Raw genomic sequence first — 67,292 nt, 5'->3', positions numbered from 1 at the left:
GTCAAGGGCCCACTTCCCCCAGGCGAAGTCAGCTGGGCCGTGAGCCGGAGCCGGGCATTTACAAGCCAGGGCTGGAGAGCAGGTGTCTCGTGTCTCTTGGTGGCTGTATTACCCTGGAACTGAACCGCCCCTCTGCTCAGCGCCTCTCGCTGGCAGGGCAGGTCCTTCCAGCAGCAGCCCCGGCTGAGCCCAGCCCATTGTGCTGGGCGCTGGGGCTTCAGGAGAGGCCCCAGGGTGCTCATCGCCTCCAGAGCTAAGTGACTCACCCAGGGGCACCTAGCAGGGCAGTAGCAGAGCTGGGACAACATCCGATTCCCAGGGCAGGGCTCCGCCCATCGTCCCCAGCTTCTCCCTGCGTCTCCTCTCAGCCTTGCTCAGACAGTGCCGGGAAACATCCCTTCCTCCCGTGCGCTCCTCCCAACGCCCGTCCCCCTCGGCTAGGCTGGGCTGCGTTTCCCGCGCCCGCCTGGGGACCCGGCCTGCACTGGCCGAGAGCGTGAATGGGGCCTGGACGCTGGGTCCCCAGGTCCCCACCGGAGCAGGCCAGGCTGTCCCAGGGCTGGTGCTGCTCCAGCCGGAGCTGGGCCGCAGGTGCCTGGCTCCAGTCGCTGCGTCAGGCCTGGCCGGATGCACGGGAGCCGCGCTGGCTGGGGACGGGCCAATGGGCCCTTCTGGCCTTCATGCCCCTGTGGATGCCACTGGCCAGCGGAGGCCTCGGGATCCCGGCCCACAAGCCCCCGGTGCACACGTGAAGGGCTCAGCCTGGGTATGCCCCTCTCCAGCTCACACGCAGACCTGCCACGTGCCGACACGGGTTCAACACAGCCCCACATGTCTGCCCCACGGCCCAGCGCAGGTCTCCAGCCCCAGCCTGCACCCCTGCTTCTCCCACGAACCAGAGCCCCCCAGCCCAGACGCCCGTCAGTGCCTGCACCAGCTGCTGGGGGCTGGGGGGGAGCCCCCATGGCCACTGCTGTAATAACCAGCCCCCAGGGGATCCAGCTTCCTGCCCCCATCCCTCTGTGCTGGCCAGGCCGGTACACGTGAGCCAAGCATGCCTGCAGTGGGGAGGGCCCCTGTGCGCTGGCAGATGCCCCAGGCTGTGCTTTGCATCCTGGCTAATCAGAGCTGAAATCCCGGTGACGGGAAGTAGGCGGCCAGGGGGCAGAGACGGAGAGAACAGAGCCGCCAGCAGCCTCCCAGCCCCCAAGGAGCAATTGCGGCAGGGGCATAAGGCGGGGGGTGTCGGTGCCCGGGGGGTCCTGGCCAGAGCTGTCTGTTAGTGTTCGGTGTATCGCAGTAGGACCTAGATGCGCCCCACAGCGCCAGGTGCTGGACATCCCCCTGCAGCGAGCGACGGCCCCCTGGGGAGCCAGCCAAAAGGGAAACTGAGGCACGGAGCCTCAGCGGGAGAGCTGGGAACAGCTTGTGTGCTAGGTGCCACCCCAGGGCCTCCCCCACTAGCCTGCCCTGCTCCTGGGGCACCCGTGGGGCACTTGCTCGGCCGCGTACTGGCCAGAGCCCACGGGAGAGACCCAGATGAGCCCCTTGAATAGCCCCCAACAGGGCGGCACCCATCTGGGCTGCGGCGGCATGGCCCCTGCTGCCCAGCACGGGAAGTGGCAGGCGGATCCTGGACAGGCTCAGCCAGGCCTGGCTACCCCGGGTGGGAGGCCCCCGCAGGGCCTGCCTGGTGCCCAGGTCCCTGCCCAGGGGGCTGCCTGTCCTGTGGGGTCGGGGTGCCATACCGGCATCCGAGGGCTCTGAGCTTGCCCGCGCTGCCTCAGGGGTGTGGGGGGAGCCAGGGGTGGGGGGCCTGCAGCTCCCTCGCTGCAGGTTAGCACCAAATCCTGGAGCGTGACAGCAGAAGCTGCCTGCCAACCCCCACTGAGGGGTTCCCGCGGGGCTGGGCGACAGGAGGCAACAGGGCAATGAGCTGGGCGGCAGGGCTCCCGCTGGGGCGGGCTGAAGGACATACAGGGCAGCCAGGACTCCTGGGTTCTCTTCCTGGCAGAGGAGCATTGAACTCTGGTGGGTCCGAGTCGGGCAGGGCAGGTCCTGGGTTCCAGGTGTGGCTCTGAGAGGGGAGGGGGATCTGGTGGCCAAGGCAGGGGACTCCTGGGTTCTACTCCCAGCTCCGGGAGACAAGAGAGCACTAGGGATGTGCTGCCGAGTGGCCTGGGCAAACTGCCACCCCACTGTGTGCCTCAGTTTCCCCACCCATACCGTGGGGATAATGATCCCACCTTGCCCCTGCGGATGACTGCTTGCCCAGTCGTTTGAGATGCGTGGCTAGGCAGGGGCAGCTGCAATTCCCCCAGGCCTCGGGACAGGAAAGGCAGAGACATCCCCCGTGACTGGCCCGAGGGCCCAGAGCCGGTGGTGCCGGGAGCCCGGAATTTCCTGCCATTCAGTGCCGGGGGCTCAGCGCGGACACTGCCCTGGAGGCACCAGCACGTGGCGGGAAGGCTCCGGAGCAGGACGGGTGACCCGGGCGCTGACGGCAGCAGCCACAAGGCAGGTGTTGCCGCGCGGGCGGGAAAAGCCCCGGGCCCAGCCCAGGGAGCTGAGCTCGCCCAGAGCCTGGCGCAGATGGTGGCTAGCCTGGAGGAGCTGGCAACATGCCGAGGGTTATACGCTGGGGAAACAGCCGCTCTCCTCCCAGCCTTAGCTGGCCGGGGAGCCCGACTGGGAGCTCGCTAAGCAGGGCCCGGCTCTCGCTGGGTCTCTGCTCCGTGCCCGGCACGACGGGGCCCTGGCCTCAGCTGGGACCTCCAGGTGCTGCAGCAACGGGGCCTGGCCCAGGGCCAGTCCCAAGCAGGGGTCAGTGAAGAAGAAACGCTGATATTTTAACTGGCGCCTAGTGGGCAAAGCACTGGGCTGGGACCCAGGAGTCCTGGGATCAAGACCCGGCTCTACCAGCGACTGCCCCCCTCTGTGCCTCAGTTTCCCTATCTGTAAAATGGGGATAATTACTCTGACCTCCTTAGTGAAGTGCCCCTCTCTGCAGCGGTACCTCCCTGGCTGTCAGGAGAGAATCACTGGGGCTGGCCTGAGAATTGCTCCTACCCCAGGGTTTTGGTTCAGTGCCCCTGGAGCAGATTCGCCCAGCGTGGGGGTCACTGTGGCCGCTGAATAGGAATGTTACAGGAGCCAGCAGGGAGCTGAGCAGGAGCGGGACGCTGGGCATGAACACACATGCACACAGACCCACACATGTATGCGCACGCAGGCCCTGTCCCAGCGAGTTACCATCTCTCAGCTCCCCAGGGGGCCTGTGGGCCCTGCACTGAGAGAATAGGAGAGGAGAGGCCGTAGTGCATCATGGGAGATGTAGTCGGACAGGGGACCCCAGCTTATGGAGGCGAACGGGGGCACCAGGCACCGGAACTACAGCTCCCATGAGGCACAGCTGCAGCATGGCCGAAGAGAAGTATTTCGGTATTCAACTTTTTGCCGGAAAAAAAGTTCTTCGGGGAAAAGCCACATTCCTGAGCATTTCTAGGGGACTTGCAAGCCACTGCCCACATTTAGCACAGCTGGACTGGCAGGGGGCACCATTTCAGATTTTGGTGGGGGGGGGCAAATTTAACTGTGATTCCAGGGGTACTTAGGCACTTGAAAACTCTAGGTTTTTTTGGCAGATAACTTAGCAATTAGCTGACAGGAGCCCTGGATCTAATTCCTATATAAAAAAAGAAAATTAAATAAGTATTATACCCACTCAGCTCAAACACTGACATGTTTTGACATCTTGTGGCAAGCCACTTAAGGGACACTGGTTAGGTTTAAAATTTTAATGCCTATTCTTACTTTGTTACTAACTGTGCAGAGAGAGAGAGACCCTGTCAGGACTCCTGGGTTCTATGTCAGCTCTGGGAGGGGAGGGGGGTCTAGTGGGTTACAGCATCGGGCAGATACATCTGGGTTCTATATAAGAACATAAGAGCGGCCACTCAGGGTCAGACCAAAGGTCCATCTAGCCCAGTATCCTGTCTGCCGACAGTGGCCAATGCCAGCTGCCCCAGAGGGAATGAACAGAAGAGGTCATCATCAAGTGATCCATCCCCTGTCACCCCTTCCCAGCTTCTGGCAAACAGAGGCTCGGGACACCATCCCTGCCCATCCTGGCTAATAGCCATTGATGGATGTATCCTTCATGAATGTATCTAGTTCTTTTTCGAACCCTGTTATAGTCTTGTCCTTCACAACATCCTCTGGCAGGCAGTTCCACAGGTTGACTGTGCGTTGTGTGAAGAAAGACTTTCTTCTGTTTGTTTTAAACCTGCTGCCTATTAATTTCATTGGGTGACCCCTGGTTCTTGTGTTATGAGAAGGAGTAAAGAACACTTCCTGATTTACTTTCTCCACACCAGTCATGATTTTATAGACCTCTGTCATATCCCCCCTTAGTCGTCTCTTTTCCAAGATGAAAAGTCCCAGTCTTGTTAATCTCTCCTCATATGGAAGCCAGTCCATCCCCCTAATCCTTTTTGTTGCCCTTTTCTGAACCTTTTCCAATTCCAATATATCTTTTTTGAGATGGGGCGACCACATCTGCATGCCGCATTCCAGATGTGGGCGTAGCATGGATTTATAGAGAGGCGACATGATATTTTCTGTCCAATTATCCATCCCTTTCTTAATGATTCCCAGCATTCTGTTCGCTTTTTGACAGCCGCTGCACATTGAGTGGATGTTTTCAGAGAACTCTCCGCAAGGACTCCCAGATCTCCTTCTTGAGTAGTAACAGCTAATTTAGACCCCATCATTTTATAGGTTTAGTTGGGATTGTGTTTTCCAATGTGCATTACTTTGCATTTATCAACATTAAATTTCATCTGCCATTTTGTTGCCCAGTCACCCAGTTTTGTGAGATCCTTGTGTATCTCTTCACAGTCTGCCTGGGTCTTAACTATCTTGAGTAATTTTTTATCATCTGCAAATTTTGCCATCTCACTGTTTACCCCTTTTCCCAGATCATTTATGAATATGTTGAATAGGATGTGATCGTTCCCCTCTATTGGAGAGGCCTCATCTGGAGTACTGTGTCCAGTTTTGGGCCCCACACTACAAGAAGGATGTGGAAACATTGGAAAGAGTCCAGCGGAGGGCAACAAAAATGATTAGGGGGCTGGAGCACATGACTTATGAGGAGAGGCTGAGGGAACTGGGATTGTTAAGTCTGTGGAAGAGAAGAATGAGGGGGGATTTGTAGCTGCTTTTAACTACCTGAAAGGGGGTTCCAAAGAGGATGGATCTAGACTGTTCTCAGTGGTAGCAGATGACAGAATAAGGAGTACTGGTTTCAAGTGGCAGTGGGGGAGGTCTAGGATGGATATTAGGAAAAACTTTTTCACCAGGAGGGTGGTGAAGTACTGGAATGTGTTACCTAGGGAGGTGGTGGAATCCCCTTCCTTAGAGGTTTTTAAGGTCAGGCTTGACAAAGCCCTGGCTGGGATGATTTAGTTGGGATTGGTCCTGCTCTGGGCAGGGGTTTGGACTAGATGACTGCCAGAGGTCCCTTCCAACTCTGTTATTCTATGATTCTATGATACTATGACAAAGCCCCGGCTGGGATGATTTAATTGGGGATTGGTCCTGCTTGGAGCAGGGGGTTGGACTAGACACCTCCTGAGGTCCCTTCCAACCCTGATATTCTATGATTCTATGACCAGTCCCAGAACAGACCCCTGGGGGACACCACTATTTATCTCTCCATTCTGAAAACTGACCATTTATTCCTACCCTTTGTTTCCTGTCTCTTATCTGGAGTGTCTGGCAATGTTTTCAGGATCATCTCAGGATCCTTAATTTAATTTAATGCCAAGCCTTTTGTTATCTTAATCACCCTGCCTCTGTGTATAAACAAACTCCCTGCAGCAGTTGTGTTCCCATAACCCGGCCTGCTTTCAAATCCCAGCTGTGGCTTCCTGCCCCACCCACGGCCTCCTCTCCGCTTCCCATCTCCCCTGCCCACCGAGGCAAAGGGGGTAAAGCAGAGAGGCTGCAAAGGGCCACTGGAAGTGCCAGGCACTGCACTGTCCCGACGGGCGACTGGCAGTAGCTACCGCTGGATTTATGCCCGGGGGGTGTGGGGGGGGTCTCTGCAGTTAGAGCCCTCAGCCGCCAACCATCCTGCAGCGCTGCATGAAAGAGGCTCAGTCGCGTCCTCAGCATTTTAAATATGGGGAAACTGAGGCACAAAGGGGTGACTTGTGCAAGGGCAGATGATAAAAGAATCAGGAACAGAACCCCGGTGTCCTGACCCCCACCTCAGTGGCTGCTCGCGCTGCCTCCTGGCCAGGCTGTTTGGGCGGGCAGGGGTTGGCCTGCAGCCAGCATTCCTCCTGGGCCCCACCCCAAACACACGGGGGCCAGGCCCTGGCACAGCCACGTGCCTCACTGAGCCCTAGGAACCTGCCCAGCGTCACGCAGGGGTCAGAGGCTGTCGCCACAGCCAGGAGAGACCAGGCTGGTGGGCTGGGCTCGGACCTGGGGCACCCAACCCCCAGCACCCTACTGCAAACAGGACCCCTCCCTGCCCCACAGCTGCCCCTGCCAGCGCCGGGGCTACAGGACCGGGGCTTCGGCAAGCACGGCTCTGTGCTGGCGGCCAGGCCCGCTTGCGGCATGTGCTGGTGCGGGGTTGAGGAAGGTGCCAAATGCCCCTTCCCCTAGGGGCTTCTCCTCTCCCGGAGCGCAGCGGGGCTCCCACATGTCCACGTGCCCCCTGCCACGGTCAGCCCCCAGCCCAGCCTGCCGGGGTCCCTGGCACTGCCCAGCCAGGCCTCCTGCCCTGCTCCTGGGGGCCCTCGCCCTCTTCACCCCAGGCAGGGGCTCAGTCCCAGGGACCCTACAGACAGTGGCTGAGCTTGCCCTGCCTGAGCACCCCCCCACGGGTGTGTCACACCCTGCCACACTCCCCCCATCCTCCCATGGGTGTGTCACACTCTGACCCCCTGCTCCCCATGGGTGTGTTACACCCTGCCACTCTGCCCCCTGCTCCCCACGGGTGTGTCACACTCTGACCCCCTGCTCCCCACAGGTGTGTCACACCCTGCCACACTCCCCCCATGGGTATGTCACACCCTGCCACGCTGCCCCCCATTCCCCACGGGTGTGTCATACCCTGCCACACTCCCCCAACCTCCCATGGGTGTGTCACACTCTGACCCCCTGCTCCCCATGGGTGTGTCACACCCTGCCACACTCCCCCAACCTCCCATGGGTGTGTCACACTCTGGCCTCCTGCTCCCCACAAGTGTGTCACACCCAGCCACTCTGCCCCCTGCTCCCCACGGGTGTGTCAATGAGTCCCCATCCTGCTCCCAACAGGTGTGTAAAACACTGCCCCCCATTCCCTGTGGGTGTGTCACACCATGCCACCCTGCTGCCCCCCACAGGTGTAACAGGGAGCTGCAGGTCAGGAGTGAGGGGCACTGGCAGGGCTGAGGGGAGCCCAGGGTTGGAGTACAAGGGGGCTGCGGGTCGGGAGTGAGGGGCACTGGCAGAGCTGGGGGGCAGGGCTGAGGTACAAGGGGGCTGCAGGTCGGGAGTGAGGGGCACCGCAGGGCTGGGGGGCCGGGCTGGGGTACAAGGGGGCTGCAGGTTGGGAGTGAGGGGCACCGCAGGGCTGGGAGGCAGGGCTGGGTTATAAGGGGGCTGTGGGTCGCGAGTGAGGGGCACCGCAGGGTTGGGGGGCAGGGCTGGGGTACAAGGGGGCTGCGGGTCGGGAGTGAGGGGCACCGGCAGGGCTGGGGTACAAGGGGGCTGCGGGTCGGGAGTGAGGGGCACCGCAGGGCTGGGGGGCAGGGCTGGGGTACAAGGGGGCTGCGGGTCGGGAGTGAGGGGCACCGCAGGGCTGGGGGGCAGGGCTGGGGTACAAGGGGGCTGCGGGTCGGGAGTGAGGGGCACCGCAGGGCTGGGGGGCAGGGCTGGGGTACAAGGGGGCTGCGGGTCGGGAGTGAGGGGCACCGCAGGGCTGGGGGGCAGGGCTGAGGTACAAGGGGGCTGCGGGTCGGGAGTGAGGGGCACCGCAGGGCTGGGGGGCCGGGCTGGGGTACAAGGGGGCTGCGGGTCGGGAGTGAGGGGCACCGCAGGGCTGGGGGGCCGGGCTGGGGTACAAGGGGGCTGCGGGTCGGGAGTGAGGGGCACCGCAGGGCTGGGGGGCCGGGCTGGGGTACAAGGGGGCTGCGGGTCGGGAGTGAGGGGCACCGCAGGGCTGGGGGGCAGGGCTGGGGTACAAGGGGGCTGCGGGTCGGGAGTGAGGGGCACCGCAGGGCTGGGGGGCAGGGCTGGGGTACAAGGGGGCTGCGGGTCGGGAGTGAGGGGCACCGCAGGGCTGGGGGGCAGGGCTGGGGTACAAGGGGGCTGCGGGTCGGGAGTGAGGGGCACCGCAGGGCTGGGGGGCCGGGCTGGGGTACAAGGGGGCTGCGGGTCGGGAGTGAGGGGCACCGGCAGGGCTGGGGGGGCAGGGCTGGGGTACAAGGGGGCTGCGGGTCGGGAGTGAGGGGCACCGCAGGGCTGGGGGGCCGGGCTGGGGTACAAGGGGGCTGCGGGTCGGGAGTGAGGGGCACCGCAGGGCTGGGGGGGCAGGGCTGGGGTACAAGGGGGCTGCGGGTCGGGAGTGAGGGGCACCGCAGGGCTGGGGGGGGCGGGAGGCTCCTGCAGTTCACGTGTCTCCTCCCATCACTTCCCAGCCCCGCGGAGCCCCCGCTGCCGGGGGATCCCGGCTGGGCCCCCCCGAGCCGCCCCCGCCTCGCAGGGCGCCCCCGCCAGGGCGGGGCCCGGGGCGTCTCCGCGCCGCCTCAAGACGGGCCGGGCCCCTCCCGCGCCGGCCGGGAGCGCCGCGGAGCCGCGAGCCCGGAGCGGGGCCAGACACTGCGGAGCCGAGCCGGGCCGGGCCGGACCCTGCCGGAGCCAGGTGAGGGGGCGGGTCCGTGCGGGGCGGGGGGCTCCTGGCCTGGGCCGCGCTGCCCCGGCTCGATCCTGGGGGTCGAGGCACCGCTCGGCTCCGCACAGAGCTACACACATCGCCCCCCCCCCCCCGCACACACACACATCGCCCCCCCCGCAGATACACACACACACATCGCCCCCCCCCCGCAGACACTCACACTCATCTCCCCCCGCACACACACACATCGCCCCCCCCCGCACAGAGCTACACACGCACATCCCCCCCCCCGCGCACACACACACACATCGCCCCCCCCGCACACACACACACACATCGCCCCCCCCACACAGAGCTACACACGCACATCCCCCCCCCGCACACACACACACATCGCCCCCCCCCCGCACACACACACATGCACCATCTGGCTCCTGCTCCCCACTGTGGGGGGCTCCCAGGGAGGGACGGTGGGGGTCGGGGGTCGGAGGTTTCACTGCCTCACCCTGTCGTCCCCCCCGCCCGCCCCAGGCCAGAGCACTGTCCCCCCCGGCCCCGGGGGAGGGGCCTGGCCCCATGGGCCCCCTGGGTATTGGCCGCCCAGGCTGTGTAAACCCCTTCCGCCTGCCATCAGACACTGTCCAGCTGTCTGTCTGTCTGTCTGTTGGGAGCTGGGGGGGGGGGGGTGTCTGTCTGTCTGTCTGTCCTCTGGGGGCCCAGAGCCCCTGCCCACCCCAGCCCATTGCAGGTCGCTGGGCTCCCTCCGGCACAGCACCCAAGGGAGGATGCCACATGACAGCAGCGTGGAGCCGACTTGCCCACCCTGGTGGGGGCTCTCCTGGCCCCATCGGGGGCTCTGCCCCCCCCCCGAATGGATCTGGGCATCCCCCTTCCAGCAATCCCCTAAATCAGCCCCCCAGCCTCTTGCGGTGCCCGCTAGGCTTCCCCACCCTGCGCTGCTGGGACCTCGCCTCCAGCCCGCCGGCGCCCTGTTCCCCTCTACCTCCCACTCCCCTCGGCACCCCTGCAGGAGGGCCCCTGGCGCCACCACGTCTGGCTGGGGCACGCGGGGGGCGCTGGGATAGGTGATGGGGTGGGCTCTGCTCGGGCACCTGGGAGCAGGGGGGCCTCAGGCATCGGGGGCCGTACGCTGGGCAGGGCCACGCGCGGATGCTGAGCTGCTAGGATTCCCGGGGGCATCAGACTTGGCTCCGGGGGGCACTGGGAGCGGCTCGGGCACATGGGGCTGGGGGACCTGGGGGCGGCTCAGACACTTGGGGGCGCTGGGAGCGGCCCGGGTATGTGGGGGCTGCCGGGCGTGGCTTGGACCTGCGGGGGGAGGGGCTGGGCATGGGTCGGGCACATGGCGGCCTGTCGGCGAGCCGGGGGCCCGCATGGTGCGATGCCCTCGTGCTGCCCTCCCCAGCTCTTGCTCCCTGTCTTGGCCCAGGCTGGGGACGCTGTGAGCAGAGTGTCCTGCCCCCGGCAGAGGATGGAGGAGCTGCTGAAGCTCACGTACCTGAACGTCTCGGAGCGGCTGAGCCTGCCCTGGGAGCAGGGCGGGCCGTGCGGCCCCTCGGTGGGGAACAGCACCGTCCTGGTGGTGGCCTACAGCGCCCTGCTGGCCGTGGGGCTGGTGGGGAACCTGTGCCTGCTCTGCGTCGTCGCCCGGCACAAGGAGATGAGGAACGTCACCAGCATCTTCATTGCCAACCTGGCCTGCTCCGACCTGCTGATGAGCGTGGTGTGCCTGCCCGTCACCGTCATCTACACCCTCATGGACCGCTGGGTGCTGGGCGCGTTCCTGTGCAAGGCCAGCCCCTTCGCGCAGTGCGTCTCCGTCACCGTCTCCATCCTCTCGCTGGCCTGGATCGCCCTGGAGCGGCACCAGCTCATCGTCCACCCCACCGGCTGGAAGCCGGGGGCCACCCACGCCTACCTGGCCGTGAGCGTCACCTGGCTGGTGTCGGGCTGCGTCTCCCTGCCCTTCCTCGCCTTCAGCGTCCTGACGGACGAGCCCTTCCGCAACCTCAGCCTGCCCTTCGACGCCTTCGCCGGCCACCTGGTGTGCGTGGAGAAGTGGCCGTCGGACGGGCACCGCCTGGCCTACACCACGGGGCTGCTGTTCGGCCAGTACTGCCTGCCCCTGCTGCTCATCCTGGCCTGCTACGGCCGCATCTTCCTGCGGCTGCGTCGCCGGCAGGATGTCCTGGAGCGGCCCACGCACGGGCCCCGCGCCGCCAGCCACCGGCGGGTCAGCGTCCTGCTGGCCTGCCTCGTCGCCGCCTTCGCCGTGTGCTGGCTGCCCCTGACCGTCTTCAACGCCCTGTACGACTGGGCCCCCGAGGCCATCTCCGGCTGCTACCACGACCTGCTCTTCTCCCTCTGCCATCTGGCGGCCATGGCCTCCACCTGCGTCAACCCCGTCCTCTACGGCTTCCTGAACACCAACTTCCAGCAGGAGCTCAAAGCCTTGCTCCACCGCTGCAGCTGCGCTGGGGAGACGGACACGTACGAGAGCGTCCCCCTGTCCACCGTCAGCACCGAGGTCTCCAAGGCCTCGCTGCGCAGCGGGGGGGTCGCCACCGACGCCTGACAGGCGGCTGCCCCCAGCGCCTGGGGCCAGGAGCAGAGCCCGCCGTAGCCTCGCCCGGCGGGCGGGGGGATGCTGCTCTGCTGTACGCACTCTCTGCACGTCTAGGGCAGCCCTCCGCCCCTCCCTCGGGCACAGCTCAGATCCAGAGGGAGCCTGGGAGTGAGCTCTGGGGAGTCCCACAGAAACCAGCCAGAGCCTGGCCACGGGAAGTCCTGGGTTCTGTTCCCTGCGGAGCCACTCACTCAGTCTCCAATTTTCAGCCTGGTGATTCTCCGAGCGGCCTGAGGCACCCCAGGGATGCAGGAGCAGTGGGTGTCTGACTGCCCCAGATGGCCCAGCGCTGGTGCCTCGGCCCAGCTCCATAGATGGGTCCCGGCTGGGTTTGCCAAAGGGCTGGGCTGCAGGGGCTCAGCACCTGTGGAAATCGGGCGCTGAACTCTGGAGTGAGGTGCCGAATGCGCAGCTTTCAGCCTAGAGACTTTTGGCCTTCACCCCTCTGTCGCCGTTTCCCCAGCATTCAGATGGGGCTGTTAACGCTTCGCGGTCGCACAGCTCGGGAGGGGCGTGGCGGGCTGAGCGGCGCTGTCATAGGGTTAAGCATCGTTATCACATCGGAAATGTCCCTGCTTGGGTCCTTTTACCAAGTACTGGATGAGCTAGTTTTCAAAGGGGGACACCGCCCCCCCCCCATGCGCAGATGGTGGGTGCATTGCCAGGCTGGGCGATTCAATGTGCAGTCGGGGGTTAGGTCTGCAGCTACGGGAGGCAAACACAAATTATTCCAGGTGCATTTAAAGAACATCTCGAATCTGTCTGTTGTGTCCTAGGCGTTCCTGCCAGGCTCATTGCTTGCCGTGGTCTCCGAGCACCGTCACTCCTGACTACCCAGCAGCACATGAGAACAGCTGACTCGTGCAAGAAAATCGCCATTTTCATGTGTAACTGGGGCATTAGCACCTAGTTTGAGACCTGCGAAAATTCTCCTGTTTGCCAAACAATACACAGTGCCCTTGATTTCAGAGATTTTTGATGATCTCCTAAAACTCCCAAATGCCTGATTTTAAAAAAAAAGAAAAAACAAGAAACTGACATTCCTTTCACTCACTCTTTGGTATTTTGAAGTGAAAAAAGAAGCAATCGGGCTGGGCTGTTAAAGGGGTGCTGTGGAGAGATGGTTCACTGGTTTTCTAAAAGCAAAATCCCCTTCTCTGTGACTCCGGTAACACCTTAGATTATTCAACCTGAAAAAGAATTCCGAGATCTCATTTACTTTTCACCGCTGAGTTTTGTGCTTCGTTCTCCTTTCAGTCACATGCCTTTACCCGGTGACTGCGGAGTGATATTCCTGATCTCCACTTCCTGACGTTGGTGGAAAATCGCTCCCCCTTAGTGTATTGCCCACGAGCTCACTCAGTCACTTGCATAGTCGGTATCTGTCCAGAATCGCTTTCCGGGGCTCTGAGGTTGCAGTTTTTGGGGCTAACAGGACAGAGGGACCCGGCCAGTCGAAAGCTGTTCCTCTGGACACTTGTGAACCATTTTGAGTTTGCTTGATCCAATCCCAGGGGCTTAGCTAATGGGTTCCTTTTACCCAGTGATGAGCTGCCAAAATCTTAACAACCGGTTCCCTCCTCATCCTACGAGGGGGTTGTTGCCCACCCCCGCCCCCTGGGACTCCTGCCCCGTCCAACCCCCCCCCGTGTTCCTTGACATGCCCCCCCCCCCGGGCCCCCTGCCCCATCCATCCCCCTCCCCTGTCCCCTGACTGCCCCCAGAACTGGGCCGGAGGGTCTCGTGGGCCACCGTAGAGGGTGCCCACCCTGCCCCTAAGAGTCAGAGGGACCTGCCGGGGGGCGAGATGGGGAGTCCCGGCGGTGCTTACCTGGGGCAGCTCCCAGGAAGCATCTGGCAGGTCCCTCTGGCTCCGAGGGGCGGGGGAGCGTAGCTGGGGGGGAGCAGGGGGAGTGGCCGCTCCCCCACTGATCACATCAAAAGTGGCACCTTAGGCGCCGACTCCCTGGGTGCGCTGGGGCTGGAGCCCCCAAGGGGAAAATTTGGTGGGTGCAGAGCCCCCACCGCAGCTCCCCGCCCCGCGCCCGGCCCCAGCTCACCTCCTCTCCGCCTCCTCCCCTGAACCCACCGCCCCACTCTGCTTCTCCCCCCCCTCCCCCCCCCACCACCGAACAGTGAATCAGCTGTTAGGCGGGAAGCCAGGAGGGCTGAGAAGCAGGCGGCGGCTTCGGGCTCAGGCCAAGGGTGGCGGAGGGGAGCTGGGGCGGGGGGTGGGGTTCCCCTGCGCGCCCCCCGCCCCGGGTTACCTGCTGCAACGCGGGCAGCCCTCCTCACGCCCCCCCACCCACCTCAGCTCACCTCCCTGAGCCTGAGCGCCAAGCCACCGCCTGCTTCTCAGCCCCCCCGGCTTCCCGCCGAACAGCTGATTCGCGGGAAGCCGGGGGGGCGGAGAAGCATGGTGGGGCAGCGCGTTCAGGGGAGGAGGTGGAGGTGAGCTGGGGCCGGGGGTGGGGTGGGGAGCTGCCAGGGGGGGCTCTGCACCCACCAAATTTTCCCCTTGGGGGCTCCGGGGCTGGAGCACCCCTGGAGTCGGCGCCTAAGATGCCACTTTTGGCCGGTTAAATTTAGAAGCCCTCGCGGGACAACCGGGTCTAAAAGGGCTTCTACATTTAACAACCAGTTCTAGCGAACCGGCTCCGGCTCTCCACGGCTTTCACCCTGATGGCGCCTACTCGTATTCTGTGCCCGTCTCTTGACGCAGTGCTGAATGTCGGCTCCCAGCGGGTGGGGCCTGGGGATATTTTGGCCAACAGTCGATGTTTGTAACCAATTTATAAATATGTATCTTATCGAAATGCACAGACTGCCGCGGCTTTTCTAAGGGGATAATTCTTTGTAATAATCAAGAATAAATGGAACAAGCTGACGAAATGTGAGTAGCTCCCTTTAGCGAACACTCGCGGTGTGTCGGCTCTCCACAAGCGGCCGCGGTGTCAACACGAAAGTCGCCAGCTCTGGGACTTATCCCTGCAGGTGTTACCCAGGCTGTCACGCTGGTTACTGGCAGAGCGTTGTTGTTATACTCCTCGTTTGCCGTGAGGTAGCACCGCCCGTCGCGTGTTGGTGAGGCTGAGAGCCAGTTCATAGAATCACAGACTATCAGGGCTGGAAGGGACCTCAGAAGGTCATCTAGTCCCACCCCCTGCTCAAAGCAGGACCAATCCCCAACTAAATCATCCCAGCCGGGGCTGTGTCAAGCCGGACCTTAAAAACTTCTAAGGAAGGAGATTCCAGCACCTCCCTAGGGAACCCATTCCAGTGCTTCACCACCCTCCTCGTGAAAAAGTTTTTCCTAATATCCAAACTAAATCTCCCCCACTGCAACTTGAGACCAGTACTCCTTGTTCTGTCATCAGCTACCACTGAGAACAGTCTAGATCCATCCTCTTTGGAACCCCCTTTCGGGTAGTTGAAAGCAGCTATCAAGTCCCCCCTCATTCTTCTCTTCCACAGACTAAACAATCCCAGTTCCCTCAGCCTCTCCTCGTAAGTCATGTGTTCCAGTCCCCTAATCATTTTTGTTGCCCTCCGCTGGACTTGCTCCAATTTTTCCACATCCTTCTTGTAGTGTGGGGCCCAAAACTGGACACCGTACTCCAGATGAGGCCTCACCAGTGCCAAGTAGAGGGTTCAGTTTAGAATAGAGGGTTCGGTTCTGGTGTCCAGTTTAGAAAGAGTGAGAAGGGGGTGAGAGGGCCGAGCAGAGCCACCATGTTATCTGAAGGCTGGAAAAGACCCTTCTGGTAAGAGACGCGAGGCGCTCAGTCCGGTTAGCTGCTCAGAAGGAAGAGTGAGGTCGGCCTGGGTGGGGCGTATGAAAACCCACCGGGGGAGGATGCTGGGTTTCCAAAGGCTCTTCGAGCAGAGGAAGGCAGAGCAAGCACCAAGCTAGACAAATTCCAGTTGGAAGGGGGCACTGGTTTATGCCAGCGCGGGTGACTAACCCTTGGCCCAAACTGCCCCGGGCCGTGGGGGGGTCTCTGTCTCCTGGTAGCTGCCCAGCCCCGCTGTCTTGCTGGAAGAAGCAATGACCACACACACCGCGCTGGGCTCTGTGCGGGGCACCGAGGGGACGTTCTCTGTGCTAGCCAGGGTCAGGCTGGAGGAGCCGCTGGGAATCGCCCAAGGGCCCAGGGTTTGTTGTGCTGGCCGCTGTACAGACACGCAGTAAGAACCCAGGCCTGATCTCCATGGACGTCAATGGCAGGAGCAGGGCCGGCCTGAGGGGTGGGCCACGCGGGCGAGCGCCCGGGGTGCCATGGTCAAGGGGGTGCCGTGTGGCAGTGCAGAGGTGCACGCTGCCCGGGGGGAGTCAGAAGCTGCTCCGGGGGTGGGGGTGGGGGTGGTGAGCGGTTACATACAGATACTGCTCCTCCCTCCCCCGATGTTCCTCTGCACCCCACAAGGGGCCGTGAGGGGGAGGGAGGAGCAATGCCCAGTGCTCTGTGCACCCAGGTCACTTCCCCACCGGGGCTGCTGCTCGCCTGGCCTCCCTTTACTCAGCCCAGCTGGGGAAAGTGATCTGGACGCAGGGAGCCCTGATGTCGCTCCTCATACCCCCCCCACCCCCGCCAGGGTGCACAGAGGAGCAGCCGTCAAGTTGGGGGAGCGAGCAGCAAAGCCAGCGGCTCTCTGCATCCAGCTCGGTTTCCTCAGGGGGGTGCAGGGCTGGGGGCGCAGGATGGGGGTGCAGTGGGTAGGGGTGCAGGATGGGGGTGCAGTGGGTAGGGGTGCAGGTGGATCGGGGCTAGGGGTGCAGGATGGGGGTGCAGGTGGATCGGGGCTGGGGGCGCAGGTGGGGGTGCAGTGGGTAGGGGTGCAGGTGGATCGGGGCTGGGGGTGCAGGGTAGGGGTGCAGGTGGATTGGGGATGGGGGTGCAGGATGGGGGTGCAGTGGGTAGGGGTGCAGGTGGATCGGGGCAGGGGCTGGGGGTGCAGGATGGGGGTGCAGTGGGTAGGGGTGCAGGTGGATCGGGGATGGGGGTGCAGGATGGGGGTGCAGTGGGTAGGGGTGCAGGTGGATCGGGGCTGGGGGTGCAGGATGGGGGTGCAGGGTAGGGGTGCAGGTGGATCGGGGCAGGGGCTGGGGGTGCAGGATGGGGGTGCAGGTGGATCGGGGCTGGGGGCGCAGGATGGGGGTGCAGTGGGTGGGGGTGCAGGTGGATCGGGGCTGGGGGTGCAGGTGGGGGTGCAGTGGGTAGGGTGCAGGATGGGGGTGCAGTGGGTAGGGGTGCAGGTGGATCGGGGCAGGGGCTGGGGGTGCAGGGGCTGTGGGTGCGGGTGGATCAGTGCGGGGATTAGGGGTGGCTGGGACACCAGAATACAAGTTTGCCCAGGGCACCGTTTGCCCTAAGGCCGGCCCTGGCTGGGCGTCTCAGTAGAAGCCCTGGTGAAATAAACCCAGGCCCGAGACGAAACAGTCCGAGTGCAAACCCTGTCCCCTGCGGGAGCTCCTTGTGATGTCAGCCTGGTGATGTCACATGTCACCAGTTCGCCCGTCCCCATCGCGTCCCCCAGGGCAGACAAGATTCGAGCATCTCCCGGCACAACGTCCCCCAGCCCCTGGCGACTGTTCCCCGCCGGCCCCTGCCCTGGGCTGGCAGAGGGGGAGGTTTCCCACGCTGCTCTACACCTCCCATTGCACCCCGGCCCTGGGGAGGGGGAGGACATGCTGGTTACCGGCTGCTGCGATGGGCCTGAACCGGGAAAACCAGATTAGAGGGGATCCAAACTCTTCCCCGCACTGACCCCCCCCAACTCCCCCCAATGGTTTCCTTCCAAACCAGCCTGCTTCGCTTCCCCGGGGACCCCTATCCCAGAACCCTCCGTGCCACGTCCCCCGGGACACTGCAGTCCCCCGTTTGTCCGGTTCCAGTGCCAAAGGCTGGCACGTCGGACAGGCCCAAGCCAGGGCGAAGTCTGGCCCTGGCCTTTGGGAGGGGAACGTTCGGCCCTTGGACGATCGCTCTCACTCTACGGCTCTCCTGGGGCGATTCCTGGCTTGCACAGTCCCCGGGGCTGCACGCTCAGGAAGCCCAGGGCGTCCGCCTGCCCCTCGCTGCGCTGGCAGGAGTGCCTGCCCTGCTCCGAGCCGGGCTAATCCTGCAGGGAAGTCCTACACCCCTCAGGAGCGGTGGCGGGGTCAGCGTCTAGTGGGGCAAATCCCAACAGCCCGGCTCCGCGGGAAACCGGCACAGACTCCCCACAGTGACGTTGCTCCAGGTTGGCCTCGGGAGACCTGGGAGCTCAATCTGGCCCATTGCCATTGAGGGGTGATTCCATGGGCATTTGCCCGGGACCAGTGCCAGCCAGCCAATCACGGGAGCTGCCAAAAGGGCTAGAAAATGCCACCCTGTCCCTGCAGCAAACGAGACGTGGCTGCAGCTGGGATCTGCGCCGGCAGCCGAGGAGCAGGGTCAGAGCCCAACCTGGCTGCTCCATCCTGCTGCCCACCGGCCTGTCACCGGGATGCTAGATCTCCCCTGGGGCCACCCCAGTGTAGATTTGGGGTGTGAGGTGGCATGGGGTGAGGGGTTGTGTGTGGGGTGGGGATGTAGGGCTGTGTGTGGGATGAAGGTGGATATGGGGTGGGGTGGCCAGGCCATATTTGAGTGAATGGCATTGCAGCCTGGTGTGCTGGGTCATTATGCCACAGAGGTTTGGCCTGGCCCCCCCTCCATCATGAGGGGGTGCAGGGGCTCATGGGCCAGGGGGTCTGGCTGCTGGTGGAGGAGGGGAGCCTGAGAAGGGAAGAGGAGGGTCAGATGGGGGAGCAAATCTCTGCCCCCCCTTTAAATGGCGCTCTGCAGCCCCTCATTACAGTCACTTTAAGCATGTAACAGAAGACTGGGGCGTCGCTCTCCTGCACCCCATGCCCCCCCCATCCCCCGCAGCAGAGCACCCCCCAGCATTTCCAGCTCCTCCTCCCATCCCATTAGCACTCAAGAGGTTGCTCCTTGCTTAGAGTTTTTTAAGTATATTTGGAACAAAAAGAGGCCAGACGGAAATGGCAGAATTATTAATAATAATGCAGAAAAGGCAGAAATAGTCGAGAAATATTTCTGTCCTGTCCTGGGGAAAGAACAGGTGACATCACCGTGTTATGTCAGACTCCCCCCGCTCCGCTGCTAGCTCTGGGGGATGTCAAAGAGCTGCTACTAAGGCGAGACATTTTAAAATCTGGTCCAGATAACATGCATCCAAGAGTTTTAAAAGAGCTGGCTGAAAGCTTGCTGGGCCATGAATGGTGATTTTCAATACGTCTTGGAACACGGGGGGAGTTCCAGAAGACAGCTAATGTCGTTCTAGCATTTAAAAAGTGTGACAGGGATGACCCAGGTAATTATAGGCCCGTCACTCTGACACCAATCCTAGGCAACACAGGCGGATACAGGTCTCAATAAGAATTAAGGGAGGGTAATATAATGAATGCCAATTCACATGGTCTTATGGAACATAGATCCTGTCAAAGTCACTTGATAACTTTTTTTGATGAGATTCCAAGTTTGGTTGATAAAGGAAATCGTGGTGATGTAATATACTTAGACTTCTGTGAGGCCCCCGTTACATTTTGATTAAGAAATTAGAATGATATAAAATGACCATGGAAGTGAAAACTGCATGGAGTGAAAACTGGCTAAGTGACAGGTCTCAAAATATCATTGTCAGCAGGGAATTGACATTGGATGGGTGTTGCCAGTGGGAGCCCGCAGGGATCGGTTCTTGGCCCTGTGCTATTAAACGTTTTTCTCAATGGCCTGGAAGAAACCGTAAACTCATCCCTGCTGAAGTTTGCCGACAACACAAAACCTGGGAGAGTGTAAGAAATGAAGAGGACAGATCACTGCTACAGAGAGACCGGGCTGGGTTGGTGAGCTGAGCGCAGGCAAACGGTAAGCAAAAATGTGTGTGTCTAGGAACCATGCCTATGCCTGGGGGCTCTGCCCTGGGACGCAGGGACTCTGAAAAAGACTTGGGGGCATGTTGGAGAATGAGCTGAACTTGAGCTCCCAGTGTGATGCTGTGGCTAAAAGAGCTAATGGGCTCCTGGGATGGGTAAACGGGAATCTCGGGTAGGAGCAGAGTGGTTATTTCACCTCTGTGTTTGGCACTGGGTGCGACCGCTGCGGGAATCCCATGCCCGCTTCTGGTGCCCACTGTTCAAGGAGGGGTGTTGATACATTGGAGAGGGGGGCAGAGAAGAGCGACAAGACTGACTAAAGGGTTAGAAAACCTGCCGTAGGGCGACAGATTCCAGGAGCTCCATCTCTCTAGCTTAGCACAGAGGAGGTGAAGGGGGGACGTGATCCCACTCTGTCAGGACCTACAGGGGGGGCAAAGACTGAATGACGGGCTCGGCAATCTAGCTGAGGAAGGTCTGACACCATCCAGCGGTGGGAAGTTGAAGCTAGACAAACAGACTGGAAACGAGGTGGACATTTGTACCAGTGACGGTAATTAACCATGGGAACAACTTACCCAGAGCCGTGGTGGATTCTCCATCCCTGGCCATTCTAAATGCAGATTGGCTGGCTTTCTAACAGCTCTGTGCTAGGGCCTATTGTGGGGCAGGTGTCTGGCCTGTGTTACATGGGGTGGGGCGGGGGGTCAGACAAGATGATCACAATGGTCCCTTCTGCCCTTGGACTCATAACAGCGGCCAGACTGGGTCAGACCAAAGGTCCGTCTAGCCCAGTGTCCTGTCTGCCAACAGTGGCCAATGCCAGGTGCCCCAGAGGGAATGAACAGAACAGGGAATCATCAAGTGACCCATCCCCTGTCGCCCATTGCCAGCTTCTGGCAAACAGAGGCTCGGGACGCCATCCCTGCCCATCCTGGCTAATAGCCATTGATGGACCTGTCCTCCATGAATGTATCTAGTTCTTTTTTGAACCCTGTTGTAGTCTTGGCCTTCACAACATCCACTGGCAGGGGGTTCCACAGGTTGACTGTGCATTGTGTGAAGAAATACTTCCTTTTGTTTGGTTTAAACCTGCTGCCTATTAATTTCATTGGGTGACCCCTAGTTCTTGTGTTATGAGAAGGAGTAAATAACACTTCCTGATTTACTTTCTCCACACCAGTCATGATTTTATAGAATTCCATCATATCCCCCCTTAGTCGTCTCTTTTCAAGGTGAAAAGTCCCCATCTTATTAATCTCTCCTCATACAGAAGCCGTTCCATCCCCCTAATCATTTTTGTTGCCCTTTGCTGAACCTTTTCCAATTCCAATAGATCTTTTCTGAGATGGGGCAACCACATCTGCACGCAGCATTCCAGATGTGGGCGTACCATGGATTTATAGAGAGGCGACATGATATTTTCTGTCCTATTTTCTACCCCTTTCTTAATGATTCCAATGACTCTGTGAATCTCTGAGTCTGGTGCCCCATGCTGCTGAGTGCACATGGGGGGCAGCCCCACACTGGGGGGCAACAGGCTGCCCCAGGTACATAGCCCAAGCTGGGCACGGAGCCAGGCCCCGGGCCCCCAGCTGACCCAACACTCCCCAACTCTCCACCCACAGAGGTTTAAATTCATGTTCCATTCAGCCTCTTCCTCCAGCTCCAGGATCAGATGGGCTCAGACCCCCAGAGGGGCAGGGCCTCCCCAGATCCTGGAACATCCTTGGGAGGGGAGAATATGGGGCCAACAGGTCCCCCACAGCCATAATCCTCTCCACTCCCCCAGCCACACACCCCCACCCAAGTGAATAGTCCTCCCTCCAACTGACCTGAACCCCCAACCTTCTCCCTCTCCACAGCCCCAAACCCCTCCCCAGTGCCCCCACTCCTTCCCCCCGGCCACGCTCCTGGCACCCATACCCCAGGGTCTGCTGTCCAACACTACACACCCCTCAATGGCGAGGCCGGATTCTCCCAACGGGGCTGCAGCTCGGGCTCCGAGCTTGTCGTGGGGCCTGGCAAGGCTGCCCAGAGGGGGCCAGAAGGGGCAGTTTGCCCCAGGCCCCGCAGTCGAGAGGGCCCCCAAAGTGGCAGTTGGGCCCCGTGTGAGCGAGTGTTGCAGCCGGTGCGTGGGGTCCCGGCACCGCTCCCGTTTGGTGCCAGACGGTGACAGTGCGGGAGCAACTCGTCTCCCCAGAGGGGCCCAGATCCCCCTGTCACCACCATTGGCATCGTGGGGCTGGGCCCGAAGCCACGTGCCAGGCCACGAGTCCGCAGGGGGGAGAGGCTGGATGTCCCCCCCGGCCCCTCCCGCATGGCTGCATGGAGAGCAGAGCGCCCCCAGCCCCATGGGAGGACAGTAACCCCCAGGCTGGGCCCTCCCTTCAGCCCCTCCCTGGCCCCCTGTGACGAAGTGGGAGAGTTTCTTGTTTTCCCTTGTTTCCTATGGGGGATTTTCTTGGTTTTCCTATGGCTTGCATGCAGAGGGGTGGGACTCAGTTTCCCTAGGTGCTACGGGTTTTAACGAGGTGATGAGAGGGGGAGTTTGTTGCTACAGAGGACCAGTGAGGGAACTTGGGACCCCAGCCACTGGCGAGGAGAATGGAGACCCCAGCGACTGGGGACCTGGTGACCCGGAGCCCAGCTTGGGAGTCCCAGCCGAGTCTGGCCAGCGGGAGGACAATGGGCTGCAAAGAGGGGAGAGGAGGCCCAGGTGACCCTGTTTACCTGGAGAGAAGACAATGGACGGGGGGGGCTTGAGGCCGGGGATCTCAGATGCCCAGCTGGGAAGCAGGGGGGCTCGGGGCTGGAGGGAGGGAGCAGGCAGAGCCCCCCGGATGCAGGGGAGACGGGGGTGGGCTGGGCTGGGGGAGGCCAGGCCTGAGGCCAGAGAGTTTCCTGTGCTGGGTTCAGACGCTCAATAAACTCTCCAGCCTAGAGAACAGGGGGGCAACATCCCCTTCAGGGGGTGGAGGCCCCGGGGGTCCAGAGCGAGGGGACTCCCCGAGGGGGCCCATGGCAGAGACGGGTGTGCTAAGGCTCCGACAGGTGCAGCTCAGGAGGTGGAGGGCCTTAACCCCGAGAGAGAGTGGACCCCAGGAAGGGCTGTCTCACTGAAAGGGGCACCCCCCCATGGACCACAGGGGGCCAAGAGTGGGCACAGTCTGTGAGTCTGTGACACCCCCCACCCCCACAGGCAGGGCAGTGACCCCCCCCAGCCCGCTCTGAGTCCCCCAGCCCCTCCCCTCCTCCTACACTCTTTCACCTTCTCTGTGATGTTTTTGGAAGGGGGAGGCTCAATTTCAGATTTTGCCCTGGCCCCCACAGACCCTCCGCGTGGCCCTGTGGGTGTGGGGAAGGGTCAGTGCCCTGGAGACGCCTCTGCCCTGGTCTGGGGAATGTGCCTGGCGATTCACCGATCTCCAGGCCAGAGAGGACCCTGGTGAGCATCTCGTCTGACCCCCACGTAACCAGAGAGCGCCCTGCAGCAATCCTGGTTTGACTAGCACGGAGCTGTTAGAAGAATATCACCCCGGCCTGTGCTGAATTGTCCCACTGGTTAATTCCCTTCCTCGTACAAAGGGACGTCTGATTTCCTGACCAGCTCCAACTTCCAGCCACTGGATCGTCGCGTTCCACGTTTGCGGGCTGGTCTAAGGAGCCCTCTGGTATCCACCCTTTGTTCCCACCCCAGGTAGGAACGGACAGACTGTAGCGTCACCCCTTCACCTTCTCCTGGGTAAGCGAAATACATGGAGCTCCTGGAGTCTCTCACTCTCAGGCAGGTTTTCTAATCCTTGAATCGTTCTCATGGCTCTTCTCTGCCCCCTCTCCAATTTATCAACATCCTTCCTGAACTGTGGGCACCAGGACATTGGATCCAGCAGCGGTCGCACCAATGCCAGATACAGAGGGAAAATCTCTCTCCTCCTTGACAGGTTTCAGAGTAGCAGCCATGTTAGTCTGTATTCGCAAAAAGAAAAGGAGTACTTGTGGCACCTTAGAGACTAACCAATTTATTTGAGCATAAATCTCCCCACTGTATTTTCCACTGAATGCATCCGATGAAGTGAGCTGTAGCTCACGAAAGCTTATGCTCAAATAAATTGGTTAGTCTCTAAGGTGCCACAAGTACTCCTTTTCTCCTCCTTGCGATTCCCATTTATGCCCCCAACAGTCGCATTAGCCCTTCTGGACACAGCATCACGCCCGAGCTCATGTTCAGCTGATTCTCCACCATGATCCTCACGTCTTTTTCCTCGTCCCTGCTTCCCAGGAGCCAGGCCCCCACTGGGTAAGTGCGGCCTGCAGTCTTTGTTCCTTCACGGGTACATTTACATCTGGCCATATTAAACCCCATATTGTCTGCTTGCAGCCAGCTTACCAAGAATCCGGGTGGCTCCATGTCAGTGACCTGTCCTCGTCCTCACTCACCACTGCCCCAAACTTGGTGTCTTCTGCAGCCTTCATCAAGGATGAGTTTATGTTTTCTTCCGGGTCATTGACAAAGATGTTAAATAGTGGAAGGCCGAGACCTGATCCCTGCGGGCCCCTGCTAAAAACCCACTGTGACACTCTGGGCCTCAGGGAAACCCCCTGCACCCCCGTGTTCATCCTTATAAAATTATTGTGTGGTATCATTGGGGGGCGGGATAGCTAAACCCAGGGTTGTGAGTTCAATCCTTGAGGGGGCCACTTAGGGATCTGGGGCAAAAATTGGGGATTGGTCCTGCTTTGAGCAGGGGGTTGGACTAGATGACCTCCTGAGGTCCCTTCCAACCCTGATATTCTATGATTCTATCCAATGCAAAGTTTGTCATGTGGGTGTCTTTGGAAGGCTCATGATACACTGAGCAGTGTTGCTATAGTGATGTTATAGCTTGTAATTTCTTTTATATAGTTAGGAGGCTGAAAACGTGTCCTCATGGCTTAAAGCCAGCCCATGCAAAAACTCTCCAAGAGCAGAGAGGCAGTTCACACCTCATCAGGGCATGTGTGGGACAAACCCAGCCCAGCCTCACAGGGACAAAGGACACTGGCCTAGGTAGCAACAAAGGATCTGTTGGACTCTCGAGTGAGTCACCCTCTTCTTCTGGGTAGTCTGGGACTGTGATGAGGTAATGCTCACCTGACCCTGAAGGGCGGTGGGAGCAAAGCCAAGAGGGAGGAAAGGACATGATAAACGGGAGAGACGTTTGCCAGGCTCTCTCTCTCTTCCACCTACATCTACAGCCACCACCACCAAGGGAGTAAAGCGCTGATCAAAGAGGAGAGCCTGGCTGAAAAGTAACCAGCCAGCCTGTGGTGAGAAGCATCTAAGCTTGTAAGGGCATTGAATGTGTTAAGATCAGCTTAGAATGCGTTTTGCTTTTATTTTATTTGACCAAGTCTGACTTGTTATGCTTTGACTTATAATCACTTAAAATTTATCTTTGTAGTTAATCTGTTTTATTCTACCTGAATCATAGAATCATGGAATATCAGGGTTGGAAGGGACCTCAGGAGGTATCTAGTCCAACCCCCTGCGCAAAGCAGGACCAATCCCCAACTAAATCATCCCAGCCAGGGCTTTGTCAAGCCTGACCTTAAAAACTTCAAAGGAAGGAGATTCCACCATCTCCCTAGGTAACGTATTCCAGTGTTTCACCACCCTCCTCATGAAACAGTGTTTCCTAATATCCAACCTAGACCTCCCCCACTGACACTGAAGCAGTGCCTTTGGTTTGACGTTTGTCAGAGACTCCCCTTGGGAGAACAAGCCTGGTACATATCAATTTCTTTGTTAAACTGATGAACTCATAGACGCTTGCAGCGTCCAGCAGGCATAACTAGACACTGCAAGACGGAGTTTCCTAGGGTTGTGTCTGGGACCGGAGATATTGGCTAGTGTCATTCGGTTGCACAATCCAAGGAGCAGCTTACATGGCAGAGGCTGAGCGTGAGCAGCCCAGGAGTGGGGGTTCTCCCAGCAGAGCAGGGTAAGGCTGGCTCCCAGAGTCGAGGATTGGGGGACCTAGCAGATCACCGGTCTGGATAACAGCAGGGGAACGTCACACCCACCTGCTCAGTAGGATTCTCCACTGTCAGACCTGGCACTTAGGCCATTTTCAATCCATTTTCCATGAGCCACATGGAGTTTATCGCTTTCTAATTTCTTAATCAAAACGTCAAGTGGTACCAAGCCAGACGCCTTCACATCACCGCAACGCGCTTGATCAGCCACGCTGGGAATTCATCAAAAAAAGCCCCCAGGTGCCGTGACAGGTTCTACTGTCCACGTTCTGTGTCTGGCAGATGCTAGTCTAGAGAGCCCAGCTCTTCCCACGGGAAGGATTTCAGTATCTGTCCATCCAAGGGGCTGTGGGGCTGCGCGCCAGCAGGGATCAGTGTCCCGGGACGGAGATCATTTGGGGGTGAGCCCAGCTGTGGTTTGAGCCCCACATGTGCACAGAAGTGCGTACTAGCTGTGGAATCTGTGAACTGGTGTTTTTGGGGGGCTGTATCTCAGAAGTCCCTGGCTCAAATGACCCCCAGTTTGGATCACCAACTCTCCCCCTCACCACCATGAGCTCAGCACATGGATTTTCGAGCCCTGTGCAGAGTGGCCCTTTACACAGAGGTTCCCGACCTGGTCCCTCGCCCATCTGGCCCACTAGCTCATCCCCGTGGCCCAGAGCCGGGAGTCCCAGAGAAGGAATCTCCCCATGGGAGGGTCCAATCCCGCAGGGGCTGCCATCCCTGCTGCTCCGTGGGGCACCAGCTCCCTGGCACAGGGTATTTTGGGCCAGGGTGTTTTCCTCTCCCAGGGCAGCTGCACTGGGGAATGCTCACCTCCCGCTCCCTGCTTCCCGCCGGGCACGCAGAGCCAGCTGCATCCTGGGGCCTGGAAGGAGGGAGGGTGATGGCGGGGAGCAGTTGGGCTCTGAGCTCCCCAGCGGCTGGTACTGACCATGTCACCCCCTCAACTGAGGCAGGGCAAGCAGAAATGGGGGTGCCCCTTCCCCCAACAAGAGCCTTCTCCCTCATCCCAGCCCTCTCGCTGCTCAGCCCCGGTGCCCAGGGCCTGCCGGAGCTGCCTGAGCAGTGGGGTGTGGTGCTGTGCCCCGTGCAGGGGGCTCTGGGGCCCCCCACACTGAGAGGCAGGTCTGCCCCAGACCTGACACCACATTCCAGAGCCAGCTCCCAGTGTCACTCCTGTCACTAAAAGGGGCTCAAGCCAAGTGTCCACCCATCGGATGCCAATCTACATTCGCCCAGCTTTCCGGGGCTGACCCCTTCCAGGACTGCTGCACCCCCATATGGGGACACCGGGCAGCACAGGCTGGGTGCTAGGGTGCCTGAGAGTACCCCAAAGCCTAGCTGTGAGCAGTGGGCCCAGAGGGAATTCCTTGTGGCCTCAGCTGACCCATGCAACCCCCTCCCCAGGGCTGGCACACCTCCCTTCCCCCGTTCCTTGGGCCAATGTAGGATTGCCTGACATTGCCCCTGTACATCCTGGCTCGGGCCAGCTCAGGCCAGCTGGGTCCCTAGTGCTGGGGAAGCCGCAGGGCTGCTGTAACCACTAGGCCAACTAGGCGGCCGCCTAGGGCGCCAAGATTTGGGGGCGCCAAAAAGCAGTGCCCCAAAATAGGAGCAGATAGCAATCAAGATGCTGGCTGCAGGTCGCAGACTGTCGGGAGGACGTAGCTGATAAGACCCACGCGCCCAAGGAATTGCTCTCCCGCCATTTAGAAAGCCAGCGAAGACCTTTGCTTGTCAATGGATAATTGCACAGAAATTGCTGTGTGGGGACACCACGGTCACAGCTCCTCTGTCTCGCAGCTTGCACAGCAGCCAGAAGGAGAGTGGAGCAGCTTGTGGCGGGAAGTGGAAGGCCCCGCTGGGGCCGGGCGGTGCAGGCCGGGGCCGCCTTGCCCATGGCATGCTCAGAGAGCGGGCTGCAGCATTTCCAGGCAGAGGCTCTGCTCCCCGGGGAGAGAAGGGAGGGAGGCCGCGGCTGGCAGCTCTGCAGGCTCTCTCGTGTGGAGGGGCTAAGCCGCTTTAACCCACCTCCCTGCACCCCAGCTTTCTACCCTCCCGACCCTGCTTTGGCGGGAGGGCCGCGCACTCTCTGCCTCACAGGCCTGCCTGGCCCATGCCCGCCTGCCGGAGCGAGAGCCCAGCGTTCAACTCCCCGGCCTGGCGCAGGACGGACTCGTGAAGGCAAAGCCGGAGACACGCTCCCGTTGCCCTGTTGCACTTGGCCTGCTGCTGCATGCCAGGGACTGGAGAGGAGAGCACCCATTTCACCTTGCGGCTCTTTGAATCCTACCCCACCCCCCGGCCAAACCCAGCTTGCGCCCTCTCCCGCCTCCACATCCAAACCCGGTCTGCTTCCCTTCCACTCCCCATCAAACCCGATTCCCTCTCTGACCGAACCCAGTCTGCTTCCCTTCCCTATCAAACCCGATTCCCTCTCTGACCGAACCCGGTCTGCTTCCCTTCCCTATCAAACCCGATTCCCTCTCTGACCGAACCCAGTCTGCTTCCCCTCCCCATCAAACCCGATTCCCTCTCTGACCGAACCCAGTCTGCTTCCCCTCCCCATCAAACCCGATTCCCTCTCTGACCGAACCCAGTCTGCTTCCCTTCCCCTCCCCATCAAACCCGATTCCCTCTCTGACCGAATCCAGTCTGCTTCCCTTCCCCATCAAACCCGATTCCCTCTCTGACCGAACCCGGTCTGCTTCCCTTCCCCTCCCCATCAAACCCGATTCCCTCTCTGACCGAACCCGGTCTGCTTCCCTTCCACTCCCCATCAAACCCGATTCCCTCTCTGACCGAACCCGGTCTGCTTCCCTTCCCCTCCCCATCAAACCCGATTCCCTCTCTGACCGAACCCGGTCTGCTTCCCTTCCCCTCCCCATCAAACCCGATTCCCTCTCTGACCGAATCCAGTCTGCTTCCACTCCCCATCAAACCCGATTCCCTCTCTGACCGAACCCAGTCTGCTTCCCTTCCCCTCCCCATCAAACCCGATTCCCTCTCTGACCGAACCCAGTCTGCTTCCCTTCCCCTCCCCATCAAACCCGATTCCCTCTCTGACCGAACCCAGTCTGCTTCCCTTCCACTCCCCATCAAACCCGATTCCCTCTCTGACCGAACCCAGTCTGCTTCCCCTCCCCATCAAACCCGATTCCCTCTCTGACCGAACCCAGTCTGCTTCCCTTCCCCACCTAACCCGATACCCCACTGACTCAACCGGGTCTGCTTCCCTTCCGCTCCCCAGCCAAACCCAATCCCCCACTGACCGAATCCGGTCTGCTCCCCTTCCCCACCAAACCCAATCCCCCAGCATGACGGAGGATCCACCATTCTAATTTTATAAATATTATTAACAATAATTGGATATTATAAAGGTAGAATAAAACGTAGTAGATTTTGGTATGAAAGAACGAAGGAAGGACGTAAGGTGACTAAAAAGGGTGTATTTCCGATTACAATCAACATCGCTTAATTGTCAGGAAACGTCATCGTGATCTCTTAAGCCATGTTTACATCAAGCAGGTGATGACACCGACGCTGAGTAACCCTTGGCAGATGCCGGGGAGCTTGCGGAGGAGTTGGATCTACTGGCACTTTTTCAGCCAGATCCAAGCCGTACTGGACAAGAGAGGAAGCAGTTCACACACGAAGCAGCTGACGAACCCGAAAGAAACATTCAACGTGAACTTTTACTTTGCAGCCGTCGACACACCAATACCCTGGGCCGAAGAAAGAGTCACAGTGATGCAGCAAATGAGTTCAGTATTTGGCTTCCTATATGATGTTTAGGTTGCAAAATACAACACCAAAGCAAATTAGGGAACATTGCTTGAATCGGGAGCAAGCTTTGCCACATGGTGAATCCAAAGATATCGATGCCTTTGACTTGTGCAGTGAGTTGCAAGCTATTGCAAGACGAGTTGAGAGGAGTGCATCACCGCAGGAGGTATTGAACTTCGTATGGAAAAATAAGCTGACAGACAGTGTCCCCAACACAGCTATTGCTCCTCGCATCCTCTTGACTCTCCCACTTTCTGTGGCCAGTGGTGAGCGAAGCTTCTCGAAGCTCAAGTTGGGCACAAAATATCCTTGCACTGGCCCCAGGAAGCCGTGTGGTTGTCTCTCTGCAAGGGGCGACGCTGCCAGCTTGAAGGATTCCACTGTGAGCCCAGCTCTATGGCCACAAAGTCCCAGCGCCTGGAGTCCCATGATCACGTCAGAATCCCAGCGCTCATTTCTAAATAGCCCAGAGGAAGGCTTGGAAACGTCCCGTCCCGTCCCCCCCGGCATGGCTCAGAACTCAGGTGGCCACTAGCCAGAGCCCGAATCTCTCACCGTTTAAACACGCAGCTTGTGGTTGGTGAGCTCTCCCCATCTCTGGGAGGGGAGTGGGGTCTAGTGATTAGAGCAGGGGGCTGGGAGCCAGGACTCCTGGGTTCTCTCCCTGGCCCATGGATCTCTGGTTCCTTTCATGCAGCCCAGGGCTCCCACAACATGGCCTACGAGGGATCTTGCGGATGGTCAGGTGGCCCACAGAGACCAGACGTCTCTCTCTCAACCTGAGCAGCCCCGCAGCAATGCATCCTGGGACTTGGCGCAGAAGCGAGGGTGGCTGCCCATTAACCGCCCTCGGCTTTGTGGGCAGACCCAGGCTGTGCCCCGAGCGGAGAACAATGGGGGCGCCCTGACCCCAGAGCCGCCCTTGCTCTGCCACGAATGCCGTGGGACACGCTGGCCCCTTGGCCAAATGGCCATGTCCAGAGATCCATGGGGGGCCCCCACCGTGGGGCCTCGTGCAGGAACCTTAACGAGGGGGCGTAGGGACGGCTTGCCCAGCATCCGGAGTCCCTCCCGCACCCCTCTCAGCCTCAGCCTGGGGGTGGGCTCCCCGACCCACCAGCCCGTCCGGCCAGCCAACTCTCCAGGGCTGGGTTCTCGTCTGCCCTGGTGCACGGATCACTCAGGCTTGCTCCAGGGCGGTGTCACCCCCAGCAGCGTTGTGTTTCACGGCCACAGAAAATCGTGCCCTGGGAAGGGCACCTGGAGCGTCGCAGGGGGAGGGGAGCGTGCCCTAGGAGTCAGAGCATGAGAGGGGGTCAGGGCAGCCCAGCTCCACCGGTGACTCACCGTGTGCCTTGCGGAGGCCGCTCTGTGCCTCAGTTTCCCCAGCTATATAATGGGGGTGATAACACCCAGCTGGGTGGAGGTGGGGCCCATGTTGGCAAAGGACACTGATAGTTGGGAATGAAAGGGGCCCGAGCTGAGCCGCTGGAGTCAATGGCCATTGGGTTGGGCCTAGGGAGTCTTGTCCCTGTGTGCAGCCGGACGCCCCTTCCATGCCCGCTCAGCGGAGAATCCCCGTTAGACCCAGCCCAGCGACACCCAGCCGACAGGCTGTGCTGGGCGTAGCTTCAGCAGGCAGGTTAACGTGCCCCCTGCTCCGCAGGGCCGTGCCGCGCATCCCGGTGACTGACCCGCGCACAGAGGCTGGGCAGAGCAACAACAGGGATCTAGTCCCTGAGCTGCCACTTCCCTGTCCCTCTCGGGGCCTCAGTTTCCCCACCCACCAGTCAGGCCGGGAGCACAGCCCTCACTCCCGGAGACAGGAGGGTGACTCCAACGGGGGGATCAGACCCATTGTTTCTGGGCATGGCTGGAGAGCGACCTGGCCTCGCGGGGGTCTCTGGGAACCTGGCCATAGTGAGTGGGAGCCCTGGAGGGCGCTGGGAGCCAGGTGGCGGGAGATGTCCTGGGCTCTGCCTTGGCTGTGCCCTGGGGTGGGACCGGCAGGTGGCCGGGGGAGGACGAGCCGGAGAAGCTGGGGGTGCCCCCCAGGGGAGCAAGGGGGGCTGATAGCCCCTCAGGAGCTGCCTGGGGAGAGGTTGCCATGGTGCCTGTGTAGTTGCCATGGGGTCCCACCACACCCCGGTGCCCCCCGCTGCAGAGAGCCCTGCCCCGGCCCCAGCCCCGCTGGGAGACGCAGCCAGCCGTGGTCCCACCAGAGCCTCCAGTCTCCATAGTGAGGGTTGCCAGGGAAACAGTGCCATTTCCATAGCAACCGTGCGTTCTGCTTTCCCTTGCCAAGGGCCAGCTGGCAATAGGAGCTGTGGGTGGGGGGCAGGGGGGGCACGGCGCTGAAGTGGGCTGGAGGGGGGCAGGCAATTCCTCCAGGCCCCTCACTGGGCCTGTGGAACCAGCCCCATTCAGAGGGCCAAGGCCCGATTCACTTCTCCCAGCCGGGTACCCCGAGCAAGGCAGCCCAGAGCCTGGGGCAGCTGAGCCAGGGAGCTGCCCGAGGCCCCACCCTGGATCCCACGGGGCGTCCCCCACAGCCAGGCTGGTCCAACCCCCGGGACATCAGTGCGGACAGGCCACGCCGATCCCCCTCCCGGGGCAGTGCACACTACCCCCTAGGCGACACTCCCTCCCCTGCAGTGGCGTAAGCCCCCTTGGGCTATGTGCCGGGCATGTCTCTCTGAGGCACTTCCCCAGCCCTAGGAGCTGGGCATCTCGCCGCCCGCTGGGGAGGCAGGGCAGCCCCTCTCCCCCCGGACCCCGCGGGCAGCTGACATGGAGAGCCTGAGCCACAAGGGCTTGAGGAGGGTCAGTGGGAGTCCGACACCTAAATACCATTGAGAGTTGGACAAAGCGATGACCAAGGTGCCGGGGGAGAGCAGGGAACTGACGCAGGGTTTCCCAGGTGCACCCACTGGGCCATCCGGCCCCCCTCTGTGGCAGGCCCTGTTCCATCACCAGCCTCCGCTTTCTGCCTGGGCCCTGCGGGCAGCTTCCCAGGGGAGGAGAGCCCAGAGGGGCCAAGTCTGGGTTACGCTGAGGGTCACTTTGATTTATGCTACCTAGGCCAGGCCTAGGACACAGCACCTCTACTGCACTGCCAGGCAGCCTGGCCATGGGGATGAGACCCGCCTACCTGACATGGGCCTCCAGGGTGGGGAAATCTCAGCATGGCAGAGGGCTCTACGTGTCTCCTGCTTTGTTATAATCCTCTGGCCTTGTCCAATCACTTTCCTCTGAGGATCTCAAAGTGTCTCTCTCACCTTCATCCGCTGAGCCTCTCACGGTAGGTCGTTATCCCCATGTTAGAGGTAGGGAAACTGAGGCACGGAGCAGGGTCATGCAGTGAATGGAACAGAGCCTGGGTCTCCCACTCTGACCAGACTACATAGCGCAGCAGGGTTAGAGTTGGAGGGGTCAAGATCAGAAGGGAACAGCTCACCCAATCTGACCCCCTGTATATCCCAGGTCGCTAGCACCACCCGCACCCACACACCCAATAACCACAGATCCCAGCCCGCGGGAGCCCGGGCTGGCATGTGCCCCAGGCGGAGAACAGGAGGGACTGAGGTGCCCGATGCCCCACAGTGGCAGGGAACGATGATGTGAGATACACCCTGGCAAGGGACCCACTCCCCACGCTGCAGGGGAAGGTGACAAGCGCCCAAGATCCCTGCATCTGACCTGGGGAAAATTTCTTCCTGACCCCGCCCAGGCCACCAGGGAGACCTGGGGGTGTGAGCCAGAGCCGGCCAGCCACGGGCCTGAGACAGAGAGAGCCCGGTGCCCCCGCAGAGCCCGGCCCTCCCCACGGGCCCATCTCCAGCTGGCACCCCCCCCATGCTTCAGAGGCCAGTGACTTAAAAAAAACCTCCCAGAACACAATGGGGGGGGGACCCTCCCTGACCCCCACTAGCGGGAGGGACCCAGGTTTGATGGAACCACTAGCCCACGCTCCCTCTGCCACCAGCGCTCAGTGGGGAGCCGGTGGCTCCCAGCCGTCCCTTCGGCTTTCGAGGAAACCCCTCGCATTCAGCACAGCCGGGAGGCGGCTGCTCCTGCTTCGCACCCCTGCAAACGGGCTCTTCACGCTGCACGGCCAAGGCCGAACGCGAGCCGGGGCCAGAACGCGAAGCTAGAGGAGTTTAGACTAAAATAGGGCATGAACCTTGGGCTCGGAGGGTAACGAACCCCTGGGCCGACTCCCCCGGGCCGGTGGCTTCTCCGCCCCGGAGCCGGTACATCAAGGGCTGGTTTTCTAGCAGACCTGCCCAGGAATGACCGTGGGGCAGGTCTCTGGCCTGGGCTATGCAGGGTCAGGCTGTAACCACACCAGATCCTGGGCACCCCCACGTGCCAGCAGATCCGGCGCTAGGAAAGCGCTGGCCGTCGGTGCCCTCTACCGGCTGGTCCGTGAATCTGCCAGCTGGCATCGCACATAGAATCACAGCCTATCAGAGCTGGAAGGGACCTCAGGAGGTCATCTAGTCCCACCCCCTGCTCAAAGCAGGACCAACCCCAACTAAATCATCCCAGCCACGGCTTTGTCAAGCCTGACCTTAAAAACTTCTAACGAAGGAGATTCCACCACTTCCCTAGGTAACGCATTCCAGTGCTTCACCACCCTCCTCATGGAAAAGTTTTTCCTAACATCCAACCTAAATCTCCCCCACTGCAACTTGAGACCATTACTCCTTGTTCTGTCATCTGCTACCACTGAGACCAGCCGAGCTCCATCCTCTTTGGAACCCCCCTTCAGGTAGTTGAAAGCAGCTATCAAATCCTTCCCCCGCACCCCTGCTTTTTTTCTGCAGATTAAATGAGTCCAGTTCCCTCAGCCTCTCCTTCTAAGTCATGTGCTCCAGCCCCCTAAGCATTTTCGTTGCCCTTCGCTGGACGTTTTCCAATTTGTCCACATCCCTTCTGCAGTGGAGGGACCAAAACTGGACACAGTACTCCAGATGTGGCCTCACCAGTGCTGAATAGAGGGGAACGATCACGTCCCTCGATCTGAAGGCAACGCTCTTACTAATACAGCCCAAAATGCCATTAGCCTTCCTGGCAACAAGGGCACACTGCTGACTCAAACCAGCTTCTTGTCCACTGTAACCCCCAGGTCCTTTTCTGCAGAACTGCTGCGTAGCCAGTCGGCCCCCATCCTGTAGGGATTCTTCTGTCCTAAGTGCAGGACTCTGCACTTGTCCTTGTTGAACCTCATCAGATTTCTTTTTGCTCAATCCTCTAATTTGTCTAGGTCCCTCTGTATCCTATCCCTACCCTCCAGTGTATCTACCTCTCCTCCCAGTTTAGTGTCATCTGCAAACTTGCTGAGGGTGCAATCCACACCATCCTCCAGGTCATTAATAAAGATGTTGAACAAAACCGGCCCCAGGACCGACCCTTGGGGCACTCCACTTGGTACCGGCTGCCAACTAGACACGGAGCCATTGATCACTACCTGTTGAGCCTGACGATCTAGCCAGCTTTCTATCCACCTTATAGTCCATTCACCCAGCTCATACTTCTTTAACTTGCTGGCAAGAATACTGTGGGAGACCGTGTCAAAAGCTTTGCTAAAGTCAAGATATTTCATGTTCACCGCTTTCCCCGTATCCACAGAGCCAGTTATCTCATTATAGAAGGCAATCAGGTTGGTCTTGCCCTTGATGAATCCATGTTGACTGTTCCTGATCACCTTCCTCTCCTCCAAGTGCTTCAAAAGGGTTTCCTTGAGGACCTGCTCCATGATTTTTCCAGGGACTGAGGTAAGGCTGACCGCTCTGTAGTTCCCCAGATCCTCCTCCTTCCCTTTTTTAAAGATGGGCACTACGTTAGCCTTTTTCCAGTCGTCCGGGACCTCCCCCGATCGCCATGAGTTTTCAAAGCTAATGGCCAATGGCTCTGCAATCACATCCGCCAATTCCCTCAACACCCTTGGATGCATTAGATCTGGACCCGTGGACTTGTGCACGTCCAGCTTTTCTAAATAGTCCTGAGCCTGTTCTTCCACCACTGAGGGCTGCTCACCTCCTCCCCATGCTGTGTGCCTATAGTAAGATGAGGCCCTGAAACAGAAACCCTTGGTATCGGAGGCCCGGTAGGAGGCCTAAGGCCTGGGCTAAAGTAATGGTCAAGACTTTGCTGACATAAAGCACAGTTAAGCTGTGAGCCAGAGGCCGGCCCTGCTCACAGACGCTGGCAAGCAGAGGGCTGATGTTGCATAAACATATATCTAAAGGGGGCTGGATACCAGAGCCATACACAAATGGTACAAGAACATTCTCATACCGTCCACAGAGATAACAAGGACGGGGGCAAAAGGCTAGGATGATGGAGAGAGTTGTTTTCTCCGAACCAACATGTTCAAGGCGAGAGGCGGCACCTTGCTGCGTAGAAGCGTGGTGCGTTGTTACGTAGCAGGGCTGCACCTCACTACGTCAGGGGCGTTCTGTAACTTGTTTGTACCTGTGTATAAGATACATCCCCGACTGGATGTCTTTGTCCGGCCTAGGGGGCAGTGGAAAGTCCCACCATTGATTGAGCTGTGTCCCTTGTCAGGGAGCACATAGGGACTAGCAACAAACCGTATCTAAGTTATATGAATCGGGGAGATAGAGACTGTGTTTCTCTTCGACAATAAACCTGCCCGGGTGCCTTCGTACCTCACCAGAGTCTGTGGGCTCTGGGGGTTGTCTCGGGGTCTGCTGCGTCAGCGATCCGCGCAGAACCGGGGCAGCACACAGAGGGAACACGCACGCAGCCGACTGGTATCGCCATCGCACAGAGCAGAGCACCACACCGGTGGCACCGCCAGCGATGCTTCCCCAAAGGGATTAAAAGTCCTGCCCGCCCGGGAGAGGGCACCGTGCTGGGGCACCCTGCCCTGGGCCAGGACTGACGCGTGGCCAGGGGGCTCAGGCCCCGAACACAGCCTGGTTGGCGCACTGCCACCCCCGCCCTCGCTTGGCCGGCAAAGCCCTTTGTACCCCGCTCACCAGCGCCCCCGGCAGAAGAGCCTGGCAGCTGCTCCCTGCCGGGCTCTCTGGGCCCGGCGCCCAGGGTGGGTTGCTCCAAGCCCCCAGGAAGTCTCCCCCGGCCCCAGACGACACTGCCTCGCATGGATGCGACCCACCTCCAGGGGGCGCCAAGGGAGCTCAGCCCAGTCACCTGCTGCCCCCCTGCAGCTTGTCCGTGGGCAACTGCCGGGGGCTGTTCCCAGCTCCAGCGCCCCGGCTCAGGCCTCGATGCAGCTGGGGGATCCGGGGAGAAATGCCGGGGGGTTCCCCGGGGGTAACGTGGCAGCCAACGTAGCGAGCGGTACGAGCCGCAGCAAAGGAGCTGAAAAGCACCCGGGAAAGGCGCAACCCAAAATCACTGGCACCAGGACGATCTAGGCTCAGGCCTGCATCAGCCGCAGGGCCCGTGGGAGTCAAGCCCCCGGTATGATCCCTGCTCCATCCCAGGCTCCAGGGAGCTTGGCTACAGGGGGGTGAAAACTTCACACCGCAGGGCGGAGCGCCACCGCCCTCCCCCCTCTGTGGACCTGGGGGGCCAGGGACGGCTCTGTCCCCGCTCAGGGAGGTGGAGGAGGAAACCCCTCCCGGCTGCAGGAAGCGCCCACGTGGCCTTCGGCAAAGCGGGGCGAGAGCCCTGCGGATAACCAGACTGAGTGCCAACTGCCCAGACACTGCGGGGACGGGGGCTTGACAAGTACCAGGGACGCGGAGAGGTGATGGGCACCTGCCTCTTTGGGGCGAGTCCCTCTGGGGACCAGCCACAGACAGTGTCCCAGAGCCGGGCACCAAGCTGGCGGGACCCCAAGTCTTAAAGAAATTCCAGCTGTGCCCTGAGCTGAGCCAGCCAAGGGGGCTGAGGTTTGGTCTGGCAGCAGCTGCCCCACCCAGGCCAGGCAGGAGGCAGCAGCTCAGCTGGCAGAAGGATAAATAAGCTGCAGCCGACGCCTTGGTGCCCCCTCGCCAGGGAGCTCTGGGGATGGGCAGCAGAGCAGCGAGGGTGGGGGCTGTCAGGCCAAGTGCCGGCTGCATGCCCCGGGGGCCAGCCGCTCACGGCTCTCCCAGGCCAGAAGCAGCCAGGGGCCACCGAGGGGCCGAGCTCCCAGGGTAGCCCCCTTGGCAATGCTCCCAGCTCCACACGCCTGGGGGAGACGGGCAGAGGATCAAGTCACACAGCATCAGGGAGAACCGCTCCCAGGAACGATGCCCAGACACACCCTGCGCCATTCAAACAAGGTTTGTATTTCCAGTGGCTATTTATAAAGGGGGCAGGGCCAGGGCCAGGCGTGGGAGACAGGAGACAGCCTCCCGCCGGGGGGCCCCAGGGCAGGGCTCTGCCCCCCTGCTGTGACGGCAGGGCACAGCCCGACAGGCCAAGGACCTGCGGGCAGGGGCCAGGCTCCAGGCCTAGCTGAGGTTGCCCTCGGTGCCGCTGTCCTCGTCCGGGGGCGCGGGGCCCCGCTCCAGGCCCGGCTCCAGGTAGTCGAGGATGCGCCGGTCGGCCTGGAGCAGGTACTGCTGCTGCCTGAAGTAGACTTTCAGCACCCCCTTGATGGCCACAAAGGTGATGCCGCCCTGTGGAGGAGGGGCAGAGATGAAGCCAGCTGCTGTGCCAGTCCCATGGCTCTGGGCAAACCCTAGCACCACAGCCCCCCCGCCAGCTCCCGCCCCCCACTGAGCACCAGAGACAGGGGCTCCCCCCAGCCCTGGGCTCCCCCCAGCTCTGCCGGTGCCCCCCCCAGCCCTGGGCTCCCCCCAGCTCTGCCGGTGCCCCTCACTCCTGACCCGCAGCCCCAACTCCCCCCAGCTCTGCCAGTGCCCCTCACTCCCGACCCGCAGCCCCCTGCTAGCCCAGTCATGGGCTCCCCCCAACTCTGCCGGTGCCCCTCACTCCCGACCCGCAGCCCCAGCTCCCCCCAGCTCTGCCAGTGCCCCTCACTCCCAACCCGCAGCCCCCTGCTAGCCCAGCCCTGGGCTCCCCCCAGCTCTGCCGGTGCCCCTCACTCCCGACCCGCAGCCCCGGTGGTGCTCCCACAAGCACAGTGCGGGCGGCGGTGCCAGGCTGGCCTGCCATTTCCACGGCAGCGAGCAGATCACAGACCGCCGAGGTTTCCCAGCTCGGACTCCCTGGGCCCGGGGTTCTCAGGCCAGGAGTCTCCAGCTCCAGGTGCGACAGGGCGCAAGCCGCACCTTGAGCGCCCCGCAGCGGCTGGCACAGCCCGGCCCCGGACTCACCAGGATGGTGCGCTGCAGGCTGGAGTCCACGTGCCGGAAGAGGAGCCTGCCCACCAGGCTGGCGATGGTAGGAAACACCAGGGCCCCGCACAGCGAGCGCGAGAGGGACGTGTGGTCGCCCTGGGGGCGGGACTCAGCCAGCGGCCCCGGGGCCACCGGGCGCCCAATCCCTGGGGAAACGGGAAGGAAGGGGAAACTGAGGCAGCGATTGGTCACTGCCACCTGGCCAGGGGGCTCAGACCTGAACCGCTCCCCACACCACCCCCTCTGCCCCAGTGGCTGTCCCCCACCCCTGCCAGCGCTCTGCCCCTTGTCACTGTCTCTCCTCCCCCTGCCAGGCCACCCGCTGATGGCGCTACTGCCCAGCTTCCCCTCCCCCCACAGCTCTGCCCCCTCAAATCCCTTCGCTGCCAGCCCGCCCCTGTCTCGGCTCACTGGCAACCATGCCCACCCCCGCACCAACCTTCCCACCCACCAGCCCCACCCAGGGCAGCCCCAGAGCACCACCAGGCCCTCCCCGCCACGGCGATGCCCCGCACCTGGCACCAGGGCCTGCAGGGCCTGCAGCTTGCTGGAGTACTTCCGCCAAACACGCAGCACGTAGTCCTCCCAGCGGATCAGCCTGCCCAGCACCAGCACCACGGGGATGGTGGGCAGCCCCATGAGCAGGAAGAGGGGGTCTGCCCGCTCCATCACATCCAGCCCCTTCTTATGGCCAACCACCTGCAGCCGGGGGAGGAGGCAGCTCAGAGCCCGCGCCGAGAGTGGGGCTCCCCATGCTGGCTGGGCCGGCCGCACCCCGCAGCACGGGGCATGGGCCTTCTCAGGCTGGGCTCACAGGGCAATTCCCAGCAGTGCCAGCTTCCTCCATGGCCCCAGCCGTGCCCTGCCGCAGCCAGCCTGGCACCCGGCAGCACCCACTGGCACAGTCACTCCATGCTGGCGGAAGCAGCAGCCCCGGCTCCGCTCGGGCCCCCTTGGGGCACCCCCAACACGTTACCTGCATCACCGTGACGGCCCCATAGGTGACAGCCGACCAGTACACCGTTCCCACCACGATGCCGGCCATGGCGAAGGGGCTGGCTCTGGACAGGATCCGGTCCGCCTGGTGGAGGAAATAGACCAGGGGCCCTGCAGGGAGATCAGAAACTCAGGCCACGCCATGTACACCCCCGGCGTTCCCTGGCCCAGCCGGCCGCGGGGGAGACTCCAGGTGGCCCCCACCCGCTCACGGGCAGGATCCCAGGGCTCTCAGCCCTTCCCCGCCAGGCCAGGAATTTCCCCCGGCCCATTTCACAGGCTAGTGGGTGGAGCACAAAGTCAGGAGCCAGGGACATGCCAGGGCAGGGCACTGCGCCAACCTCTGTGCTCCAGGCAAAGCCTCCCCAGACCCCCTCCACTCTGCCCCTCATTGACCCCATCGACCCCGCGCGCCCAGGCAAAGCAAGGCCCGGACGGGCCCCGCCGGGCTCACCCAGCTTGGGGAAGACGATGCGGTATTCGGTGCCGCACTGCGGGCAGCTCACGCTGCCCGTGCTGTTGCCCTTCTGCTTCTCGTCCAGCCAGCGCTGCAGGCAGGCCTGGTGGATCCATTTGGTGGAGCCTTTGCAGCGGCAGGGGCAGACCCACTCGGCGGCCCGGTCCTCGCGCTCCGTGGCGAAGCAGACCCAGCAGTGCCTGGAGAGCAGAGAGCCCGTCAGGGCCCCGGGCGCCCCCGGGCACCGCAGTGCAGCGCGGGTGGCAGGGCCGAACTCTGGGCCACCCCACCCCAGGCGGGGGGATCCCTAGGGGACCCAGCGCCCCTGAACTGCCGGGTCCCCCGCCCCAGCACCCTTCTCCAGTCTCACCCCCATCCGGATCCCGTCCCCATCCGGGCCCAGGCTCAGGGCAGGGCAGCCGGGACCCAGCCCCCTCCCAAGCGCCCCCAGAGCCAGGCGGCGGGAGGGGAAACCCGCGGGGCGTTCCCGGGGGGAGGGGTTCGGGCTTGGCTCCGCCCGGGGGGAGAGGGGGGGCGTTCGGGACGGGACGGGACGGGACGGGGGGGGGGTCGGGTCGGCTCTGGCCCGGCAGGAGGGGGGGGCGTTCGGGCAGGGGGGGTTCGGTTTGGCTCCGGCCCTGGGGGGGGGGTCGTTCGGGCCGGGGTGGGTCGGTTCGGCTCCGGCCCGGGGGGGGGGGGGGTTCGGCCCGGCGGGGGGGGTCGGCTCGGCTCGGCTCGGCTCCGTCCCCGGGCGGGGGGCGCTCGGGACGGGCCGGGGGGGGTTCGGGCTCGGCTCCGGCCCGGGGGGAGGGGGGTCGTTCGGCCCGGGGGGGGGTCGGGTCGGGTCGGCTCCGGCCCGGGGGGAGAGGGGGGTTCGGGCCGGGGACCCCCCCAGCGCTCACCTCTCCTCGGCCGGCTCGGCCATGGCGGGCGGGCCGGTCACACCCCCGGGCGGCCCTGGGGCCCGGCCATCGCCGGCCCCCGGCCCGAGCGAGCGCGCAGCCAGCCGCGATCCGCGGGGCGCGGCCCCTGCGCCGAGCTTGGCTGGGTCGGGTCCCGGCTCCGGTTTCGGTTCCCCCGCGGCGGCTCCGCTGCGCCTGGCTCCGCTCCCGGCTCTGGCGGAGCTTGGCCCGGCCCTGGGGCGGTTCCGCAGCCTTGAGCCCGCCCCGCAGACCCAGGGCCCGGCGCTGCCTGGTCGTGAACAGGCCCAGGGGTGCGGAGCCCAGTGCCGGGTCTGGCCCGGGCAGGGCGCGCACAGCCCCGACCGTCTAGAGGCCCCGGGCAGGAGGGTTAATCCCAGCTGGCTCTTCTGTGGGTGCCATCATACAGCTCTCCTCGGTCAGCAGCCTTATGCCCATTTTGCAGATGGGGAAACTGAGGCACGACGAGGGCTACGATTTGACCATGGTCACCCAGCAGGCCAGGTGGCAGAGTCTGGCCCGGAAGCCTGCGCTCCCCAGGCCCAGCTCAGTGCAGTATCCCTTAGGCTACACTGCCCCTAACGTGCCAGGTTTGTGCCAGGGAGGCCCGCCCTGGCTGGAATGGCACCTGGCGCAAACATCGCCTGCTTGTATCACCGGCTGAAAGCAACACGGGGCTTGATGGCAAAACCGCCATGGACTTCCCTTGGAGCCCATGCACCCAGTCCAGGCCTTTCGCACCCGAAACTTCTGCAGCCACATCCCAAGCCTGCATTACACCGCGATCCCACCCATCGGTGCTCAATTTCCGGGCCCGCTATGAACACCACCCACGGCTTGAATTGTTTCTCACAACATCCCCCGCAAACAGTCCTGGAAGACAGCGTCACGGCCCTCGTTGGTGCGGGACGTCCTGTGGGTCTGCAAAGCCAGAAGTGAGCATCCAGGGTTTCCCAAGGCTGGCAAAGAGTTCTGTCGAGATGGCGGACAGCGAGACGTGGCACGCGGGTTTGCGGGGTTTCTAAAAAAAGTGCAAAAACTATGAGCTCTGGATGGCATTATGGGATGGAGAAAGGTATGCTGGAAACTTGATCCCGAGGTCCCAGAGATTCCTTTCTATCCCATGACACTTTGAAAAACTTTCCTAGGTTAGGCCCCGATCCTGAGATCTTGGAGGAGCTTGCAGGACCGAGGCCTTCCTGTGAAACTACCATGGACTTCCCAGGCCATCAGCGCTGCAGCCTCTGGGGGCATCCAGGATCTCTTGCTCCTGGAAGGAGGACATGCAAGTCTGGGATGAGGAATCAGAAGAGAAATGATCGAAGAGACACGAGGTCCCATCCCCCCAGGACCAGCGCAGGAAAGTTCTCTGCTGTCTACACTCTATGATTAATCCTCACCTATGGACCCGCCTAGAAAATAAACAGAGATCCGGCTGGTGTTTCCAGGCTTTGCCCTTTGGCTGAAGGTATTAGAACAGTAGCTTATATTTCTATATTGTGTTCCAGCCAATATACTGAAATGCAGCCACCTCTAGAGTGGAACGCAACAGACGTTTAACAGAGCACAGGAACACCACATAATTGTTGGGGTCAGGCGGTGAAGAGGTGTGGGGCCTTGCTTTGCTCAGCCAGTTACTCTCATTGATTTGTCTCGCTGTGGTGCCAAGGCGTGGCCGGGTACAGGCCTGGAGCAGGACCCCGTCATGCCAGGGGCTGTACAAACACGGAACAGAAAGGCTCCCTGATGTGCGGGGAGGTGGGGTCAGAGGGGACCATCATGACCATCTAGTCGGACCCCCTGCCCCTGGCAGGCCACGGCCCCTCCCCCACCTCCTGCCATGGGGATCCGGCCATTAGCCCATGCACCCCGCGAGCCCGGCACAGACCCCGGACCCAGCTCAGGACCCTGACCCTGACCTGATACCCACAATGCAACGGGACAGCGGCTCCTGCCACCCAGGGGTGGGTGTAGGCGGGGAAGAGGTGGAGGGGGAGGGTGGGTCGCACATGCGCAAACGCCTCCGCTCTCTCCCCCTTCCCCACCCTCCAAGCCGGCGGGGAGGGGCGGAAACCGCGCACTGGCCCCTTAAGAGCGGAGCCATGACGTCACCCTCTCTACGCCGGGCAACCAGGCTTGATGCGGAAGGCCCGCCCCCGCCGCCGCGTCCCATTGGACGGCTGTCAAACCTGTCGCCCCGCCTCTCCCGCGGCCTCCTTCGGCTTCCGTCTGTCACTCGGGCCCAAGGGAGGCGCTGATTGGCTACGCGGGGCCCCGCCCCTTGCGCGGCTCCCGAGGGCCGGTTTGGTTGCGCAGGGTGGGTGGTTGCGGGGCTGCAGCGTCGAGTGTGACTGAGCCGAGCCCGGAGCCGCGTCCCCCGCCCGGCGGCCCCGCCCCGCCCCGCCCCGCCCCGGCCAGGCCCCGCCATGGAGTCCTACGACATCATCGCCAACCAGCCCGTGGTCATCGACAACGTGAGCCCGGGGGGGGCGGGCAGCGCGGGGGGGGCTTGCGAGTGACCGGGGGGCCCCGGGGGGCAGGGCCGGGGGGGCAGCGCGGGGGGGGGGGGGCCCTTGGGGCAGGGCCGGGGCCGGGGGCTGAGGAGCTTGCGAGTGACCTGGGGGCCCCGTGGGGCAGGGCTGGGGGGGTCAGGGCCGGGGGGGGGCAGGGCCTGGGGGTGGAGCGGGGGGGGGGCAGGGCCCGGGGGGCGGCTGAGGAGCTTACGAGTGACCTGGGGGCCCCGTGGGGCAGGGCCAGGGGGGTCGAGCGGGGGGGGCAGGGCCGGGGGGGGTCGCTGGGGCACGATGTGGGAGGACTGGGAGGCTCTGAGCATGTCTGGACGCCCCCCCCCGGGCCCTGCCCCATCGGACGCGCCCCGCCCTGCCCCGCCGGCTGTGGACTCGCAGGGTCTCTGGGGCAGGGACTGTGGATGGGGGAGGGGCCTGGCGTGGCTGCGCTGGAAGGGGCTCGGGGGGTTCCCCAGCGCGGGGAGCGCAAGGCGGCTGCGACCCAGCCGGCCCCGCCTGAAGCCCCCGGTGTTGACGACTCTCCTGCCGCTCTCCGGCCTGCCCCGGCAGCACGTTGATGGCCTGACCCCTGTCGCGTACAGCGCCTTGCGCGGAAAGGCCTGGCCGTGTCGCCGCTCGGACCCCAGAGCAAAATGCTGCTTCTGCCTTACAGGCTCGCCAAGGCCTCGGTGCAGGGGTCACTTCACAGGAGGCCCCATCGCCTCCCCCAGGCCGCACCCCTCCTTGCCTCTCGAAATACCCCATTCCACAGATCTCTAGGAACCCCTCAGCCACAGCCGGGGGGCCAGGGCTTTCTGCCCACACTGCTCCCCCTGGCCTCCCGAAGCATTCAGCCTCTGGTTGGGGGACGGGGGGCTTGCCCTGGGGCAGTGTAACACCCTCCTCCCTGTCCTGTCAAGCCTCACAGCCATTTCTTCTTGCTGCTGAATAGTTGATTACGCTGAGCTAACTTTTCCATCCAGTTCTCTCACTTCAGTGTGGCGGGTCCCTCGGCTTAGAACCATCCTGTCTTTTTGAATGGCCTCTGCTTTCCTGCTGCGAGCAGCTCTTTGCTGTGTGCGGCTCCCCAGAGCCGCACCGGGTCAGAATCTGTGGCGCGTTTCAGTTGCGGAATTTGGCAAGAGAAATCTGGCCAGGCTTTCGGAGCAGCAAGCGCTGATGTGTCCCCGCTTCGGAGTCTGTGGGCCACTGGATCTGCAGCTCTGGAGACCCAGTTGCACGCTGCCTTGGAGAAGCTGTCATTTGATCTTCTTCCTCTGTGGATCCCAATGCTCTGGGTTACAATGCATCGGGTGTTTAGAGCCAGCCAAGCCTTAATCCAAAGCATCTCATCCTTAGGTCTTCTATGACACCTGGTGCTACAAGACAGGGTGGCAAACTTGTATATGTCAAGCAAAGTCCTCTGACGTTCCCATGTCAGCTGGGTGGGGTGAAGACTTCCTTGCGTGTAGCATACCACATGCCTGGTTTCTCCTTTGCATGTGACAGCAGGGACACAGAGCAGGCTAACTCTGGCTGATTTGCTTTGGAAGTGTGGCTCTCCCTGTGTTCCTGTGCCCAGAAGGTGTCAGACAGCTGGATTTGCACTGTGCGTGTGTAGAGACAGGGTGTGGCTGGGGAAGAGTTCTTGCTTGCTCATGCTGTGAATCGTTTGTAATGGGGCAAGGAGAAGCGGGCGAGCCAGAGATGGATTTTGGAGCCGTTCCTGGGAGGTTGGCAGGAGAGAGGTGGCTGCTGAGTTTACAGTGGGGTTTTGCAGCGGCTGCTGCTGAGATGCAACATTCAGCTTAACCTCCTCATTCAAAGGGAGTTTCAGCGCAGGCTTGGCTTCCAGGAAGTGTGCTGTGGGGTTTGTCTTCCGCCGGGTGGGTGGGTGCAGCCAGCCCCAGGGCTGCAGCTGCAGAAAACCTCTGTCCTTAGCCAGCTCCACTGGCGGGACCCCCTCAGCGGGGCAGGGGTGGTCTTTGCTTGTTTACTCCTTCACGTAACACAAGAACCAGGGGTCACCAATTAAATTAACAGGCATAAATTAAAACAAACATAAGGAAGCATTTCTTCACACAACGCACAGTCCACCTGTGGAACTGCCTGCCAGAGGATGTTGTGAAGGCCAAGACTACAACTGGGTTCAGAAAAGAACTAGATACATTCATGGGTGATAGGTCCATCAATGGCTATTAGCCAGGATGGGCAGGGATACAACCCCAAGTTCTGGGTGTTCCTAGGCTTCTGGCTGCCAGAAGCTGGGACTGGATGATGGGATGGATCACTTGCTGATTGCCTATTCTGGTCATTCCCTCTGCAGCATCTGGCACTGGCCACTCATCAGGACACTGGGCTAGATGGACTGTTGGTCTGACCCAGTCTGGCCACTCTTATGTTCTTGGCACTTGGAGGATTCTACTCCTGGCGCTGCCACTGATTCCATGTGACCTTGGGTGTGTCGCTTCCCCTCTCAGTGCCTCAGTTTCTCCATTTGGGAAGTGAGAATAGCGACTGACCCGCCTGCTGGGAAAGTGCGTTGCTGGAGTGGTTGGCACTGCAGAGGGGAAGGAATGCTGCCAGGCCCATGAGTGGGGCTGTGGCCCGTCAGGACTTAGGGCTCTTCTTCTGGTCACTGACAACATGAGCCAGGCTCGGCCCGGGGACAGAGTATGGGAAGGTGGGCGGCTCGGCCTGGGGACAGACTTGGGATGACTGAGCCCGAGAGTGTCCATTTAGCTTATGGGTTTTAAACAAGCGTTTGGATCAACTGGAGCGCCGGGTCTCATGGGCCATATCTGCCTCCTCCTCCCAGTCCTGGCTGGGGGTCTCTGCTTGGCCCCCCTCACTCGTTCCTGTGACAGCAGGGCTGCCGAGGGCTTCCTGGGCTGCCGCAGGGCCAGTGGCACCTGAGCCCTGTAGGCACAAGGTGTGGGGCAGAACGAAGACCCACCAAGACTGCAGCCTTCCCTGTGCCTGCAAGGACAGGCATCGCCAGCAGTGCAGGGAGCCCACTGCAGCCCCACCGTCACAGCCCCACTCACTCACTCCTGTGACTGGGGCTGCCGAGGGTCCCCGGGGCTGCCCCAGGAGCTGTACAGCAGCAGGGGGGCCTCCCCTGCGGCCAGGGGCTCATCCTCCCCCTCCTCACAGTCTGGGGGTCTGCTCTATTATGTGAACCCAGCTCGGCTGATTCGGCTGATGCCGAGCCGTGGCGCACAGGGTTTTGGGTAGATGGATGGTGTGGGCTGGAGGTTACCGGTGAAGGAGAACACGTAATTCAGCTCTAGTTTCCAGCCCCTTACACGGGCTTCTCTGGGACTTTCTAGCTCAGGCTCTGTTAACTAGCCTCAGTTTGGTTTTCCCAGAGACACGGTGAAGCCCGTGCAAGGCGGGGGTTGGACTAGGGCCCACCAGTGCTGTGGGCCCAGCTTCCAGGGAGGCAGCAGCTTGCTGTGCCATGGGGACAAGGGACCGGGCGGGCCAGTGGAACAAGGTTTGGGGTCTCCTCTGGGGGGTTTCCCCTGGTGGGCACAGCCAGGCTCCCTCCCGCTGTGAGCAGGGGGTGGCGAGGCACCTCGGGGAGCCCCGAGAAGCGTCACAAGGGGTGACCCAGGGGCTGCGGGATCCTGCTGTGATCCCTGAGCCACAGAAGTTAAACTGACTAGGAGCAGGAGGGAAGTGCCCAAAGCAGCCTGCCTGGATGGAGAAACGTCATTAGCTTCAGCTCTAACGAGCGGAAGGGCTGCTGGGCGCCATCAGTGTGGTAGCTGAGTGCCTCAGATCTCGGATGTGTTCCTCCTCACACGCCTGGGGGCCGGGCTGTTCTCCAGCGGAGACCCAGGGAGAATAAAGGCCTTGTTCAGGGACATGCAGGGAGCCTCTGGCAGAGCTGGGAGTTGGGCCCAGAGCTCCCAAGCGGCAGGCGAGCGCTCTGACCCCTGGGCCGGCTGTACCTTGGGGGTCCCCGTTCACAGGTCTTGGGACCCATGTTGGCTGAGCTGGGTGCACAGAAAGGGGTTTATTAACAGCTGTTTGTGTGTTCCCCAGGGTTCTGGGGTTGTCAAGGCTGGCTTTGCTGGCGACCAGATCCCGAAATACTGCTTCCCGAACTAGTGAGTATCTCCGCCCGGACGGGGGTTCTGCTGGCAGCGTCTGGCCATTATCCCCGCGCCAGGCGAGTGATCCACAGCGGGGTCACACCACAGACTCCAGCAAAGGCAGCGGGAGCAGCATCAGGCCCTAAAACCTGGGGAGTGGGGCGTCCTAGCCCCTCCCTCGAGAGCTGAGTGGGGATCTCCGAGGACGGATGTGTCAGCAGAGCTATGGCTGTGCCCCTAGTCGGGCTCTCAGCCCTTCCCCCGATGCCTTTGCCTGTCTGCCGCCCAGCGCGGGGCTGTGTCGGAAAGAGCTGGTGTGTTACGGTGTGTCACCTCCACCAGCATCCTGAGCTGGGCCTCCTGCGATTCTCAGATCAGGGCCCCTGTGAAGGGAGCCGCCTGCCGCCCTGCCCTCCGCTTCCTGGCCCAGAACTCTGTGTGGGCCACTTCTGGCCACGCCCTGCCAGCGGGGGGCTGTGCCCAGAACCGGGGCGTGGCGCGGGAGGGACATGCAGTGCCCCCCAGGCCGTCTGCGGGGGCGGTGCTGGAGCAGAGCCAGGACGTGTGAGGCTTTGTCTGCAGTTGTCCAGCCCCTCCCCGCCTCCGGGAACCTGACACATCTCACGCACCAAGCCTGAGGTCCCCCCATTGCAACTAAATGCTGGAAACATCCCTTGCCAGGCTCTGCTCCCATGGAGGGGACTAGCCGCTCCGGGGCCGAGGGGTGTCGCAGTCTCTGCACAGCTCTGGCCTTGTTCTGGGCCCCAGGGGCCTGCTGGGCTCCCTCACCCCAGGCAGGATCAGAGCTCCCCCAGAAGGGGCGAGCCTGCCAGGGTGGCTCAGGAGGGCTGGGCTGGCCCCAAGGGCCAGGCCTGCTTGGGTGCCTGTGAGCCGGAGTCATCCCTGGGATGCTGATCCTGCTCTGTGCTGCTCCCCCTGTCTGACACTGGCAAGACGCCAGCCACGCCCGCCTAGGCCGGGGCTCGTCGTTTCACCCCTCCCCTGCCCCCCCCAGCTGATCTGCCCCCCAGAGTTGGGGGTGGGGTCTGTTGGCTCCTTGACTTCTCTGGCCCCACAAGTGCAACAGCGAGGCCCATCTCCTCCCCTTGGGGCGGGTGGGAGTGGGGCTGGGCAGATGGGGGCCATGTGAGCTGCAGCCCCACTAACTGGTTCTCTCTCTCTCGCCAGTGTGGGGCGCCCAAAGCACGTCCGGGTCATGGCGGGGGCGCTGGAGGGGGATCTCTTCATCGGCCCCAAAGCAGAGGTAAATGTGCAGCCCAGCCCCTTCCGGCCTCTGGGGGGCGCTCAGCTCCCTCCCACCCCAGGCTTCAGACACAGGTTGAACAGGCAGGGGGCATCTCCAGCTGGCAGCTGCTGGGGTCAAAGGTTCCAGTTCCCCAAGCACACGCAGCAGTCTACAGCGGCCAGGTGCATTGTGGGAGCTGTGCAGAAAGTGTGTCCCATTGGGCTCACCCTGGCCAGCCTGCCTTCCCCTGCGGCCTGAACCCGGGGGTGCTGCCCGGCCTGGAGAGTGACTCCGGTGGGTTTGTCTCCCAGGACACCCACACCCGGCCTCACCACCCACGCCAGACTGGGACAGGACTTGTGTCCCTTAGCGGGAGTGTGGTGGTGGCTCAGCATCAGTGCCGACCCCAGGGCAGCACTAGGGGGCGCTGTGCTGCTGGGGGGCTCAGTGGGGCGCTCTCCCCTCAGTCAGGGCTGGCCCCGATGCCCCAGGGTAGCACTAGGGGGTGCTGTGCTGCTGGGGGGCTCAGTGAGGCGCTCTCCCCTCAGTCAGGGCTGGCCCCGATGCCCCAGGGTGGCACTAGGGGGCGCTGTGCTGCCGGGGAGGCCTCTCTGCCTTGGCATCCCGCTCCAGGTGTGTCGTGACCCGGGTCCGCTCGCTCCCTCTGCCGGCAGGAGCACCGGGGCCTGCTGTCCATCCGCTACCCCATGGAGCACGGCATTGTCCGGGACTGGAACGACATGGAGCGGATCTGGCAGTACGTGTACTCCAAAGACCAGCTGCAGACCTTCTCCGAGGAGGTAACGGGCTGCAGGGTGGCCAGATCCCCAGGGGGTGTCTCCCCATCACGTGTCTTGCTGGCAGCCCAGGGCTGAGTCTCTGGGGTGGACGCAGCTGGGGCGGCTGCGTCTGGGCTGAGGCTAGACATGAGACCTGTCCCAGCCGGGGGCTGGGCAGGGACTGTCCCCGGGACCTGAGCTGAACCCCAGTGGGGTGCTGGGGGGCATGGGGCCATCCACCCTGCACAATCCCCTTAGCGTGAGCCTCGTGCTGGACTCCCCGCCCCGGAGCGAGCGTGGTCCAGTTGGCACCCGGCCCAGCTTCCCTGCCATTGTCCCCCAGCCCTGGAGTGGCCTAGTTCTCCCCCCACACCCCCTCAAGTTCAGTCTCTCTCCTCTGTCCTTTGCCCGGCTGCCTGGATCAATGGCCAGGGCTACCTAGTGCAATGGGGGGTGGCGACTTGGACACCTGGGCTGAGACCCCCCCCAGCTCGCATCACCCAGGCACTGAGTGACTGTGGGGAGATGAATTCAGCCCCCCGTCTGGGCTGGGTTTGAGCTGGCAACCTGCAGGAGAGTGGCTCCGGCCCCCTGCTGACCTGGGCTCACTCTGCCAGGTGGGTCCCCAGCTGCACCTGGTCCCAGACTCCGGAGCATTGGCACCCCCTGCCCAGGCCTGGGCATGAGGCGCTTCCCTGGGCAGCAGGGAAGGTGGGGGGGTGGCTGTGGACCAAGCCTGGGGGTGACTCCTGTCCCACTGGAGCCCCGTCTCTGCTAACTGGGTCTCCTGCCCCCCAGCACCCGGTTCTCCTGACGGAAGCCCCCCTCAACCCCTGCAAGAACCGCGAGAAGGCGGCTGAGGTTTTCTTCGAGACCTTCAACGTTCCAGCGCTTTTCATCTCCATGCAGGCCGTCCTCAGCCTGTGAGTACCGGGCCCTGCCCCCCTGCAGCAATGGGGAGCCTTGGGAACACCAGGGTGCTCTCCCCTCACAGGCAGTGCCAGCCCCCACCCTCTAGTGGGCAGAGCTGGGTCCTGACCTGGTGATGGGGGCGCTGGGCGGCAGGGAGCAGGGTGTGTGCCTTGCCGGATGGTTTGGAAGCAGCCCCGGATTGCTTGAGATTGGCCCAGAATCCGCAGCATCCTGGGACCGACCCTCTGCCACGGCAGTTAATCCGGGCTCCTGAACGGCCTGCCGGCGCCGCGTGGCTGGGTGCTGCTCGGTAGTTGCTCGTCGCTCCCCAGAGGTGGCTGCCCCTTGGTGGGGGGATGAAGCCGGGCCTCGCTGGGCCTGTGCTGTCTCGGCGCTCTCGGGCTGCAAGGGGCGATCTGACGTACGCCACCGTGCCGGGCCCTTTCTGGGGATCGCAAAGCGCCAGCGGGGCCGAGCTCATGGGCTCCTGGTGTCTCCCTCTGCTCCAGCTACGCCACGGGCCGCACGACGGGGGTGGTGCTGGACGCGGGGGACGGCGTCACGCACGCGGTGCCCATCTACGAGGGCTTCGCCATGCCGCACTCCATCATGCGGGTGGACGTGGCCGGGCGGGACGTCTCACGCTACCTCCGCCTGCTGCTGCGCAAGGAGGGCTACGACTTCCACACCTCGGCCGAGTTCGAGGTGGTCAAGATGATAAAGGAGGTACGGGGGGAGCCAGGGAGCTGCCCTGGGGCTGGGCCTCGCTGCAGGATCCCCCTGGGCCAGGGCCAGGCATGCGCCACTCTCCGTGCCGAGCGCTGCCGGGTGGCCGGAGGGCTAGCCCAGCGCTGGAGCTTTCAGACCTGCCCTGCTGGGGGTCCTGGGGCAAGACCCTGCCTGTCTATGCCCCAGTCGTGACACGGAGGCTGGGGTTCCTGCCGGCTCAGGCTCTGAGCCTCATGGCTGGGGCGGGGAGGGGGGCAGGGGAAGTCCTGGCCCGGCCGCTCACCGGCTCTCTCCCGGCACAGCGGGCCTGCTACCTGTCCATTAACCCCCAGAAGGACGAGGCGCTGGAGACGGAGAAGGTGCACTACAGCCTGCCAGACGGGAGCACGCTGGAGGTAAGTGTCGGGGGCGGGAGATCTCTGTGCCCTGGTGGCTCTGGGCGCTGGCTGGCCGGGAGCTCCCCTTGCCTGGGGCTGGGTTTGGTGGATTGTGTGTGGGGCCTGCGGGAGCCGGGCCTGGCTTGGCGGCTGGGGCTAGGTGACACGGTGTCCTGGGCACGCGGTGCTCCGTGTCTCGGGGATCAGAGCTTCTTCCTGGGGGCTGAGATCCTGGGGCAGCCAAGGCAGAGATGTAGGAGCTGGTGAGAGCCCAGAGTTGCAGCCCCAGAGAGCGGGGCCCCGTTACCCTGCGGCGCGGGACTAACGTTGCTCTCTGGCAGGTGGGCCCGGCCCGCTTCCGAGCCCCTGAGCTGCTCTTCCAGCCGGACCTGGTGGGGGACGAGAGCGAAGGGATCCATGAGGTCCTGGCCTTTGCTATCCAGAAATCCGACCTGGACCTGCGGCGGACGCTCTTCGCCAACATCGTGCTGTCCGGCGGCTCCACACTCTTCAAAGGTACGGCCTCGGCGCCCTGTCCCCTCTGTGGGAGGCCAAGCCAGGCTCTCCCTCCCCTGGCCCAGACAGCACGGCGCCTGGGGGCTGGTCATGGCCCGTGGCCTGGCCAGCCTGGCGCCTTGGCCATCAGTGGCAGGGGTCCCCTGACCCTCTCGGCCCTCCAAGGCAGGGGGGCAATTCCTTCCTGACCCTCGGGCTGAGCCTCTGCTGCTGGCCGCTCCCCCTGCTGTGATTGGAGGGTGTTGGGGTGAGGCCCCTTCTTTGGGATTGGGGGGGCGCTGTGGATCCTCTGCCCCGCTGAGGGATTTTGATGGGGGTGGGGGCCTCCCAGAGCGTCCAGCAGGGCTGAGAAGGATCCGTTCGGCATGTCTAGTGAGCGACTGGCTCCAACTCTCCTGACCCTTTGGCTAGGGACAGCGCAGCCAGGAGGGTGGGGTCTCTGATGACCTCACAAGCTCTGCCCCATGGAGGCAGGATGCCATCAGGGCCCCCCGGGAAGCGTCCCTCCTGCTCCCCCGTGAGCTCAGATAGCATGGTGGGAGGGCCCCGACACCCCCTGCCTTTCCCAGCAGTGATGATCCCTCAGTCCCTAGGGGAGGCAGGGAACCCCTCAGCATCCAGAGGGGGAAACTGAGTCATGTGCTCCCCCTGTCAGGACCCAGCTCTGCCCACTAGAGGACGCTCTCACCTCAGCTTGGGACTCCCTGAGCTTGTGCCGGCGACTGGCCACGCAATGGTCCGGCCGCGCCCCTCCTCCCATAGTGCCTGGCGCTCCCGGGTGGAATCTGTCAAGGCCCCTTACCCTGCCCGGGGTCTCTGCACACTGGGGTGACGCTGGCCGGTTTGGAGCTGGGCTCTCATCAAGCGCTGGGCAATCGGCGTGGAAAGCGGTGGGCCAGCTGGCTCCTCGGGGTAGCCTCTGCTGGGCAGCGCGGCCTAGTGCTGACTGCTGAGCAGAGCGCTCGGCCCCCCTTCCAGGCGGACACACAGCTCAGTTCCTGGGGGTGGGGAGCCTCCTCCTGCCCCCAGACCCGGCCTGTGTTCCAGGAGCCTCACCCCTGGGGCCCAGCTGTGCAGCCCTGGGGCGAGGCCGAGAACGGGGTAATTCCCTGTGGGAGGCAGCAGGAGGCGTAACACTCGCCAGCCCCCCCCGCAGCTGCCTGGTTCCTCGTCCCCGGGGAGGCCAGGTTGGTACCTGAAGCCAGGGGCTGCCATGCCGCTCCCCCAGGGCCATAGGGTGGCGCCCTAGCGCCCGGCTTTCCAGCTGCTGCATGGGGACCCCTGTGGGGTGGGGGCAGGTTGGGGGCTGTCTCTGAGGCAGCTGGGTTAACGCCCGTGTTCCCCCTTCAGGGTTTGGGGACCGGCTGCTCAGCGAGGTGAAGAAACTCGCCCCAAAGGATGTCAAAATTAAGGTGAGGATTGGCAATGCCCAGGGGCCCCCCCAGCACCCCTTTCCCCTTGGATCCCCTCCCTCACGCCCAGCCCCTCCTGCTGTGATTACCCTGGCACCGCTGCTTCCCCCGGGGCACAAAGCTACGGTGTGCGTGGCGCAAACTGCCCTGGGTCCAACCCCCTGCCTGCTCCACAGCCTGGGCCAGTCCTGCCCCCTGGGCACAGCTCATTGCTGCTCTCCCGGCTCCCTGCACGTCCCCGAGCGACTTCAGCCTCCTGGGCCATGCTGGGAACAGTCCCGAGGCGCTGCCCCCTGGATCTGGGGGGAGGGAGGGGGCTTCGAGGGAATCCCCCCGTGATCAGGGTGGGCCCAAGGATGGGGTGCCTTGGTAGGGCTGTGTGATGGGGGGTGTGCACAGCAGGGCAGACCCGTCAGCTGGGCGCTGAGCCCCATTCCTGGGGGGGGCTGTTGCAGGCTGGGCTCCGGACTGACCCTCTGCTTCCTTCCAGATCTCTGCCCCGCAGGAGCGGCTGTACTCCACGTGGATCGGGTGAGTGGCTGCCCCAGGGCCTGGCCCCCTGCTCTGGGACCCGCCCCGCCCGCTGGGGGAAGGGGAGACTTCTCCAGTGCCGTTGCGGGAGGGGCCCCTAGCGTGGGTGCCCTCTGCGTGGCCCAGGGACCAGGAGAAACCCTGACTGGGAGAGGGAGCCGTGCTGGGCCCAGGGCAGACTTGCTCTGTCCAGAGTGGGGGTGACAAGCCCCTCTGCCCCCTGTGGGTCGGGAGCTGGTTGGGCGCTGTCCCCGCAGGGCTGTGGGAGGGGGGGGCATGTGCCCCCAGCCCCTGGTGACTCTGGCTCTCCCCTGCAGCGGCTCCATCCTGGCCTCGCTGGACACCTTCAAGAAGATGTGGGTGTCCAAGAAGGAGTACGAGGAGGACGGGGCGCGGGCCATCCACCGCAAGACGTTCTAGGGTGCGGGGCCAGCGGGCAGCTGGTGGGTGGGGGAGCTCGGCCTGGGCGTGTCCTCCCGTTACCCCTTTCCAATCCAGGGCTGCTAGCACCAGCCCCGCTCCGGGGCCTTGTCAGCCCCCTCGCTCCCCCCATCAGCTGGACCCCTCCGAGCCGCTCATCTGTGCGCACACGGCCCCCAGGCCTGGCCTTGATCCCTGCTGCCCTGGCCGCACCCTGCACCTGTGGGGAGGCTGGCAGCCTCAGCCCTCGACCCCTTGGTGCCTTCAGAGCCCCTGTGGCCGGGGGCTTCGTGTGATGGGCGCGGCCTCCGCCCGCCCCTCCCTGCGCAGTGCCCCAGCCTGAGGGGCCAGGGTGCCCTAGCCTGCTTAGTGATCGTTGGAAGCCCAGCAAGGGCATGTGGGGGCAGCGACCCCATGGGAGCTGGGCTTCGGCCTGAGGGTAGATGGGGCTCCTAGTTCTAGCCCTAGGAGAGCCCGCCTGGGGCACGTGGATCCAGCGCCCCCTGGCCGCCCTCAGCCCCTGCTGCTCAGGAGGGGTGGGAGCCACCCCCAGAGGCCTGGAGCAAAGCCCTGGTGCCACAAGGATGGGTGGGCTCGGCCCCCCCCGTTCCGGGCCGTGCTGGGGCCAAGCTCCTTCCAATGGGGGCAGATTCCTCTCGCTGTGGAGGCGAGCTGGGGTCCGGCTGGCTCTGGCCCAGGCAGGGCTGTGGCTGCCAGCCCCGGCTGCAGCCTTGGAGTCACAGCCCCTAGCTCGCCAGAGCCGTGTGATCAAAGCCTGGAGAGCAGCTGCCTCGTGGTGCTACACTAGCCCCCGGCATTAGCCACATCACAGCTGCCGGTAGCCATGGCCCCTTGCCCTGTGCCTGGAGGGGGTCTCTGGGGCCAGGGCAGTGGCGGGCCTGGCCCTGTGGGCAAGTACCAACCCTGGATTGGAAAGGGGTGAACCCCTGAACTTTTCCTTAAGGGCAGCAACTCAATCACTCGCCCCAGCGCGAGGCGAGGGGCTGTGGGGCACCTGGCGGGGCACAGCTCAGCTCTCTTGCCCCGGGCTAGCGGCCTGTGTCTGGATCTCGGCTTCTCCCGGTACCTCCCTGCTGAGCGGCTGCCGGTGCCCCGGACCCCTGGAGGCCCCTGCCCACGCCTGGCTGCAATGTACAAAACTGAACACAGTTGCCTGTATTTTTTTTTGTAAATTCATTATAGTAATAATTATAAATTAACCCCTTGTGCCCTGTGTGTCTGTCCTAGAGCCCCTCCCCCCAGCTTGGCGGGGGAAGTAAGAGGAGCTGGTTTGGCTGGCAATGGGCCTTGTTCACAGGCTCAAGGGGGGCTGGATGAAGGAGTAGCCCTGGGGGCTTGTGGTTCTGGGGCCCAGCTGTGCCTGGCCCAGAGCAGAGCCTTACACCCAGCTCTCCTGCATGCTGGCCAGGGCCTTAACCCTCTCCCCCCTGCCCCTTTCCCTTGGCAGCAGGTAGAACTACTGGCGGGGGCTGTGTGCCCCTCTCCTGCTGCCCCCAGGAGGGCTGTGCTGAGCAGCAGAGGGGGAAGGGGGAATTGCTATGCCTGACTGACCGGTGGGGGGGGGGGGGAGGTGCACAAAATGTCCCCATTGTGCATCCCCAGGGGAGTGTCAAAGTTGCCACAAGAGGGCAACCTCCTCTTGGGTTGCTGAGCCAAGCTCTGGGTGGGTGAAGGTCTCTGGGGTCCAAGCAGCTGCTGCCAAGTGGGGGGCCCCCCAAAGCTTGGGGGTGAGGGGCTGCTGCTTGCATGGGCCTAGGTTCTGTGCTCAGCTGGGTGGGAGCAGCTGCAGTTAGCCTGGGCTGGGGAGAGCAGCAGCTGCATTCCCTGCAACCCCCAACCCTAAATGACCTTGCCCCAGTCTCTGCCTGCCCCAGTCCCCCCCCCCCCCCCCCCCCCCCCGGCCAGCTGCACTGGGCAGAGCTGTCTGGGGGGGCAGTGCTGCTGCCCATGGAACCCCCCCACCCCGAGCAGTCCCAGCCCCAGCCAGCACCCTCCCCCAGCTGCCTGGGCCAAAGCCCAGAGGCCTGGTGACAGCACAGCTGGGCGCTCCCCACTGCTGGGCCCTGTGGAGGGAGGCAGGAGCCGCTGGCTGCCCGGTTTTACCAGCCCTGCAGCACAGCCCAGGACAGGCAGCACGGGCTGCCCCAGCCCAAACAGCAGAGAGCCTGGAGCCTGCTCTGTACCCACAAACATGCCAGAGGGGATAGGAATGCACCTGGCTGTGGGGGGTGCAGTGCCCCCAGGTGGAGAAGGGCTGCCCTGCCCTGCCCCCCCCCAGCTATGCTGTAGGGAGCAGCTGAGGGAGACACCCAGGGTTCCTCTCACTCAACTAGCCACAACTCAGGTGCACAAGGTGGCACTGGGGCGTTGTGTGCTCAGGACCCAGCCCCCCACTGCCCTGAGCCCCACTAGCCCTGCAGCAGGAGGCACGTGGCCTTTAATGCCCCAGCACAGCTCCCCTGGCTACCTCCCTCTGCACTGTGCTGCTGGGCCCCTCCCATCCCCACAGTCACCAGACCCAGGCACTGCCCTGTGTAGTTCACTTCCTTGCCCCGCACAGAGCTCAGCAAGGGGCTGCTCCCCCCACCCAGTGCAGGGAGGACGCGAGCCAGCTTCCAGGCCTGTCCCTACTCAGGCTGCAGACACTACCCTGAGCAACACGCTGCATCCGTGCTGGGCCCAGTGGGTAGCTACACCTAGCCCTGCTCGAGGCGCTGGAGAGCCATGGGGGCCTAAGAAGGGCACAGCAGTACTCCCCTCAGCCACACACCCCCTCCCCACGGCTGCAGGGGGCTGGGCACAGTGGCTGCCCCCTGCTGTAAGCAGAGCGGTCTGAAGAGGAAGGCTGTGCCTGGGGGGCAGGGGCTGCTCTTAGAGCAGGGGCTCTGCTGGAGGCTACACACAAGGTGTCAAGCCAAAGCAGGGCTGGGGTCTCCTCTCTCAAGCCCCCACTGGGGCCAAGCTCCCTGCCCGTGGGAGCCCGTCTCCAGGGGGCAGAAACGGGTGTAGTGGGTTGAGTGCAAACTCTGGCATTGGGCTTTGAGAACACCAGGCCCTAGGAACATGCCTGAGCCTACTTCCTGCCCTCGGCCCAGGAAACCACCTAGCTCCTGCTGCAGGGCCTGGGACAGCTCCACTCGCCCTGGCAAGGATTGGCAGCCTGGCATCTCCCCTACGATTCTCTCCAGCCCGGGCCAGCTGCACTGTGGCCCTTGCTGGCTCTTTCCCCTGCTGAGCGACACCACCCAGGGCTCCCCAGGGCACACGGCAAGAGCCTCACTTTACCCTCCGGCAGAGCCATGAGCGAATGCAGCTGGGGGGGAGTGCCCCACTGAGGCCAGCACAGGAGATGCCCCGCTGCAGGGCAGAGGGAGGTTGCTGGGGAGAGTAGCGCCAGTGGGCCCCTCCAGCCCGTGCCCAGCGTAGCAGCAGGCTGGCCTGGACACTGGGGCTAAGGAAGCAGGCCAGACATGGGTAGAGGCAACGCCTTTAACACAGCAACTCTTTATTGGCTCCAAGAAGCAACACGACATTGTAAAGCAGCAGGCAGCTCGGCCTGGGGTCCCACAGAGCAGAGACAGGAGGGTCCCACGGGGGTCAGGGCACTCTCTCAGTGCGGCAGATGGTGGGGGACCAGCTTGTAATGGGCACCGCAGGAGGGGCAGCGCTGGGGCTCCCCCTTGTGCAGCCAGAACCAGATCACGCAGCTGTTGTCCTCTTCACCTGGGCAGGGAGAAGGGGGTTAGACAGTCTGAGGTCACCGGGGTGGAGTGCGGGGCTGTTAATCAGCAGGCCGGATGGGGGCTGACAGCAGCTGCTATTCAGGGAGATGGGCTCCCCCACAGCAGTGCAGTGTGCCCTCCTGGCACACTCTGCAGCGGAGCCAGGCCACCACACTCAGGTGTCAGGAACAGGACCCAGGCATCCTGGCTTTTACTCCCTCTCCTCAGGCCAGGAAACACCGACTCCAGCTGGCCCAGCTCCCACAGCTCTGGGGCCAGGCTGGAACCCCCAGGCTGCTCAGAGGCCCAGCCACTGGCCCTGGAAACCAGAGTGAAGCCTTGTCCGAAGCCAGCAGCCACTCCCCACTTCCCCTGAGCACCGGCAGCGCCAGGCCCTCCCGCCACACGGGGTGCCCTGAAGAAGGCAGTTCACTGGTCAGCCCAGAGCCTCTGTCCCCCCGCCTTGGATGACGCGTCACTCACAGATGCAGCCCACGATCCTCTTGCTGGAGATGGAGGGGACCAGGTTGGGATCCTCCTTGGTCCCAGCATAGCGCTTTGGTTGGAGGATGTTGTAGGGATCCTGCAGGGAGCGCAGGACCATCAGCCAGGGAGTGAGGGAGGCAGTCTGCTGTTGCACCTGCCTCTGCCCCAGACCCGAGCTTTGACTGGGCCACCAGCCCACATCCCCCAGCACTGCGCCCTGGCTCTGCTCCCACGCCCAGGAGCGGCGCCGCCAGCCCAACTCGGGAAGCTGGTCCCATGCCACGCGGCACCGAGCGGTGCTACCCCAGGGACATGGGTGGCAATGGAGCTCCTGCTTAGCTCAGCTTGTGTCATTCTAAAACCAGGATCCCCTCATGGCCTAACCCCAGCCCTGCACCCCCAAACTCCACCGAATGCTGTCAGTGATTTAACCTGCCTGTCGCACAGTGAGACTGGCCGCCCGCCCGCCCCCCTGCCTGGAGGTAAGGAGCACCATGGGGGGAGGAAGAGGATGGTGCAGTGGTTCACCGGCTTGGTAACAGTGAATGAAGGAAGCTGGGTTAGAGAAGAGGCTGACTATGGCGTATCAGTGGGGAAGAGGGAGGGTGGGAAGGTACTGGATTAGGAGACCCATTTCAGGGTAGCTCTGCTCACCTGTCCCTTTTCCATGGCCTGCATGACTTTCCTCTCCAGCCCTGTCGCTTGCTCTTCGTCGCTGGGGATACCTGGGCATCGGGGATAAAGACAACAGCAGAGCGTGATAACCCTCTTGTCATGGACAGGATCCCTCCCACCCCAAAAGCAGGTCTCCACGCACACCTCTGTGCTGCTTGGGAGGTGCTGTCCCAGGGCAGGAGACCATCAGGCAGGAGCAGAGGGAAACCATCCCATAACTGGGACCCTCCTTCCAGGCGTGTCACTGTCTCCTCTCACACTGAGGAGACCCCCAGTTATTCAGAAGAGACGGGTAATAAATAGCAACAAGGGATTTGATCATTAGAAATCTAGCTGGGTTGTGATGACCGGGAGCATCGCAGGGGGACTTGCCCGCCAAGTGCAAAGGGTGCAGCTCTCTCAAGACATCCAGACAGGCTTATGTGCAGTGCTGGGGAGTAGACGGTGGTTGTGGCACACGTAGGTACCAGTGACATAGGAGAAGGGAGAGGGCTCTACTCAAGATAGTTAAGTCCCAGGCAGACTGCGAAGAGCTACACAAGGATCTCTCAAAACTGGGTGACTAGGCAACAAAATGGCAGATGAAATTCAATGTTGATATATGCAAAGTAATGCACATTGGAAAACATCATCCCAGTTATACCTATAAATGATGGGGTCTAAATTAGCTGTTACCACTCAAGAAAGATCTTGGCGTCACTGTGGAGAGTTCTCTGAAAACATCCACTCAACGTGCAGCAGCCGTCAAAAAAAAGCTAACAATGTTATTCCAAAAAGAACAGGAGGACTTGTGGCATCTTAGAGACAAACCAATTTATTTGAGCATAAGCTTTCGTGAGCTACAGCTCACTTCATCAGATGCATCGAATGGAACATATAGTAAGAAAATATACACGCACACATATATACACACACACAGAACATGCAAAGGTGGAGTAAGGCTAATTGAGAAAAAAAAACTTGTAGTGATGATCAAGGTGGCCCATTTAGACAGTTGACAAGAAGGTGGGAGGACACTTAACATGGGGAAATAGATTCAATGTGTGTAATGAATCGCCCCATCTCAAAAAGATACACTGGAACTGGAAAAGGTATAGAGAACGACAACAAAAGTTAGGGGTATGGAACAGCTTCCGTATGAGGAGAGATTAAGACGACTGGGACTTGGAGAAGAGTGGATTGAGCGGCGGATATGATAGAGGTCTATAAAATCCTGACTGGTGAGGAGAAAGTGACTAGGGAAATGTCATTTCCCCCTTCACCTAATACAAGAACCAGGAGTCACCCAGGCTGTGGCTACACCACAGAGCTCACAGCGGCAGCGCTGCCTTGATGCGGCCATGCGGCGGTCGCGGCTGGTGCGGACACTCTAAGACAAGGGGCAGCAGCAGCAGCTGTGTTGGCTGGAGAAGCTCTCCTGCCAACGCAGCGCTGTGCGCACCCACCGCCATGCGGGTCCGTGTAAATTAGCAACAAAATTTCTACCAGTGCAGACTGCAGTGCGTACAGAGCCCCAGATAAATTAAGAGGCAGCAGATTTAAAACAATCTGCCGGAAGTATTTCTTCACCCAACGCACAGTCAACCCGTGGAACTCCTTGCCTGGGGATGTTGTTGTGGAGGCCAAAAGTATCACAGGGTTAAAGAAAAGGTTGGAGAAGTTCACGGAGGACAGGTCCACCGATGGGGATTAGCCAGGATGGGCAGGGACGCAGCCCCGTGCCCTGGGTGTCCCTAAACCTCCGAGAGCCAGAAGCTGGAGCGGAAGTTGCCCCGTTCATTCCCTCTGAAGCGCCGGGCACTGGCCGCTGCCGGCGGACAGGACACGGGGCTGGACGGACCTTTGGGCTGAGTCGGTCTGGCACCAGGACCCATGTCCGAACCCCTGCCCTGGACACCCGGGAACGGCCTCACCCTCAGGAGCCAAACGGAGCATCGACCCAGGGGAGCGGGGTAGAGATCGCCACTGCCACGGGCGCCCCGCATCCCCCCGTCCCCGGCCCCTCCCCATCAGCCCCACGGCCCCCCCCTCAGCCCCCCGTCCCCTGCCTCCCTCCGGGCCCCCCCTCAGCCCTGGCCCCTCCCCGTCAGCCCCGCGGCCCCCCCTCAGCCCCGGCCCCTCCCCGTCAGCCCCGCGGCCCCCCCTCAGCCCCGGCCCCTCCCCGTCAGCCCCGCGGCCCCCCCTCAGCCCCGGCCCCTCCCCGTCAGCCCCGCGGCCCCCCCTCAGCCCCGGCCCCTCCCCGTCAGCCCCGCAGCCCCCCCTCAGCCCCCCCGTCCCCTGCCTCCCTCCAGGCCCCCTGTTAGCCCCGCGGCCCCCTGTCCCCGGCCCCTCCCCGCCAGCCCCACGGCCCCCCCCCAGCCCCCCCGTCCCCTGCCTCCCTCCGGGCCCCCCGTTAGCCCCGCGGCCCCCTGTCCCCGGCCCCTCCCCGCCAGCCCCGCGGCCCCCCCTCAGCCCCGGCCCCTCCCCGTCAGCCCCACGGCCCCCCCTCAGCCCCCCGTCCCCTGCCTCCCTCCAGGCCCCCTGTTAGCCCCGCGGCCCCCTGTCCCCGGCCCCTCCCCATCAGCCCCACGGCCCCCCCCTCAGCCCCCCCGTCCCCTGCCTCCCTCCGGGCCCCCCGTTAGCCCCGCGGCCCCCTGTTCCCGGCCCCTCCCCGCCAGCCCTGTGGCCCCCCTCAGCCCCCCATCCCCTGCCTCCCTCCAGGCCCCCCGCCCCGCCCCCCGCCAGCCCCCCCCCTCAGCCCCCTGCCTCCCTCCGGGCCCCCCGCTCCCAGCCCCAGCCCTGTGGCCCCCCCTCAGCCCCCCGTCCCCTGCCTCCCTCCGGGCCCCCCGCTCCCAGCCCCGCGGCCCCCCCGCCAGCCCCCCGCTCCCAGCCCCAGCCCCGCGGCCCCCCCGCCAGCCCCGCGCGTGCCGGGCTCCAGCGATTCCGAGTCTCTCTCAAACCCCGGGCTCGGCCCCGCCCGCAGCCCGGCCGCGAGCTCGGAGCCCGGGCTGTTCTCGGGGGGGCTCATGAGCCGGCCGGGCAGAGGCGGGGCCGCCCCGTCGCCCCACGGGGGGGCCGCCCCAGGCCGCGCCGCGGAGCCCCGCCCGCTCTGACCCGGCAGCCCCCGGGGGACCCGCCGCGCGCTCACCCACCTCCAGCCGCCAGGCCGCGGGCGGGGGCGGGGCCGGGCGCGCGGAGCGGCCCGGGCGGGGGGCGGCGCAGGGCCCGCAGCGCGCCGCACACACGCAGTAACCTTGACGCCATGGCGCGAGCGGACAGACTGAGCCGGGCGCCCGCCGACGGCCGCTTCCTTCCGGGAGATGGCCGGAAACAGGGCGGGACTTCCGGGACACGTGAGCGCGGACCGCGACCCTGCTGCCTCACGTGACCGGTCGGCGCCGCTCCGTCCGTCACGTGACCGGGAAGCGAGGCTCGGCCGGGCGGGCGGCTCCCTGCCACGTGATGGAGGATGGGCGGGGACAGGCCCGCTGGCCCCGCCCCCCGCTGGGGTGACCCGCCCCCCGGCAGGTCCGTCACTCGCTCACCCGAGGGGGGGGGCAGAGAGGCCCAGAGGCGAGGAGGACCCAGCTGGGAGGGGGGATGGGCCTCCCCGCTGCCTCCCCCACATGGCCCCCCCCCACCCAGTGCTGGCCCCCGGCCCCTCGCACCCGCCCCCGGCCCGTCTGCGTGCAGCGCCCTGCACCCGGGGCTGCCCCCGGCTGGCACCCCGAGGTGCTGCGGCAATACGGGGGGGCGAGGTTCAGTCGAGACGGGCGCTGGGAGGCCCGGCGTGATGCCAGCCAGAGGGAGAGCGAGGCCCGGCGTGATGCCAGCCAGAGGGAGAGCAAGGCCCGGCCCGGCCTGGCCCGCCAGGAGAACCGGCCGGGGCCGAGGGGCTCAGCCAGGCTCAAGGCATCCGCAGTCGGAGGCCCAGAGACGGAGACGCTCCAGATTACGGGCCACTTCTGCAGGGGTGGGGCCGTATCGTAAGTGACACGGCCAAGGTCAGCCAGGCCCCACCTCCCGGCGCTCCCTCCTGGGGCCCTGCAGCGCCAACAGCCGTGCGAGGGGCCGCGCTCGCCAGCTCTCACGCTAGTTAGCGTGTTTCCGCAGCCCCGCTCCTGGTGTCACCTGGTCGCACGGGAGTCGCTCGCTTTCGTTCCGTTCGAAAGCACGTTCCCTGTGGTTGACGGGAAAAGCTTTGAATGCAGCCCTGGACGGCTCCAACACCAGAAGGCCAATAAACAGAACCACCACACTGACTGAGTGGGAGGCAAGCTCGTCATTGTGGGGGGCCTGACTGATGAGAGCTGAACGCGACGCATGGGCAGTATTGACCAATACAGGACCAGTGTGGCTGTTTCCTCAGAGAGGTGGCTTTGAGAGTATAATCAAAATCATCATTCTTGGTCAGGGGTCGCTAGATTCCAAGGCCAGAAGGGACCATTGGGATCATCTCTGCCCTCCTGTCGAACGTAGCACTTCCCTGACTTCATTCCTCGTTGAACCAGAGCCGATCTTTTGGCAGCTCTGGGCTTGTGTACGCCTGAAATGCTGCGGCTGGGCGGCTGCAGTGCTTCCACAGCGATAGTACCTGCTGTAATGATTCCACCTCCCCGAGAGGCGGTACCGAGCGCTGGCTACACTGGGGATAAGTCAACTTAATTTTCTAGTGTGGACCAGGCTTTCGTCTCCTTGAAAGCCTCAAGCCAGTCTACCGCTAAATCCACCCCCTGAGCAACATAGTTAAGCCAGCCTAGCCCCCGGCATAAACAGCGCCCACTACCGCTGCTCCGGGAGGTAGACCACCTACGCCGATGGGCGAACCCCTCCAGCGCTGCAGTGAGTGGCTACAGCAGCATTTCTAGTGAAGACGCAGCCTCAGTGACGTTCTTACCTGGGCTGCGAGGCCGATGGGCTGGGCTGGGCTGACACCCAGGGCTGGGCTGGCCTCTGGGTTGCTCCCGTTCGTTTCACACTGGAGGGCCTCCATGGAGGTTGCTGGGAAGCTGTGGGAATGGCACGGTGAAGCCAGGCCTTGGCTTTCCCACTTCGGCTAGCCACAGACAGGCAGTCCCAGTTACCCCAGCCAGGGCCGTCCCTAGCCATACACAAAATACGCAGCTGCTTAGGGCACCACAAAATTTGGGGCATACGTGGCAGCACCAGCTCCGGTGGCCAGCCCTATCCCCTGGCCGGACCCCACGCGGGCTGCGCCCACTGCAAGGGGCAGGGCCATCCCTGGGGGAGTGTGGGGCTCCAGACAACCCCCTCTGCCCCACGTCTTAGCCTTCCCCCCTGCTCCAGCCCCGGCCCACCCCCATTCCACCTCTTCCCCCAGTGACCCTGCACTCACCAGCAGCGGGCAGCGGAGCGCCGCGGCTAGGAGCTGGCGGAGCTGGGAGACCGTGCTGCTGACTGAGCTGTCATGAGGCTTTGAGTTCACAGCTGGCTCTTCGTGGAGAAACAGAAACCGCTTCTCCCATCCCCGCCCTGTGCAACTGTCCGGGCCGATCTGAGAGGGGGCACCACCCCCAAGCACCCACTGCCATCCATGGGCACTGCGGGCGCTGGGGATCGGACAGGGGAGCTGCATGGGCTGGAAGGACCCGAGCCTGCACCTCGGAATAGGGGTCAAGCCCCTTGTCAGCTCCCATGGCTCCAGAGGGGTTTGAGAGCGTCTCTCCTCACCGTGGAGGATCAGGACTGAAGATGAATCTAAAGTAATTAGCACGTGGGAGGATTTTTGTTAAGCTGTTACCAGTGGCGGGATCATCTCCCTTTAAACTCTGGGCTTCTCGATATTAGGGCTAACACTCAGCAAAAGAAGCCAGGAGCCCTGGGTTCTATGTGGCTTTGGACAACCCGCAGGGTGCCCTTCGGCAGATACCCCCCAGGCCCTCCGTGCCTCCATTTTCTGAGGTGTTTCCCTCCCTGGCAAGGCGCTTGGATGAGCTGAATTCTTTCCTGTTGGTAAACGGCTGGGAGCATCTCATGCCACACCCAGCATCGCGATTCCATGGACACAAGCAAAGGCACGAAGGGAAGGGATCTGAACAGAGGGCGTCCTGTTCCCAAAGCCACGGGAGTCATGGCACACGCGGAGCATTGCAGGTCCCAGCAAGCAGCGTCAGAAACAGCGAGTGACAATCCAGTGACGTGAAAATGCCGACAGCCAAGACAAACCCAAAATGAGACCAAGCGTCCCACTCGGAATAGAGCTGTCAGACTGCAGGGGCGGATTAGTCACTGGCCATCGGGGCCCTGGCAGGAGCACCGGGTGCTACAGACTGGGGACTGACTGGCTAAGCAGCAGTTCTGCAGAAAAGGACCTGGGGATTACAGTGGATGAGAAGCTGGATATGAGTCAGCAGTGTGCCCTTGTTGCCAAGAAGGCCAATGGCATATTGGGCTGTATTAGTAGGAGCACTGCCAGCAGATCGAGGGAAGTGATTCTTCCCCTCTATTCGACTTATTCAATTTAACTGGGAATTGGTCCTGCTTCGAGCAGGGGGTTGGACTAGATGACCTTCTGGGGTCCCTTCCAACCCTGATATTCTATGATTCTATGACATTGGTGAGGCCTCATCTGGAGTACTGTGTCCAGTTTTGGTCCCCCCCCACTACAGAAGGGATGTGGACAAATTGGAGAGAGTCCAGTGGAGGGCAACGAAAATGCTTAGGGGGCTGGAGCACATGACTTATGAGGAGAGGCTGAGGGAACTGGGATTGTTTAGTCTGCAGAAGAGAAGAATGAGGGGGGATTTGATAGCTGCTTTCAACTACCTGAAGGGGGGTTCCAAAGAGGATGGAGCTCAGCTGTTCTCAGTGGTGGCAGATGACAGAACGAGGAGTAACAGTCTCAAGTTGCAGTGGGGGAGTTTTAGGTTGGATATTAGGAAAAACTTTTTCACGAGGAGAGTGGTGAAGCACTGGAATGGGTTCCCTAGGGAGGTGGTGGAATCTCCATCCTTAGAGGTTTTTAAGATCAGGCTTGACAAAGCCCTGGCTGGGATGATTTAGTTGGTGTTGGTCCTGCTTTGAGCAGGGGGTTGGACTAGATGACCTCCTGAGGTCCCTTTCAACCCTAATATTCTATGATTCTGCGATTCTATTAATAAACAAAAGTGATTTTATTAAGTATAAAAAGTAGGATTTAAGTGGTTCCAAGGGATAACAGACAGAACAAAGCAAGTTATCAAGCAAAATAAAACAAAACACGCAGGTCTAAGCCTAATACATTAAGAAACTGATTACAGGTAAATCTCACCCTTAGAGATATTCCAATAAGCTTCTTTCACAGACTATACTCCTTCCTAGTCTGGGCCCAATCCTTTCCCCTGTACAGTCCTTGTTAGTTCCAGCATGCATTTTAGGTGAAAAGCAGGGGTTTTCTCATGACTGGGACCCCACTTGGTTCTTTTCCACCCCCTTTTATATCTTTGGCACAAGGTGGGAACCTTTTGTCTTTCTGGGTTCCCACCTCTCCTTCTGAATGGAAAAGTACCAGGTTTAAGATGGATTCCAGTATCAGGTGACATGTTCACATGTCCTGTGAGACCCCCTCCATTCTTCCAGGGCTGGCCCGCGTGTACACAGGAAGGCTTGCAGGTAAATAAACCATTTACAACCAGTTGTCCTAGTCAATGGGAGCCATCAAGATTTTAAACCACCATTAATGGCCCACTACAATGGTACAATTTGCATAACTACAATAGGACCTCAGAGTTATCCTTCATGTTCCTAGTTTTAGACACAAGAATGATACATACGTACAAATAGGATGACCGCACTCGGTAGATCATAAGCTTTGTAATGATACCTTACAAGAGACTTTTTGCATGAAGCTTATTCCCGTTCCATCATATTCACACTTATAAACCTGTTTTTATGAAGCATGTGGAGTGCAAGGTCACACCATAGTCCACCTCTCAAGACCT

General features: G+C 62.3%; 4 protein-coding genes across 6 annotated transcripts; 2 read left to right on the top strand and 2 right to left on the bottom strand.

The window, feature by feature from the left end:
• Positions 1–8,798: 8,798 nt before the first annotated feature.
• Positions 8,799–13,177, top strand: LOC102944865 (neuropeptide Y receptor type 4-2). The gene is made up of 2 exons (XM_037886530.2): positions 8,799–8,926; positions 10,350–13,177. The coding sequence occupies exon 2, from the start codon at positions 10,392–10,394 to the stop codon at positions 11,493–11,495; it is 1,104 nt and encodes a 367-aa protein (XP_037742458.1). The 5' UTR covers positions 8,799–8,926; positions 10,350–10,391; the 3' UTR covers positions 11,496–13,177.
• A 24,349-nt stretch (positions 13,178–37,526) lies between these two features.
• On the bottom strand, positions 37,527–42,996 carry LOC102945078 (E3 ubiquitin-protein ligase MARCHF5). Of its 3 annotated transcripts, none has more exons than XM_043536373.1 (7): positions 42,868–42,996; positions 41,791–41,958; positions 40,015–40,217; positions 39,541–39,671; positions 39,080–39,263; positions 38,541–38,710; positions 37,527–37,880 (listed from the first exon to the last, which is right to left on the bottom strand). In XM_043536373.1, exons 2-7 carry the CDS (start codon positions 41,793–41,795, stop codon positions 37,713–37,715), a joined length of 861 nt encoding a protein of 286 aa, XP_043392308.1. In that variant the 5' UTR covers positions 41,796–41,958; positions 42,868–42,996; the 3' UTR covers positions 37,527–37,712. The 3 variants fall into 3 exon arrangements, with proteins under 3 accessions (XP_043392308.1, XP_043392310.1, XP_037742054.2); XM_043536375.1 differs by having other exon boundaries at positions 42,857–42,916; XM_037886126.2 differs by lacking the exons at positions 41,791–41,958; positions 42,868–42,996 and adding an exon at positions 40,920–41,265.
• Positions 42,997–43,153: 157 nt separating this feature from the next.
• Positions 43,154–55,689, top strand: ACTR1B (actin related protein 1B). The gene is made up of 11 exons (XM_037886288.2): positions 43,154–43,411; positions 47,498–47,562; positions 48,736–48,811; positions 49,468–49,593; positions 50,371–50,495; positions 50,994–51,210; positions 51,516–51,608; positions 51,932–52,106; positions 53,457–53,518; positions 54,009–54,049; positions 54,367–55,689. The coding sequence occupies exons 1-11, from the start codon at positions 43,364–43,366 to the stop codon at positions 54,467–54,469; spliced, it is 1,131 nt and encodes a 376-aa protein (XP_037742216.1). The 5' UTR covers positions 43,154–43,363; the 3' UTR covers positions 54,470–55,689.
• Positions 55,690–57,965: 2,276 nt separating this feature from the next.
• Positions 57,966–62,666, bottom strand: LOC114022126 (cytochrome c oxidase subunit 5B, mitochondrial). The gene is made up of 4 exons (XM_037886493.2): positions 62,505–62,666; positions 59,353–59,423; positions 58,696–58,795; positions 57,966–58,213 (listed from the first exon to the last, which is right to left on the bottom strand). The coding sequence occupies exons 1-4, from the start codon at positions 62,614–62,616 to the stop codon at positions 58,101–58,103; spliced, it is 396 nt and encodes a 131-aa protein (XP_037742421.1). The 5' UTR covers positions 62,617–62,666; the 3' UTR covers positions 57,966–58,100.
• Positions 62,667–67,292: the final 4,626 nt, after the last annotated feature.

Source organism: Chelonia mydas, chromosome 26 (genome assembly GCF_015237465.2).
Source record: "Chelonia mydas isolate rCheMyd1 chromosome 26, rCheMyd1.pri.v2, whole genome shotgun sequence".
NCBI lineage: Eukaryota > Metazoa > Chordata > Testudines > Cheloniidae > Chelonia > Chelonia mydas.
The sequence above is the reverse complement of the archived record's forward strand: the minus strand, read 5'-3'. Positions and strand labels throughout refer to the sequence as shown.

Coding starts and splice junctions, on each gene's coding strand:
- LOC102944865 (XM_037886530.2), top strand. CDS start 10,392: ATGGAGGAGCTGCTGAAGCTCACGTACCTGAACGTCTCGGAGCGGCTG.
- LOC102945078 (XM_037886126.2), bottom strand. CDS start 40,942: ATGGCCGAGCCGGCCGAGGAGAG. Junction 39,672..40,014: donor CATCGTCTTCCCCAAGCTGG/GTGAGCCCGGCG, acceptor ATCTCCCTGCAG/GGCCCCTGGTCTATTTCCTC. Junction 39,264..39,540: donor GGGCCGTCACGGTGATGCAG/GTAACGTGTTGG, acceptor CCCCGGCTGCAG/GTGGTTGGCCATAAGAAGGG.
- ACTR1B (XM_037886288.2), top strand. CDS start 43,364: ATGGAGTCCTACGACATCATCGCCAACCAGCCCGTGGTCATCGACAAC. Junction 47,563..48,735: donor AAATACTGCTTCCCGAACTA/GTGAGTATCTCC, acceptor CTCTCTCGCCAG/TGTGGGGCGCCCAAAGCACG. Junction 50,496..50,993: donor ATGCAGGCCGTCCTCAGCCT/GTGAGTACCGGG, acceptor CCTCTGCTCCAG/CTACGCCACGGGCCGCACGA.
- LOC114022126 (XM_037886493.2), bottom strand. CDS start 62,616: ATGGCGTCAAGGTTACTGCGTGTGTGCGGCGCGCTGCGGGCCCTGCGC. Junction 59,424..62,504: donor CCGCGGCCTGGCGGCTGGAG/GTGGGTGAGCGC, acceptor CCCGATGCCCAG/GTATCCCCAGCGACGAAGAG. Junction 58,214..58,695: donor GAGGATCGTGGGCTGCATCT/GTGAGTGACGCG, acceptor CTCCCTGCCCAG/GTGAAGAGGACAACAGCTGC.